The sequence below is a fragment of the Triturus cristatus genome, chromosome 6 (genome assembly GCF_964204655.1).
Source record: "Triturus cristatus chromosome 6, aTriCri1.1, whole genome shotgun sequence".
In the NCBI taxonomy this organism is placed as follows: Eukaryota; Metazoa; Chordata; class Amphibia; order Caudata; family Salamandridae; genus Triturus; species Triturus cristatus.
In genome coordinates, this window is record NC_140589.1 from 1,308,108,471 (window position 1) to 1,308,180,559 (window position 72,089).

The following is a 72,089-nucleotide window of genomic DNA, read 5'->3' on the forward strand; positions in this document are numbered from 1 at the left end:
CATTTCAAAGCCATGTCTCCCCCACTTCAAAGGCACTACTGAGCATAATCACTGAACCTTAGACACCACCACTGTGACACACTTCTGAACCTGTGGATACTCTGCCAGGAAGAAGGAATGCTGTGCTGCGGAAGGACTACCATTCTGCTGGACTTCAGCTGTGCAATGCTGATCTGCTGCCTGCTGCACTCTTGCCGTAGGTAAGAAGGACTGGACATGCACCACTTGGCCCCAGAATCTAGAGAGTGCTAGCTGGCTGGTCTTCTAATTTGAAGCCTCAGGGACATACTAGGACGCTGCCATCTGTGAGTCTACCCTACTAAGTGGTGCTACCCCAGTCCTGGACCCTTGGAAGTGAGACTAAGGTGCTTGCCAGTGGAACCAACACATCTTCTATGCATAGCAACGCATCCCTGAGCAGAACCAACGCATTTCCTTGGTTGAGCGGTGGATCCCTGAGAAGAACGAATGCATCACAAGTGCTGCATGGATTGACTCGTCACAAAAGACTCTCCTTGCCTATCGCATTTTGGGACTGGTGCAACACTTCTCGCATCTTGGAACTGACGCATCACCTTCGGAACTGCTACTGTGTGATGCTTTTCCCAGTGCAAGCTCCTCACATACCTTGTCGACAGCAACCCCGACGACTTAACTTTGCATCGCAGCTTCACTGTTGATTGAAACTGACGCATCGCCTCTGCTGATCCTTGCATACTTAACACCGGACTTTGCATCTCAAGCCCCATCTACAGGATCCTTGACGTCAACACAACAGGGCCTTGCACCGCAATCTCGCCTCATCTGGGAGTCAATGGACTGAATTTTCTGCAAGGTGCATCTTCAGTGTTGATCACCGCAATGCTCTGCAACCAGCATCTAAGGTACTTTGTTAAGCAGGCCTAACTGGGCCCCTGTAGCCAGCCTACGCTCCATCACGGTCATCCTGAACTTGTGACTTTGTCCCAGTCTGGTGCGACGGCTGACTAGCCAGAAACTGGTCCCTGGATGCTTGTTTCCGGTCCAGGGAAGACATGGCTTGGCAGTTCGGGCTGGACTGTTCCCATGAGGCACAGGGTCAGACTGATTTGCATATGGCCATCTCTTAACTGGGGTGGCGGAGTGAGCTAAAGAATGATGATGGATTAAATCCAGATCAGTTGATTGGGGGTGAGTGCTTGCAATGTTCAACACTCCAAGCATCACCCCCTTTGGTTTTGCTCAGATATACCCAATAGCGCTTTTACTTCTAGGTGCTATTTTTCACTATAAATTTTAAAAAACATTATATCCAGTTCTACTACTATTGTTATTTTGGTCTTGTTTTATTTATTATCTAAGTTCTATTTTTCTAAACTGGTGTGGAATCATTTTGTGTGGTGTTTTCACTGTTTTACTGTTTGATGTGTTGCACAAATATGTTACACACTGCCTCTAAGTTAAGCCTGACTGCTCTGTGCCAAGCTACCAGAGGGTGAGCGCAGTTTAATATGGGGTTTGCCTGCCTCTTCTCTGGACTAGGATTGTGGTTGCTGCTTGACCAGGACTCATACCCTAGTCAACCAGTGACCCAATTGCTAACACATAGTTTATCAAGAAATATTCACCAACCAAACATAATTACTAGGAATTGCTGGCTATATAGAACACGCTGGAGATGCTACCTTAAAGGAGCACTGCCTAAAGAGACTATTTGGACAGATCACAAAAAAACCTCTTATGTTTGAAATGTATGAATGCTCAACATGCTAGGTAGACCCTCTTACTTTCAATATGAACTTACTTGGTGCACAGACAGTCTATCGAGTTTAAAATGTTGACAAACACAAATATCGAGTTTTAAATATCGTGATACAGAAATATCGACAGGAAGAATATCGTGATCAAGAATATCGACTTGCAGGTAAGGAATAATGTTTTTGTAAATATCGAAGTTGTTAATATCATTTGCAAAAATATAGTTGTCTAACATATCAATGTTTTAATTAGTGTTATGTATTTTAGTATGTATTTCAGAAGCATGTGATTTTTTGGGATAAGAATTTGTTTTATTTTTTAATATATGTGTTCAATTTTTTGTAGTTATTAATTTTATCTTTTTAGGAGCGGGTTGTGAGTTTTATAGGGGAATAGGGTGGGAAGTAATTTAATTATAATAAATGTATTAATATTTTGTATTTATTAATATTTATTTACTTTATATTTTATAGTGTTAATTGTGGGAGTTATTTTATTTTTCAATATTTATTAATTGGTTGTTAATTATTATTAATTAATTAATTTGTAATTCGTTATGTTAATTGTGCCATTCTTTTAGGAGTGGGTGGTGGGGTTTATAGGAAAATAGGGTGGGAAGTAACTTATTTATAATTGATAAATAATTGTTTGTTAATTTATGCTAATTAATTAATTAAAATTAAAATATGACAATGGTGTAATTAATTTTTGATGTAAGTTGTGGGGTTTATAGTGGTAAAGGGTGGGAAGTAAATTATTTTAAATTAATTAATACACTATTGTTGATTGATATTAATTTATTAATGTAAAATTAGTCATGGAAATTGTGTAATGATTTTTAGGTGTGGGTTGTGGTGTTTATTGGGGTAGCAGGTGGAAAGTGATTTATGTTTAATTAATTAATAATTAGTTGGTTATTAATATTAATTTATCAATTGATAAATATTTAAGGGACGTGTTTATTGTTATTTTGTGTGTCTGTTTCGGTTTTATAGGGGTAACGTTTGGGGAGTAAATTAATTGTTATTTGTTTTAAAAAAACTTGCATTAAAAATGTTTGTTTAATTGATAATTAATTATGTTTATTATGGAGATACATTTTTTTTAATGTAAATGTGGGTTGTGAATTGTGTGGTGTTATAGGGTAGGAAATAAAAAATATTACATTTATGTAATAAGTAATGATTTTGTTTATAAAAAATTCCATTTAAAAATAATTTTTTGTTTTTAAATTGTTTTTTAATGTTTTAAAGTAATCTTTCTAGTTATTTGTTAGATCTTTTTAACATTCTAATCTGTTTCCATCTTTTGTAATATTTGAAACTTTTATATATATATATATATATTTTTTTTTTGTAATCGTTTGTCTTGTTGTTGTTGTGAATTTGTTTGTTTTTAATTTTGAACTGACCCCAGTGGAAATATTAATTTTTACCCCTCCGCTATCCAACACTTTCCCTACTGTTGCACCCACTGGAGTGGGAATAGTCATTTTTACCTCTCCGCTATCCAACACTTTCCCTACTGTTGCAACCACTGTAATGGGAATAGTAAATTTTACCCATCCGCTATCCAACACTTTCCCTACTGTTGCACCCACTGGAGTGGGAATTGTAATTTGTACCTATCCGCTATCCAAAACTTTCCCTATTGTTGCACCCACTGGAGTGGGAATAGTCATTTTTACCCCTCCGCTATGCAACACTTTCCCTACTGTTGCAACCACTGTAATCGGAATAGTAAATTTTACCCATCCGCTATCCAACACTTTCCCTACTGTTGCACCCACTGGAGTGGGAACAGTAATTTTTACCCCTCTGCTATCCAACATTTCCCTATTGCTGCACTCACTGGAGTGGGAATAGTAAGTTTTGCTTCTCTGCTATTCAACACTTTCCCTACTGTCGCACTCACTGGAGTGGGAATAGTAATTTTTACTCCTCCGCTATCACACACTTTCCCTACTGTTGCACTCACTGAAGTGTTAATAGTATTTTTTACCCCTCCGCTATCCAACACTTTCCCTTCAGTTGCACTCACTGGTGTGGGAATAGAAATGTATACCCCTCCTCAATCCAACACTTTCCCTACTGTTGCACCCACTGGAGTGGGAATAGTACTTTGTAACCCTCCGCTATCCAACACTTTCCCTACTGTTGCAACCACTGTAATGGGAATAGTAAATTGCACCCATCCGCTATCCAACACTTTCCCTACTGTTACACCCACTGGAGTGGGAACAGTAATTTTTACCTATCCGCTATCCAAAACTTTCCCTAGTGTTGTACCCACTGGAGTGGGAATAGTAATTTTTACCCCTACGCTATCCAACATTTTAACCTATTGATGCACTCACTGGAGTGGGAATATTAAGTTTTGCCTCTCCGCTATTCAACACTTTCACTCCTGTCGCATTCACTGGAGTTGGAATAGCAATTTTTACCCCTCCTCTAACCAAACTTTCCCTACTGTTGCACTTATTGGAGTGGGAATATTAAGTTTTACTTCTCTGCTATCCAACACTTTCCCGACTGTTGCACCTACTGGAGCGGGAACAGTAAATGTTACACCTCAGCTATCCAACATTTTCTTTACTATTGTATTTACTGGAGTGGGAATGTTAAGTTTTACCCCTCCACTATCCAACACTTTCCCTAATGTTACACTCGTTAGAGTGGGAATAGTAAGTTTAACCCCTCCGCTATTCAACACTTTCCCTACTGTTGCAACCACTGGAGGGCAATAGTATTTTTTACCCATCCCCTATCCAACACTTTCCCTACTGTTGTGCTCACTGGAGTGGGAATAGTAATTTTTACCCCTCAGCTATCCAACACTTTCCCTACTGTTGGACTCAATGTTTTAATTTATAATATAATGTTTTTTGTTAGATTTTATGTTATAAGTGTATGTAAATATATATATATTTATTTGTATATTTTTATATATTTATAACATTTTAAAATAAATTAGAATGAATAGTTTAATTGTTTTAAAGTAAATAGATATATGTAACATTTTATAAATATGTATGTTTACATGTTTTTTAAATTCTATTTATTTTATTATCTTTGTTAAAATGTATATTAAATCTAAAAAAAAAGTTAATTGTATTATTTAATATATTTAACATTAATTTGTATTTAAATAAAAATTTGATATTTTATACATCTATATTTTTTACATCGATACTTTTGTTTCGAGATTTTTGTATTTGTGTATGGGGTTATTTTGGGCATCGATATTCTATCAGTGAACTAACTTACTTATGGACTGGGACTCGGCATGGTAAGGCTGATGCCTTGTCCTGTCTTTCAGAAGTAACAACTGAGATCCCACACCCTTATAGCATTCTGTCCGGGGTTACCAGCAGTACTAGACCACGTACCAAATTGATGACTCAAGTTCAACAATCCATCAGAGAGCTACAGAAAAGAAGATCTACTATTTCAAATGGAATCCTATAGATTCCATTTGTAATTCTAAAGGCACAAGACCTACATTTGTGTCACGTGTGAGCACTCGGCAGGACATCCTGGAATGCAAAACATTTTTAAGCTGGTTCAAAGGCAATTTTAGTGGCCACACATATCAGAGGGAGGAAAAACACAAATAAAAAGGTGTGCAGTTTGCGCCTGAACTAGGTAGAACATGCTAGACGTGCAAGAGTGTTACATCCTTTAACCACACCTACTCAACTGTGGACAATGATCTCCTTGGATTAAACTGTTGAACTCCCTAAGTCACAAGTGTATACTACTATACTTATAGTAATTGACTTGGAATTGGCTTACTGATAATGTACCTGGCCAGGAGTCATAGTATGGTGAAGAGATAGAGCTTGGAATTATGCAGTTTGAAAGACAGGTAAAGGAACAGGATGGGGGTGAACTGGATCGAACACGTTTTTGTGGATCAATTCAAGGACCCCAATAGTCAAATTCACGTTTTGAAACTTGCTTCTCCTACCTTCCTAATTCCGGGGCTTATTTATGAAAACTGTTGCATTGCTGTGTGAAAAGAGTGATGCAACAGTTTTCACTGCGCCCTCCTTGCGACAGGATGTACGGTACTCAATGTCGCAAGGAGTTACAGATACATCAGTATTTCCGACGCATCTATAGGTGCAAAAGTGGCGCATTACTGGGGTGTGTATGAAAACAGACGCAACTCCAGCAATGTGTCCTTTCACATGCGGCAAGTCCCATGTGAAAGGGCTTGCGTCAGTCTTACGCTTGCTGTGAGGCAGGCGTAAGATATTGACGCAGTAGAGTCCCAAAAGTGTTGCAGTGAAATCTCAAAGATTTCACTGCGACTCTTCTATGACCCTTTATTGCGGGGTAACTTCCAACCTGCATACATTATACCTGACGCAGGTATAATGTAGTGCAGGGGTTTAACAAAGTGACGCGTCTGCTTACATGCGTCCCTTTGGAAATATGGGGCAAGGCGGCCCATTATTCACACCGCCGAAGCGTCGCAAAAAGTGACACAATGGCGGAGTAAAAGTGTTGCAGGCCCTCATAAATAAAGCCCTCAGTTTGTATTGCTATGTGGGTTTTAGTTATATCAGACATGCCTTGCCCTGTGGACTGACTCCATGTTATCCAGGCAGCTAGTATTTTGAGAGATAGTCTTTCTGGCCCAAGTCACTAACCTGTTATTATGGTCCCCCTCCAGAACCAACATCAATTCCGCCTCACCCTAACGGTGCCAGCTCATTCACTGCCAAGGAACCTGTGATACATACCGACCACCTCGCAGGAGGTAGGCGATGGGGCAATCGAGTAGAATCACCAAGAATAGTTGTGCTCTTCACTATTCTGTCTCTTTTTCCATAAACAGTAGTTGGTTGAGTGTCACCAATGCTCGCAGTGTCACAACAGAGACAAGAAATAATGAAATATTATTCATCTGATCTACACATTCCAGATCACATAACATTTCTCACCATAACCATACCCGTCTTTCATTAACTGGATGTTCTTTTCTCTCTTGCTTGTGTGTTTATTTTATTCTTTCCATAGTGTTGTCCAGTTAGTAGAATGTGCTCTTTATTCTGACTCTTACAGAAGTACTGGATTTCTTTTCAGACATTCCCAAGTTCTGTTTCCCCGCAGTAGTGATTCACAAATGAAGATTGTTTTTGTTTTCAGATTGCCAAACAATAAATCAACAACTATTCCCAAATCGTACACTTTTTCTTGAAGTTAAAATGTTCTTTCGGTAAATGCTCTCAAGCAGTAATTGTTTGTCGGAACAAACTGTTCTTTGGTCAAACAAAAACACTTTTTTTTTTATTTTAACTTGCAAAATTCAGTTTTTGCTTTCTATGCACGAGCACCGTTGACAAGGTCGGACTGGAAGAGAAAATAGGTCCGGTCACCAAAATAAAAGTGGGGTTATTAGCCAATCATGTTGCTCAAAAACAGGGCCAAATTTGCAGACCGTCGCAGTTTTGAGCTTGCGAAGGTACGCAATATACAGTAGCGTAGCCAGTGTATCATGGGCCCCAAGCAAGGGGGTAGTCAGAGAATTCAAATGCCACCCCCCCTTGACCCATACCTCAACTCACACCGAGCATGAGGCAAGCAGACTCTACCCTCCTTAATAGAGTTACCTACACCCTTTAATCATCAATGCATCTATCCATCCATCTATGTATACATCCGCCCTTTCATGCATTCATCCATCAATATGTCTACATATCCATCTAGCCATTCTTTCACCCATCCATCCTTTCACTTTTCCCTCTCTTTCCATTCCTAATCTGTTGTAACGTCATGTTGTATTAATGCATCCTCTCTGTGGTTCCTCAGTTACCTGCTGCTCAGCAGTGTGTGTGTGTGTGTGTGTGTGTGTGTGTGTGTGTGGTGTTATGGAATGTTCATGAGTGCCTGAGCTGTAAGAGTGTCACTTGGAGAGAAAGGGCTGAGCAGCAAGGATGCTGCTCCAGGTGGGGTATTTTATCATCTAACTTATAACCTGTAGCTTAACTACAACTTCGCAATAAACTTAGGGGCATATTAGCAAGGGCTTTATCGCCACTTTAGCTGCACTTTTTGCCGCCAAAGCGGCGATTTTTTTATCGCCCTATCAGCGAGCTGCCGCTAACAGGCGTTAGCGACAGCTTTCTGGCGATAGCGACTGGTTTTCCTATCGCCTTGCATGCCAGCGATAATTATCGCTAATGACATGCAAGGTATGCGTTCCCAACTAAAAGCGACTGAAAACAGTCGCTAACACAACTTCCCCATATTAGCAACGCTGGCGAAGCGATAAAAAAAGCGCGATTATCGCTAGTATTTAACACCTGCTAAAAACATGACTTACCTGTTTCTTCACTGGGAGGTGGATTGTCAGGCTAAGTCCACCATGGCGCTAATGCGTGAATATCGCTGGATTTTAAAGAGATTAAAGATAGTCTACTGAGGAAACAAAGAAAAGAGACTGAAGTTTCAGAAGAAAAGAAAACGTCCTGGAAGGACCACCAGTGTCTTTTTCACCAGACAGCCTGCAGTTAACAGAAGTTTTGGGTGTTTGACAGGATTAATTTTAAAATTGAATGCTGATTTATTAAGACTTTGGTGCCAACAAGGTTGGAATTGACATATACAGAGTTTCATCGCTTTGACAAGAAGACATGCCAGTGGGGAGTGAACCGGCAGCGCAGGGGAACGAAAAATGCAGCATTTGTGATGTGAAGATAACCGGCAGTGAGTGGAATTAGCCACTTGAAGAGCTGAAGTACAGCTTTATGGGTATACATTGTGAGTATGACCATACCCTGTGGTTAAAGAGACTACAATTATTGCAAGCTGAAGAAGTGCTATGTTTTAGGAAATTAATTTTGTGAGAAACGGTTATCTGGTCTGCCTTATTTTTTTAAAGCCATCCCGTTAATGGAGTGTGAGAGGCGTGGAATGCTATGTGCGCATGTTGTATATTCATGGGGGTATGTTATCAAGAACGGCGTTAAAATTATCGCCGCTTTAGCAGCAGGAAACTGCCGCTAAACCCTTGAGAATTCCAATAGAAGCCCATGTTCTTGTGTGAACCTGGGCTTCTATTGGAATTCTCAAGGGCGTATTATCAAGCCCATTATCGCCGCTTTAGCGGCAGTTTCCGGCCGCTAAAGTGGCGTTAATTTTAATGCCATTCTTGAAAATATGCCCCATGAGGTCTTGATGCAGCAATGGGTGCAGCAAGGCGAATTTACATTAGAAATCAGCATGCGACAACATACAGCACATTTACCAAACAGGCCCTTAATCCTGTAGAAAACGATATTTGGTGACGCATCAGCGGCCATTTTACATCTTTGGGAGGGATGTAATTTCATTCTATGATTCTATGATACACAAGTGTATTTATGGAGAAGTACAACCTGCACAATAGTTTTGGATCTGCAGCCTGTTGTCCTGGCGGAAAGAACCTTGCTACTACGAAGAAGGTTAGTGCATAAGAGCGGTAAACTATCACAGCGGGAGGCTTAACAGTAAGGAAAGTACTTCATGGGAACCAAACTTTGTTCCCAATCGGGTTCGTTGTCCTGCAAGGATTCAGAACATCTGACTGTCCAGTGTAAGATGAGAAATGTGAGTGATGTACACAGCTGGGACATTCGTCTGTGCACCTGAAGAACTGGGAAGTGTCTCCAAGTATCAGAGAGTTGAGTGTAATTTCAGGTGAGTGGTCGCTCACGGGGTGGGGGGGGGGGGGGGGGGGTGATGCTACTGGAGAACTTTTATAATGCCATTCTAAGTTTGCTGCCTGAGCGTATTTGGCAAAGGTATTCTGAATTTGCTGCGTGTGTATATTTTTCTATACCATGCTGAATTTGCTGTCTATGTTTCCAGTGCCATGCTGAATTTGTTTCCTGAGTATATTTTCAATGCCATGCTGAATTTGTTGTATGCTACAGTCTTACGTGAAGTTGTGACTAAGGCCTCTAGGTGAAGAGTGTAGTGGTCAGGCTTCAGCCTGTGTTTTATGTACATACCCCTGGTACTGTTAAGCTTGAGCAGTAGGGGGTACACCTTTTAGCCTGCACGTGTTATGCAGTATAGGATGGGTGTACCTCCTTACGCAGGAAATAAGGAGAGTTTGTAAGGGTCATGTTGTGTGTCGTACCTTAAAAGTGCATTTGTCCTTCCTAAGGGGTTAAAGATTAGCGTGTGCAGTAGAGGGTGTGAGTCCTGTTGAGTCCTTCCACTCATTCACCTTATAGTCTATTGATCCTTCTGCTCTTTCATCCATCCTCTCACTCTTCCATCTATCAATATTTTTCCCCTCCAATTGTTCCTTTCACCTTTTCTTCCATAGGTCCTTTTACTTTCTTTCATCCTTCCTTTCTCTCCCAATTCTTTCACTCCACCTTCTGTTTGACTATCTTTTGTTTTTCATCATTACTTTTTCTTTCTTACCTTTCTCTCATGGTTACTTTTTCTATTTCTCCATCTCTGTTTTCTCCCTTCTTCAGGATTTCAACCTTTTTCATTCTCTCTTTCCTTTGCTGTGCTTGTCTGACCTCCTCCTACACCCCTTTGTCATTTTTTTCCCCAACACTATTATTTATGAGCACTTAGTCACCAGTGCTGAAGACAGAGAAAGCCCCAAAAACAACTAAAGTTTAGTAGAACCCATTTCACCAGCCCATGGATTTCAGTGACAGCCCCGCTTTTGCTGCATATGTGGGAGGTTCCATACGCCCCTGGCCCCAAGGCAAGGAAGGCAATAGTCCCCTTGTCTGAAGTTTGAATTATAAACTACAATAAATCAATAGTAAAAAACGGCACATCAAAACAAGTAACTGGTGCAAACTGTCAAACACTTGCCCGCACTGTAACATATCAGACAAGTCCTTCTGGCACTGCCTGACTGCCCTTTATGCCAGTGCGAACTACTGAACTAACTTATTTTCTAAAAGTAAATCTATTTTTGTGTTTTTCAGGTTGACATCAGTCACAGGATGAAGAATCTGGTGCCATCAAGATTACGATGTCTAGAAAGTTTCAAAGTTCTAGGATTCTGAGGAGCGGTAGGTCTGTGATCTTCCTGAATGCCCAGGATCTGAAGACTAATAATGCGGATATTGATGGGTGAGGTTTAATTACAGCTTACCTAAGATGGCCGCTGCTTTTCAAATCTTGCTAGAGCACAAGTTAAAGCCAATTTGTACAAGATCACCAATGTCGCAATGTGGTAAAGCTGGGAAGTGTAGTCTTGGCCAGCACAGCATGAGCCAATAAATAGATTAAGTCACAGGTTTTTCTAGTGTGCAAATTACATCGGCACTCGAATTATGATTTCATGACTTAAAGTGGGGATTTTTTTCTGGTGATGTGGCATGACTTTAATCTGAGACGAATCCCTTTCAAACTGAGTCATGACACACATGCGGACTATTACATTTTGATTGATGCACAAACATCTTTTTGTGCCGGGATTAAGAATACAAAAGGTGAGAACGTTATCACACTAAGGGGCATATTCACAAGGAGCTATCGCCGAATTAACGGCACTTTATTGCAGCCAAAATCGTGATAAATTTACCTACCCATTCACAAGCTGGTGCTAACAGCCCACAGCACCAGTTTCCCCGCAATAGCAGCCCCAAAAAACATCGCCACAGAGGACCCCCGTAACTATCGCTAATGAGATGCAGAGTGGGCGTTCCCATGCCAAAAGCCATAACAACATCACACCTCAACCTTCTCAACGATCAGCCAGATCTGCGATAAAAACACAAAACAGTTGAGAAGGCGCGTTAGCACCAGAAAATCTACACCTGCTCTGACCTGGTGTAAAGTCGGATGGCAGCCTGCACCACAAAAGGGAGCACAGCCCAGGGCCACATCGGAAGGGAAACAGATGCCATGGAGCCACTGGTCATGCGGCCCGGACTCCAAAGAGGGCCACAACACCCACCGCCACCACCCCCTTGCCCACCCCTCCTTGGCACCCCCCGACCAAAGACATGCCACATCAGCTACACCTAAACATGTACAAAATAATCCGCCAGACGTCGCACAATCACAACTGGTGACATGCATGTGTCGACACAGAAATGAGTAGCACACATTCACTTTCGAAGCAACAAATGAAACTTTATCAAAATTAATACTGAAATGAAATGAAGCCACTCCCCTCGGGACAATCTCTAGTTCCCAGCCTGCAAGACAAAAAACATGATGAGAAGGTGTCTCCTGCGCATATCAAAGGCCAAAGAGAGTGAAGGAGAGAGAGAGGAAGAGAGAGAGAGAGAGAGAGAGAGAGAAGAAGAGAGGGAGAGAGAGAGTGCCGCCCCTGCGCACCCAGACCGCACTGCTCACCTGCTGCCACCGGTGTATCTTCCATCCACGTGCTGGTATTTATTGCAGTTCACCAGGTCACACATCTGAGTCAGAGCCGTCAGCTGAAACAGAGTCCAGATGCATGACTGGCACAGTACACACACCTACACAAGACAACATTGCCTGCCCGCCCATGCACACCCAGGCAGAGGCACCCCAACCCCTCCCACCGCCCATCAGAGCATGCCCGCCGATGCACACCCAGGCCTCACTGCTCACCTTCCACCACTGTTGCGTAGACAGGATGTCCCACCTCTTGCCGCTGCAAGCCACAAGCCCGGGGCCCATGGACATGGCACCCTCCACACCATGCAGCCACGCTCTGCAGGACACCTGGTCTCACGTTTGGTGCTGGGTCTTGATTACTCCATGGCAAGGACATACCAGTGCATCCGGCACTATCGCAGGCTGCACACCCGCTCAGCCCAATGGGTGCCACTAACTCTGGGATCCCGGAAGCAATGCCACGTGGCGGGAGGCCTGCGCTGCCCGCTGGCTCTGGCCTACACTGCGGTCCAGCTGGGCACTCTAAACCTGAGCTGTCTGGACCACCGGGACGGGGCATCATCGCAGGCTGCACACCCGCTAAACAGCTTAAGGTGCCACTTACTCAGTGCACCCAAAGTCACTGTCCCATGGCGTGGTGCCTGTGCCATCCGCCAGGCCTCGGGTGCCATTAAACCCTGTGCAACCCCAGTCTGCGCCACGTGACGGTAGGCCCATGCCGTCAGCCTGGTGTTGGATGCCACCAACCCTGTGCGCAGCAACTTATGGGCCCTTTATTAATGAGAAGCTTGGAGCGGCCGTCATCCAGTCACCACCAGTAGAGAGGAATGTGACGTCGTCGGCCCTATATGTTGGCGAAGTCACATGGCCTGTGACGCCTGTGCCGGATGGGTGTGGTGTTTGTGAAAATCTTCCCTCAGAGAGTGGCTGCGACATGCTGACAACTAGACCAGTGACCTGCACACCACTTGCGAGTACGCCGGTGATGGGTAGAAATGAGGGCCCCCCCTTGGAGCGTTAGGGGAGTGGTCTGGCCTGCCGTATGCCGGACCAGCGCAGGGCCTGCAACAATGACTTGTGGGCTCTGGCCGTGGTCCTGGCAAGGAGTTGACTGATGCGTGTGTCCCTGTTGTAGTGTCCACTGGACCCGGTACACAAAATGCAATGTTTCACCGTCTGACTGGCATCCCACAGGATGATCGTCATTGAAGGAAGGCACTGTCCCCACATTCAATCACACATCCATACCTGAATGATGTATGACATGACACAGCAGTGCATCACTGGATGTTTATTTGCACATCCAGTGCAGTTATGCAGATGGAGCGGTACAGGGCAATGCCAAGCACACTACACAATATGGGCCCATGGAGGACCAGCCAGAGTCCATCTGGGGATGGCATGTACTGCGGAAGAGGAAGGGTACAGTCCACAGTCTGTCCTCTGTGTCATTGGTCGTCAAACAGGAAGTGGCAGTCCATGTCGCTGTTCAAGGTGAGTGCATCGGAGTACATCGGGGGTCAGTGGAAGGTCATGAGGCCATGTGCGGGACCAAGCAGAAACAGGCCAGGTGGCAGAAATGAATGCTAGTGCCTCCTTCGGATCACAAACCCATCCACGTCCTCATCCCCGGATGTGTGCCCTGCCCCACCTGGGAGTGTTGCAGTACCGGTTGCAGTGCTGTGTGCCACTGACACATCAGGTGCCTGAGTGGAAACGCCTGCCACACTGGGAGGCACTGAGACACCAGGGGGCGGAGATGTGGATGGTGTTGGGGCAGCAGCATTCATCAGCGCCAAGCATTGTGGCGGCAATGCCATGATGGAGATCTGCAGGGCATGATAAATCCCAGCTACATTTCGATGATGTGCAGTGGTGGCACACAATGTTGCAATGTGGCATGTACCAGGAGGGCGGGACGGCAGGTACAGGGACATGCAGCAGCGCTAGGACTCTCGGGTCTTGGCACATGCATGCCAGGTGTGATGTGTATCAGTCTTGAGGATGCATGAGTCAGCTGCCTGGCCTCATTCGCAGTGCGATCCTAGCCAGCCATGAGCTGGACATCTGTGTATGCCCTGTCCAGACCATTGGCCTATGCCCAGGTGGGTGAACACCTTCGAAGGTGAGCATCGTGGTGTCGTTGGCATGGCGCTGGACATGAGCAGACAGGCATTAGAATGGTGTCCCGTAGGAGTGTACGTGGAGAAACCATGCAGCACACACAAGTGTGGGTGCCAGTGGCAGGGAGGCACAGCTGTGTGGCGACGTGACACACAGTGAGTCCGCCCATGTGCTTCGTGCTGGGCATGTCATCCATGATTCCCAGATGTCCCACTACACCCACGACCGGCTTCTCTACGTCTCCTGTATGCATGCAGCTGGTGAAGTTACTGTAGGGATGAAAGGTCCTTTGTCAGTACTATCAGGCGGTAGCACATCTGCAGCTCCGAGCAGAAACTTGCATGTGCCCAGCACCCCCTGACAGGTACGATAGCATTTGCTTGCGACTCCCACACTACGCACTGCCCGGTGTGAGAACAACGTGTACACATCCCAGACGCAGTAGTCCATGGTCGTAGTTTGCGTGCGTGATATGGCCTTCACACGTACTCCCACCCCACCCAAGGCCTGCACCCGTTGCACTCAGATACTGCTCATTGCAGCGAGCTGTGCCATTTCATCCACAGGACTGTATCAGGGCAGGCCAGTGCCGCTTCAAGCAGAGCCACTGACGCAATGGCAGACCTTCCCAGACACATGGTCTACTCCAGTCACGTGGGCCTGTACCGTGCACGTCTGCTGCATGTACTGGGGGCACTACCGTTGGGATTGCTGCAGATCAGTTACCGGCTGAGCTTCCGCCTTGCGCACGTCACCTGCATGCAGCCTGTGTTGCATTGTCGCTCATGCATATACGGGTGGTCCATGGATGTATGCCTCTCCAATGTAGCGGTAGGTGACCTGGATTTTGACATGTTTGTGCACCCCCTGTTGGCCCACGACCAGGAGTCTCACCAGGATGCCTGCTTATGGCATGCATGGATGTTTGGCATGCAGGCTGGAAACTGGACCTGGTAGATTGCACGAGTCGTCGTGTGCAGTGAGCACATTGAGTCACTACCCGATTGGGCTTTGCTGCACATTGGGTCCAGTGGTTGGAGTCAGCACATCTGTCCGGGTCAGCTGATGGATTACGTCGACGACATGTCAGATGTGTTGGATGACGAACGCTCATTGGAGATGTTGGCCTACGCAGCTGCAATAGCGTTCATGGACGAGTGACAAGGTACCTGCAGCCACGACTGGATGTGACCCATTGCAATGTGTCCCGACGCCTGGTTGCATGTTGGGAATGTGGTCACATGTCCCAAAACGACAGCGAAAATGGCTGCATTGGCCTGGATTCATGATCCAGAGGCGGACAACCAACACTGGTTGGCACTGACTTGTGTTGGTGATTGACTCCCCCAAGGTGGACATGGGCGCTTTCCTACGTTCCTCATTCAGACATGCTGCTGCATTGATCTGTATTTCGTGGCACTTCTCTTGGCCGTACTGACTCGCACTTGTTGATAAAGTTTCCTCACTTTCACTTGTCTACAACTGTGTTGTGTGTTGATTTGTTTACCAATGTGTGTGTGTCATGGACTCTCTAGCTCCCTGCCATTCATGCATTACTACCCCGTCAGGACTGTGTGTTTGTACTTGTGCATTATCATGTCCCTGTTTCGTGCTTTTCCACATGTGTATGGCCGCTTACCGGCCACAGGCGGGTGCACTTGTGTCCTGTGTTTGGTTGTGCACAGGTTGGTGTTTGTACCACATTGTTTTGAATTTTGGTGTGCTCTGCTTCCTATGTGTGTGTGCTGCATTGTGTGTGGGATATTCCTTCAGTTCTGATTTGGCTCATCCTTCTCCCTTTCAGGCGGTGTTGTGTTTACTTCTGTGCTTGTTCAGTGGTGTGACATTGCCGGGTTGAGTGACTTGTGCTCCTGGTTGGTGTTGTTACTCTTGGGCTTGGTTTGTCTGCATTTGTCCTGTGCTTAGTTGTGCATGTGTGCCATTGTGCCCATCTCCCCTGTCCCCCCGTCCCTGCTGGTTCCTCTCCCTGTTGCTGTTGCGTCTGTTGTTTGGTGCAGTTTCCGGTCCCCGAGCCCTTCCACCGTCTCCAGACTGATGTGGTCGACACCATGTCCTCCAGCTCCTGGTGTGGCGCTGGACTCCCACCTCCGGTGTGCATTGCTGCCTTCTTGTCGTTGGCATGTTTCTGCATGTTTGTGCCTTTCGCATCATTGCTGTTGTTCTGGTTTTCTGCCATTGGCCTCCTCCACTCTCAGGCTGCATTCATCTTGTCCAGGTTGGCCTACCATGTACAATATTTTGTTGCCAATGGGTTTGATTGGGTTGTCTGCTGGCTCGGCTTGCCTCCTTTGTGGTTGGCTGTTGTTTTCAGTTTTGTCTGTCTTGCTTTTTCCGGCTTTTGTTGTGCTTATTCCTGCCTGCCGTGTGTTTCGCGGTCCTGGCAGGGCTTATCCCTGCTTTCCTCATCATGGATGGGCTCATCGCAGGTTTTCTGGTGTTGTGGTTTGTGTTTTTATCTACGTCAGGGTGGTTGTATCGGGGACATTGTCCACGGTGCCGGCAGACTATCGCATGATACCGCCTTGTTGTGAATTCCACGTTGACACGGGGTCATTTTCCCGTGATGGGCTGCGATATTGAAAGTTGCGTTACGCTACTCTTGTGGTAGAAGATCAAACCCTTCATTGCATTTCACAGGTCAAATCTGCTGGAATTTGACAAGGGGGCAGGCTTGGTATTTAATGGGGTATGCAGATGTCGGTGCAGTATGCACCAATGCACCAACCCCTGCATGTTGTTCCGCAAAAACATGGAACATGGGATAATTATTGGACACAATAATTTCCTGTAAATTCTGAAAATCTTTGCTATCAGATATGACAATTATAGCATCTGAGAGGGTTACTGATGATCAGGCCCTACATAAATGCATGTGACTGACAAAGTGCAGGCACTGCAAGTCATATGTGAACACCTTACAGTATTCATAGAACATTGAACCTCACTTTAGTAAAATACAACTTCCTAATCTTTGACTTGAATGACATATATTTGATAGCACAATAAGATATTTATTTATTGATTTATTTATAAAGTTTTGTATAGCGCGGACAAGACCCAAGAGGGTATCTGAGCACTTCACAGTTGACGTAGGTAGGATAACAAAGTGTGCCAAGAGCAAGCATTACAAATAGGTTCAAAATAAATGTTACTAATAGATATCTCAGTGATGTGAGAAGAAAGAGGCATCCCGCTTTGGACCATGCCTTCATAAATGCAAATAAGAGAAAACATACACATAGAACTCTGCCCAGACCTTTTTGATTAAGATTCAGTTGAGGCACCCAGATTCCCAGATCCAGGCTGCAAAACATGAACCAGCTTTCCCTGGTAGTAGGTGCAGAAGAAGACAATGAGAAACAAAGTAAAGAGAGGAAAGGAGGGTGAAAAGCAATACAGTTCAGGCTCTCCATGGTATCATAAATTAAGGGGAGGTCTGGATTTGTCGCTGATTCTCTGTTTCACAGTACTGACGAATCCTTGTCTGCCAATTTCATGGTGACTGATTATAGTCTCTAAAGATGGCCCTATAGTTGGGCACTGAGTTGCTATCTCCACTTCAGGGATGCAATCCCACATCAGGTTTTGTGGTCACAAATAAGATGTTTTGATGGTGACCCAAGAATTTTTCTGAATTTGTTCCGGGCCTTCGGTTTGTGAAATTCTCTCTTTCCACCCTTATTGTTGACAAGCATAGAGGGCATTTCCGGTATTCCACATCTGATGTCCCATTTGCTATGGATAGCGCCACTGCATCACTTTGGTTTCTTGGGAAGAGCCTTTAGAGTGGTGGGCCAAAATCTCTTCTTTATCATGGAAATGACTTATTGCACCTCATGGTGGAACAGACTGTGGTGCAACCAGTCTTACAGTATGTAAGAATCTGATCCTTTACACCCTCTGAAATTCCAGTGGGGGTTCAAAGGTGAGCTTTGTGAGCTTCTGCAGGAACATCATCAGAAAAAAGCACATACAATCTGCTACATGGCCCTCTGGCACACCTGAAAATCCCACTTTGTTCCTATAGTTTCCGTTCCCAAGGTCAGTTAAATTTAGTAGCATGTTTTATTTTTCTGTAACTAGTCAGGACCCTGATCATTTGATCAATGCTGTTTTCCACCACTGTTAGTCTTCAGTCTCTTGAGTCCAGCTTGGTTTGAAAAGACATCACATTTGAGCCCAGTTACCTCACTAAAGCAGCCATTATAGGCGTATCTTCACAGATTGGCCCTATGGCCACCTTAATTGACAGACATTCTCTACATTTGATCTCAAGGTTGATCATGGACATTTACTCAGAGGTAGCAGATGAAGCAGCTGTGTTCAATTTTCCGGTAGGTGCTCCCATAAAGAGGAACTAACAGGACGCCTTAGGCACTGACATTTGGTGATGAGTACAATAGTAATTGCAGAGACAACATTCCTATCGCAGGTCAGCAGTAGACTATACCCACCATTCTACGTTGGAAAGAAGGCCACAGCAGGCCATCTCCACTACAGTAAGGGCAGTCAGTTGCTTGCCTTGGATCAATGTGTAGAATTGTGGGAAGCATACACTCTACTTAGTGAACAGGATGAAACTTCAACATTTTCAATGTTTTCTTTTCATATTTTCATAGGTGTGGTGTGGTCTTGTATGTGCATTTTCAGTAAGTAGCAGCTTCACCTGGCTGGGAGGGCTGCTAAACATACTTGAGGACAACAGAAGCATCACCATCTTTGGTGCATTGAATCATGCACCTCAACATATATAAACATCCATCTGTAAAAACTGCAAAGTCCGAGCACAGTCCAGAAATGAAGTGATGTCAACTGATGGCAGGTGTGCAGGCTTGTGGACTACTGCAGGAGTGATTATTCCTCAGTAAACAATCAAGATGGAGAAGAGTTACATGAAGGTGTTTGTAGACATCATGGGCCTGTCAGTTCCAGCCATCACTAGTTTATCTCCATTGGAGAAATCTTGCAGCAAGTCTGTTAGTGGTTACCATCAGCCGTTCACACAGAGAGAAAGTATCACCGTCTCGGCTTTGCCTCTCCGGTATTTTCAGAAGCAGAACCGCTGACATCCCCAGCAGTTTTGAGGGCTCCGTTACTCATCGCCTAGCTCCTCTATGCTGTAGATCATTGCATACGCAGCTCCCTCACTGCATCAGGAACTGCTCTATCTGCAGCATCAGCTGGTCTCTCAGGATGTTGCATGTCGAAGGAGGTGACAGGTCTCCAGAGGGACCCTGATCTAAAGCTTGGTGGGGAAAAGACATGGGAGCTGGCCATCTTGCTTGCACCAAAATATGCTTCCTCCCATCTTCCAATTTGAGTTAACTGCTGACCTTTTTACTGCACACTTGATTTTTTAATAAAATAGTCACATATTTTATTCAGACTGCCTCTCAAGCGTACCCAACTCTATATCATATAGAACATTTACTGTATTTATTATTGCAAAATCATTCCACATATATTTTGATTTAATGTCTATGCCCTGGGTACTTTCCACATATTTTGTGTTGGCATGTTATAATGTATTGCAGGTCGTTATTGAAATGTGTATGTTTCCTTTACATTTCATACACTTCTTGACATTTGCGATCACATTTTCAGGTCTAATTCTAAAGCCTAATATTTCCATTATTGGAGACTCCAGGGATCCTAATTATTCAGTGATTGTGGATATAACAGCGATTACATGTTTTGGGGGAATGAGACACGGGAATCAGGCTTTTTGTGGTGATTGCTACATGTTTTCCTCCAGGGATGTACAATCAGATTTCTGCAATGTGAAAAATCAGAACTCCTAATTCTGATCTGTCCAGCAACTTCTCTTACTGTGCCCATAGGGATTATGAGGCCATTTGTAACATAGGGGGCTAGTTTATGAAAAAGTCATGCAGTACAGTACAGTAAGTCACCTTGCTGTGCTGTGTGACAGGTAAAGGGCAAGAATGCACCAGGCAATACAACACATTTCTGTCCTTTCCCTTGTGCTGGCACCCTTTTGGTAGCCTAGCACCAATGCAGGCTCCCTTGTACCACGGTGCAAGGGTTCCTCTGTTGCATGCAGGATTGTTTTTGAGCGGGAAGGGACACCTTCCTGCAAAAAAACTATCCTGGGAGGCGTATTACTTTTTCTATGTGTGCTGAAGAGTACAGCGCACAAAGAAAGAGAAAGAAACAAGGAGGAAGAGAGATATATCTCCTCAATAAGCCTCCACTGGGAAGATTTAAGATTTTGGTGCATCACCAGGTTTACAAGTTCTTGTAAATCTGGGGATGCACCAAAATCTATGGAAGTAGCATGGGAAAACCCTAGCAGCACCCATGGAATGCCTTCTCAGGGCCGAGTAACGCAACACAACGATTTGCACTGCGTTTCGTTACTCCAGACTTTCTAATCCACTCAGATCCATGCAAACTGGCTCTTTGTAAGTTTAAAAATGTGGCACAGAGGGTTGCGTCACACATGTACCACGCTGTGGGTGCAAACAAGTGCTGATACCCTCATAAATATGCCCCTAGATCTCTGTTGGTTAATTGGACAATAGCAGTACATTCCATGGGGATGGCTATGTATTGAACAAGATAGTACTTTAGACTTACTGGAACAGTACTGGCATTCTTGAGCATTTTGCATGGCTGAAATATATTCATTGGAAAATTATCAGCACACCTCTTTAGAGGGCTGCTATACTTTTAATTGAAATACACTTTAAAGGAAAACTACTTTGGGCCTGGTTCACAAATAAAGTTGTAAATCTGCACTCCCAGATTTATAGCTGTGTGCAAATACAGATTTAACACTTTATGAAAGCTGTGCCAGGCACACGTTTGTTGCGTATTCTTGGGAAGTTCATGCTACATTCCCGGCAGGATCATACTTGTGATGTGCAATGTTCACCATAGCCAAGCACTCCGAGCAGGGGAATAGAAATCTCTGTGCAAATGCAAATTTTGTTTGTTTTGTTTATGGGTAAAATATTTTTTTCTTGTGCAGGAATCCCTCTAGGCACTCAAAAAAAGCTGAGCGGGACTGCACCAGTCCTTGCTCAGCATAATGCGTTGTGGCGCTCCTGCGCCACTGCCAGGAAATTACTGTTTCCTGGTGCAGCCGGTGGTCTACCACCGATATGACTTACAAAGTTATAATCGGCAAAAAGGTGGACCGCCACTCCTGCGCCACTGCAAGTCGCTGCCAGAATTGTAATCAGGCCCTAAGTTTGTAATTAATTTACTAATTCTTAAACTTGTTAAACTAAGTTAGAAATGTTAGTACATTTATTTAAAAAAGTGTAGAATTTAGAATTCATCATATTGAAGGTTTCTAGATTTAAAACTAAATATATATATAAAATGTATTTATTTTTTTCATGGGATTTCAATGTTATAGCCTTCCTCAACTTTCTTTTTTATGGGGCTGTATTGCAGTAACTGTGGTTTGCCATGTTTGGTGCCTGACTTACTCCAAGGATGGGCTGTAGTGCACTTAAACCTATTTTGTCACTATAAGGACTTCAGTAGAATTAGAAGTTGTTTTGTGAATTGCAATTTTCTGACTTTCATTTGGGTGTGCATTTTGCATTAGTGTGTTCCTCCCTAATTCTCTTCTAAGATTACCCTAAGCCCCTCCCATTAAGGGGCCGATTCCGATCCGGGTCGGAAAGGACTCTGACCGAGTCGGATCCGGAGTGTTTTCCAACCGAGCCGGGCCCCTACAGTCCGACCGAGCGAGTACGATGCGCACGTATGCTGTCGGACTCGGTTCGGTCGGACTCCCATAGAAGTCGATGGGAGCCAGTTGTACGACGCGTACATGCGCTCCCATTGACTGAATGGGTACATCTCGAACAAGTGCGCCCCCTACAGTGGGTACGCGACGGTGCCATCCGCACCGTACATGCCTGTGTTGGGAAGACCCATAGGTCTCCCCTGTGTCCGAGTCGCAGGGCTGCGGGTGTCAGGGGGTCCGACGCAGACCCCCAAAGTCCGACTCCTGGAGCTTTTGCGAGCCAGACACTCCGGCTCGCACAGGCTGTCTGACGCGTGCATCGTACTGGCTTGGTTGTAAATCGCATCCATTGCACGCCATGGTTAGCTTCCGACCGAGACGTACGGAGCAGTTCGGACCCGGAAACGACTCGGTCGGTGAATCTCACGTAGCTTGCATCGTACTTGCTCGCTCGTACAGCTGTACGAGTTGGCCGGAAAACACGTGTACGGCTAGTAGTTTTTCCGGCCGGATCGCTTTGGTGCCCTTCCGACCCGAATCGGAATCGGCCCCTAAGTAGTAACTATTCCCCATTTTCTCACTACTTCCTCTTGTTTCATCCACATTTATTACTAAAATATTAACCCATGTGTGCGGAGATCTGTGACACTAGAGTAGCGATCTCTGTGCAGAAAAGATGGGAAAGGCAGAAGTGGGACTCTCCAGCCACATGTTTGTGAAGTGCATTTTATAGCACGTGAAGTAGTGTTATTATAATACTCCGAAATGTCTTTTATGGATTGGGCCCTATATGCTCAAATAGGGATTTTCAAGCACCTATTGAAACAAATTGACCTACTGTGCATCATATATTTATTTCATTTGTGGAGTTCAACATTTCGCCGACTCCCACTGCAGGTGTAATATGGCTGGGGAGATGGAGAGAGAGGTCGCCAAATGTGGAGGCAAAGAGACAACTTTTCTGTACTTTTCTGAAAGAGGGTACGTTTGGGAAGTTTCTGAGAGTTTAGGAAATGTGTCTAACAGAGTTACACATCTGATGGCGAACCTCAGGTTTTAAAATCGTGGGATCTGCTAGAGCGGGCTCACTCATTTTCATGGGCCAAGTGCCAAGTAATCTTATAGCCTTCTGCAGGTCTATCTCAATTAAGATTATATTTGTTTGTCAGCAGAAGTATTTGTAGCTCAAAGAAGTTTAAATAATTTATGCTTTCAAAGAGAGCATTGGAAGAGTATAGCTTGAGCATAATTAGGGTCTGAGATACTGTCATAATAGCATCCTTAGAAAAGAAGGGATTCAAGTTTGGGTACTTATAAGACTGCAGTTTGTGAAGCAGTACATAAAAGAAGTTGTTAATTTGTGAGTCAAATGTGCTTGAACGTTTTGGAGGTGTGGATGTCCTGATCTATGTAGCCAGTTCGGGGTTTGCCAACTTTGAGATGGGCCAGAACCCCAGAATATCTAGGGAAAATGTTCATTTAGACCTGTTCAGGCAGATCATATTCTTTCATTTATACATTCCGTTCTATCCTATTATAGTCTTTAGGATTTGTAGAGTGCCTGGCTACCCATAAGAGCCTCCCAGCACTAACAGCCAAAGGTAGAGATCCTACTTCCAGAGAATTAAAAAATAACTGATTTTAACAACTTTCTGAATTTTGATTCTGACTCAGTTTTCCTTATATTTTCAAGGCAAATTTACTACAGATTGGGGACCAGGAACTCAAAGGAGCGCCCCCACTCCTGGATTTCCTAATACTGGGAACTTTGAACAATTGCTGGCTAGTGGAGCAAAATTATCTAGTAGGGTTGTAAGTGCGGGAAAAATTCGGAATCAGTCTGGGACCATTTTGGTACATCACTCGATAAATCATGAAGTGTCTTAAAATGGTTTCTGGCAACCAGTGCAAATTAGCCAGCCCTGCAGTTCCAGAATGACACCTAGGCATTTTCAGCAATATATGAGCTGCAGCATTTTGGATAACTTGCAATCTTTTTATGCCCGACTCGGGACTATCCAGGTACAGGGAGTTTCCATAGCCTAGATGGGATACAACATATCTCTGCACCATGATCCTTCTTGCGGATTCTGGTAGCCATCCCAGTAGCTTTCTCAATGTCCCTAGACAGCAAAGACTTTTGACGCTAGTTTTTTGCCTTGATTTGTCACTGACAGCTTGTTATCACGCCATATCACCAGACTCTTAACCTCCGATTTAGGGGTCAGTTGATTGACAAGAAAGTCAGGTCAACTCAAATCTAGTCACCTTCCTGCATTGTTTACCACCACCATCGTCTTTTCCCTATTTAGTTTCAACCTGCTTCCTGCCATCCAATCTACCACTTTCTTAAGGCAGTTGTTAAGCTTGTTAGATGTCTTATCAGTTTGATTGGAGAGGGAGATGATGATTGTGTGTCATCGGCATACGATATTGAAGTGAGACCATAAGCTTATATGCTTTCTGTCAGTGATACGACATACAGACTGAACAAGGTGTGACTTAGTGAGGATCCTAGTGGGACACCACACATTAAGGTACAGATTTATGACAAAATACCTTTCTTATATACCTGAAATGTTCTATTTGGAGGAAAGAGGTAAGCCACTTTAGTGCTGTCCCAGTTATGCCTGCTTCCTTCAATCCTCTGATCAACACTGGGTAAGAGACTGTATCAAAAGCAGCGCTAAGATCCAGTAGGATCAAGACTGCAGTCCATCCCTGGTGCAAAATGGCTTTCTTTAAGTTATTCTGTCACTGCAAACATTGCCGTTTCAGTACTGTTACCTTGTCTCCAGGTATAATAAGAGACTTTTATAGGTTAATTTTTCCAAAATCTGGCTTGGCCCTGGGAGAAGGGAAATAGGTCTATAATTTTTACTTTTTAGGGGATCGGCTGATGGTTTCTTCAACAGGGACCTGACAATGGCGTGTTTCCAAATTGCTGGAACAGTTCCTGTGTTGAGGTAACAATTGAACATGTCTGTTAACATGTCTCACCTTCTAACAAAATACCAGGGGGGCAGGGTTTTGTGGGGAGCCTGATTTCAGAGTTTTAAGAATCTCCTCAGAATGTTCTTCAGTAATTTTCAGGAACAAGCTCACTATAAATTCCTGTGATTGTGGAACGTTGAGTCCTTCTTCCCTTTTTCCTAAAGTAAGGAGAATATTTCTGACCTCCTTCAAATAGAAGTTGACTAACATGTTACAATGCATTTGACATGGAGGAGGGCCATTTCTTTATCTTGGTTGTTTTATAAGGCTACTTACTATCTTAAAGAGCTCTTTAGAGGAGTTCAATCAATCAATCAATCAGCATTTGTAAAGCGCAGCAGTGTCATCCCTAGAGGAAGCTTGGCACTGTGGATGCAACGTCTCCTTCAAAGAGCCAGGTCAAAAGCGAGGAGAAAGAGGAAAAATAAAGGTCAGAAACGAGGAGAAAGAGGAAAAATAATGGTCAGAAACTAGCAGAAAGAGGCTAAATAATGGTCAGAAAGGAGCAGAAAGAGGCAAAATAAAGGTAAACAAATGAGCAGAAAGGGGCAAAATAACCAGTGGAACGAGCAGAGAGTCAAAAGTAGAGGGCAGAAGCGGGCAGAAAAAGGCATTAAAATGAGCAGAAAGTGAGCAGAAAGAAGGCAGAAAATGAGAAGAGGAGGCACAAACCCAAGGCAGCAGAGGGTAGCGGACTGCGGGCAAGCTGGTGAGGAGAATGGTCGCAGGGGGAGCTGGCACGAGGACCTGCTCAAAAGGGTTGTGCTGCGGCCTCCATTAAGGAGGTCCTGGGAGGAGGGCGAGCGCTGGGTGATGGGAGGAGGGAGGTGGACGAAGGAGGAAATGGCAGCTAGAGGGGAGAAACAAGCAGAAAGAGGAAAGATTTATTTCAGAAACAAGCAGAAAGAGGAACAATAAAGGTCAGAAAACGAGCAGAAGCAGGAAAAATAACTGTCAGAAGTTAGCAGAAAGAGGAAAAATAAAGGTCAGAAACAAGCAGAAAGAGGAAAAGTAAAGGTCAGAAATATACAGAAAGAGGTCAAAATAACTCAGAAACTGGCAGGAAAAGGAAAAATAAAGGTCAGAAATGAGCAGAAAGAGGCAAACATAAAGGTCAGAAGTGGGCAGAAAAAGGCAGAAAAACTATCAGAAAGTGAGCAGATAAGAATACAGAAAACGAGCAGAGGAAGCACAAACCTAGGGCAGCAGAGGGTAGAGGACTGGTGAGGAAGCTGGACAGGAGAACTGTCACAGAGGGAGCTGGCAGGAGAACCTGCTTAACCTGAGTTAAATGCATTGTTGAACTAAGAAGCAAAATGGTTAACTCTAGCCTCCCTGATAGCATAGTGATATATTTGTATTGCCCTCTTGTAATTCTTCTTTTCTGTTACATCATATCTTTTCCTCCATGGCCTTTCTAGTTTTTTCAATTCTCTCTTTAATTCAATAAATTCCTGAGTAAATCATGGAGCCTCCTATTGCAGGCGATTGCTTTTCTGTTTTCAATCCTGAATCGTAGAGATTCAGTTAAGTTGGCTAGCCTTGTTGCAAGAAACAAATGCCATAGAGCTGTGCACCATCGATACAGATATAAAACCAGACTTCAGCATCTTGTCAGATGCTTCCTATAAATTGCATGTACACGTTGAACAGGCCAGACTTAGGGGCTCAGCATTTCTCCAAAAAAGCATCTTGAAACCCTAGATTGTGTGTGCTTTCTTGGCCTAATGTTGGCTGTTTAGTGATAAAAAAAAAAAATAATGTCAAAATTAATGATTTGGGTCCCTGTATGGGGTAAATGGAAGTTACACAGGGCCGGATTGGCCATTCTGCCACTTTCCCGGTGGTCTCCGGGCCCCAGGGCTTTTTCATAGCATGATTGGCTGCTATGACCTAACCATGACCCCATTTAAGATGTGGCCTCTTGAAGTGTAGGGATAGTTGGAATATATTGGTTTCTACTCTGTCCTTGTTTGCACAGATTTTTGCTTCCATACAGTGAGCGGGTTGTAGTAAGCTGGCTCAGAGCTGTTGAACTACTGTCTTGAATGCCTTGAGGTCAGTGGCGTAACTAGCCCTATGGCCGCCCATGGCGGTCCCTGCGTTTGCCGCCTCAGGCAGACCCATTAAAGAGTTGGGGGTGTATTGGTGAGATTGGGCTGCTATAGCCGCCCCACAACGGCTGCAATATAGAGGGCGGGGGGCGATTGCCGCCCCTGAGAGAGCAGGTAGAGCAGGAGGAGGCCGCCGCCCCCAAAACTCGTGTTGCCCAGGGCGGACTGCCCCCAGCACTCCTCTTGCTACGCCACTGATTGAGGAGACAGGTGAACATAGTCAACTGCATGCCCAGTGTGTCTAAAAATAAGGCACGTGAACAGTGGTATGTTAATTATGGAGTGTGACTCTCCAGAGATGTTACTGCATGAATCTAATCAACATGCATCATTCTTTTTTGACACTAGTTGGCAACAGCTGCAGTTAACTTCAAGGAAATAAATGTAACAAAATATTATTTTGCAAAACAAAATGCAGAACGGAAAACAAAAACCCCACTCAGAAAAAGCCCGAATAGATGCACAAATGAAAGGAAATAAATATTATAGAAAGAGCATCACTCAATTGAACTTTGAATCGCAAGAAGTAACTAACATTGGGGCTCGCGTTTAGGAGCCCTCTAAATAATTCCATAATTGTATTTACTTAACACGCAGAAGATCCATCATGCTTGTCAGAAATATTATACTAATTTGCAAATGAATCGATAATCATAACTCAGTCTCCATTCAATGTCTAGCAGGTACAAGCATTGCTTTAACTGGGGAGTTACATATAAAGGCTGCTGACTGCTTTCGACTTTGCTTCTAGATGCCCAGTAAAATTAGCTGGACTGTTTGCCAACATTTTATTTTAATGTATCTGACAACTCAAAAAAATTATTCCCAGAAATTAGTTATTAAGGGACAAGGCTCTAAGACATAAAACAAATTACTCCCATCCAACGCGCATCGATTTCAAATTAAAGTAGATTTTACATTCCGTTTGCAGAGGTCAGGGAAATGGAGTATATAAACACAGTATGTGCAGTACGTCCTTGCGTTATCACGAGCCAATGTATTGCTCCGTTTGCTCTAAATTGTGTCATTCTCAATCATAAAGCTTTCTTGTGTTGTTAAAGCCACACGATTCTCACTCTGGAGATTTAAAAGACAACTCTCTAAACGGGATGAGAAGCAAGTCTGTAAATATTAAAACGTATTTTCACTGAAGACTTTGGGCCTTATGTATCATTCAAAATTGCGATCGCAAATGCCGAAATTCGCAGAATTTTGGCGTTTCCGATCGCAATTTAGCTAAGTGGGATGTATTAAGGTAAATCTGCCTCGCAAAATAAGGAATCGCTAATTTTGCGATTCCTTAAATGCAATGTAAGAGGCAAAGAAAAAGTGCAATTTGGGCTTACGGAATCGCAAATTACCACCTACTTCAAGTTGGTGGTAATTTGCGATTTCTCTGAAAAATTCACTTTTTTGCATTTTTCAAAGTGCCATGTGATGCACAAACATGCCCTCAGGGCATGTATGTGTGCCTCATGTGCACACATACACACTTCAGGGATGCTTCCTATGGGCCTAGAGGCCCATTCATTCCTGTGAGCCTCTAGGCCCATAGGAATGAATGGGAAGGTATTCCTTAATTGCGAATCGCAATTTGCAATTCGCAATTAAGGAATATGTATGATTCGCTAAATTATTTGCAAATCCTACATACATAGCGTTTTGCGATTCTCAAAAAGCGATTCACAAAAAATCGCTATTTGAGAATCGCAAAACCAAACTTTCATACATATGGCCCTTTGTATTTAGCAGCAGGATATCCGAAAGACTAAAGTCCAGTGAGATCTGCGGTATCAGTACTGTATCAGATGCCCTTTGCATTGTCAATAGCATCATATGATTGGGCAACTATGCCACAGCCAGGAATAGATTGTGGTATGTGAGATACCAAGCAATTTCAACGTTTTGTTCCACATTTGGCCATCTTCTATCTAATTTCTTTTAAAGACCAGGGGGTATTGAATTTAAGTAAATGTAGTTGCCAAATCTCTAAAGTGTCACTGAAAGGAAGAAAAAGGCAATATTAGAAATTCTGAATGCATTGCTTACTTACTTTTCTCTAGGTGTTCCCCAATAATAAAGTAAAGAGCTCACCATCAGAAGATGAAAGGTGCAAACACTGAATCCCTCTTCGAATTCCCTTGGATGCCCATGGACATTTTATAATATTCTTTGGTAGTTGTGTCGGAAAATACAGAGGGTGATAGCATAAAAAGGCTCTAGGTAGAGTCTACCCAGAAGCGAAAGAAGTAAATGGGGCCACTATTTTAGACTTTTTTTCCACTCTTTCGATAATCCAGGTGGTATCAGAATGACTGGAAAGTTTAACTATCAGATAATCTTTAGAACTGAAAAAACTGAAAAATCAGAAGGCATATTTGCATGATTAATAACTAAGATTATCTTTGCAGTATCCATTTTATAAACCAATTGGAGCCCAATTGAGCATCTGCTAAAAATACTTATTGTGATTGACGGATATGCATGGTAAAAATTGTGATATCATGAACAAAGCCAGCAAATGGAACAGTTGGTGTCTGTGGTGGGAGCAGTAGTACAACAGAGGCAACTCTGAGGCAGAAGGTGAAGTGAGAAAAGTGCATTTATTCCAAGGAAAGGAGCCCATAACATGCTGGTCCCTTCTCCAGTGGCTCTCAACTCCAACTCATAGAGTTGAAGTTGGCAACCACAGAGAAAGAACTTGGAAGCATGTACGCAGGGCAAATATAAACACATTATTGGATGTCATAAAAGTCAGACAAGAGCTCCTAGAGGGACCCCCTAAGTACATAGGAAAAGGTTAGTACACATTACAGTACATCATCTCCTCCTTTATAAAAACAGGGAAAAGATTCTAAATATGAAATCATTCAAACATGTTTTGCAGAATTTGTGAGAAGTCAAATTACATCAGTTCATGTAAAAGACTTTAAACCTTGTAAGCAAAGACATATTGCGTGATTGCCTTCCAGAAGGCACAGAATCAACTGAATTGCTGGTGCTTTGAGAGTCCGAATCCAGCACTTTCTCTGAAGCAACTTTATCAGACAAAGAATCAGACAACATAGGTACTAAAGTCCCAGCATGCACTGACTCAGACGGACCAGCCTCCACCCGATCCACATCAGAATGAGACACAGTCAGCGTATCAAACCAATTAGTTGCCACATCTCTGTCAACATTGGCATTAAATGTACCTATTTTGGTGACCTGTTAGGCGTGAGTTTAACCAAAGCTCTTTTGCTCCATCAGCCTTTACCTTCAATGAAAACAGGATCTTTAGCCTCCCTGGTTAGATTGACTGGCAAAGAAAGTTTTGTCACCATTCTTAATCCTATTAGGACTTTTAATCATCACCCAATCACCATCTTGGAAGTGAGTACTTCTAACTTCATGTGAATTATCATAATACTCTTTATGAAGCCTTTGCATTGCAGACACTTTGTCTTTAACCAGTTTTGTAAGATCACACCAACAGCCTTTTTCTTTGGTTAATAAATCTCTGTTCTAATCAGGACAGGTTTCACACTTAGGTGTTCCTTTCCTTCACATGCAAAAAGGTGCAAACCCTGTGGTTGTGTGGGGAGTGGTGGAGTAGGCCCAAATTCTTTTTCTACGAATATCCTCAACATGTAATTTATTTGCATTGCTGTCTGAATACCTTCCTTGAGAAACCTATTCATCCTTTCCACAAGACCATTTGAGATAGGAGAATATAGTGCTACTTTAAAATACTTGATGTGGAAGTGATTAATAAAATATTTCATGAGAGACAAGGTAACGTAGGTGCCATTGCCTGCAACTAATAACTCTCAAAGTCAAAATAAATATGTCAAAATATAATAAGATTGATGGTAGATGATGTGGAAACAAAGTCGAAATAAACACTTGAAAAAAATAGTCAATAAGGACTACCAGAAACCTCTGATCAGTGGACAGTATTTCAAAAGGGCCAGCAAAATCCAAAGCTGCTTTGGACCAGACATCATCTGGCATTGGGACTGTGTAAAATGGAGTGCAATGAGCTTTCCAGAGCTTGTTATATAACGAGCATGTGTTGCACTCAGAATCCCAAGTAGGGACCAAAGATGTCCACCAAAAAAACTGTTTCAAAATTTTTGTAAGTTCCCCCCTACGTAAATTGCCTTGATGTGCAGTTTCAATCAGCTTTTCTCGCAAGGAGGACAGTAGGATACAAACATCATTTCTAATTAGGACCCCATTAAACAGCAAGAGTTCCCCTTCAACTTGAGCAAAAGGTTTCAGAGGTGAAACAAGTGATCTTTCTTTGGGCCATCATTTAACCATAACATTTATCACTGATGAGAGTACTTCATCTTTGTTCAGAGCATCCATCCAGTCATTGAAAGAAACCACACCAGAGGAGAACTGTAAAGCATCATTCAACATGGCCATCACACACTCGACATTATATTTGTCTTAACTTTCATCCTTGTTTTTTAAGGGCAAACCTTTGATTCCTGTCCCCCACGGTGTTCATGGAGTAGGAACCTCCATGACACCGCCGGCAGAGAGGAATCCCTTAATATGCTTGGCGGGAGTGCAGCGGTCTCACAAAGCATATTGATGCCTCCTGACCACCGCAAAACCACAGGGGAATGGTGGTGCCCTGGTGGCTGCGGCAGGGCAATGGTGGTCCAACCACCCTATTAATAAAAGTGCGGTCCGGAGGTCGCCAGGTCCTCATGAGTCTGGTGGTCCATGGACTGGCAAACTCATGATTAAGCCCTTAGTAGAGTGAGATTTTGCCAAGAGAATCTGTGGGGAAAAGTTCAGTGACCAGAGAATGGGATCCGCTTTATTAACCTAGTGGTGTGGCTCGGATCCAACCCCATACTTCTCCATCCATATTGGACAGTGTTCCATCACAAGAGCATGAAATAATAGAAGAGAACAACATAAAATGTCATACCGTACTGCACAGTACCGTACGATATTCTACTCTGTAGCCTGAACACTTTTGCATAACTGAGAAACTCATCTGCTCAGTAGAAATCTCTAGGTATTTCCATGTGTGGCATTAGATTTTGATTCATGAATTCTGTTGAAAAGGGTGTGGATCGTCAATATCAACTGCAGTATATCATGGCACACTAATGTCGCGGACAAAATATCAAGGGACAAAATATCCAAAGTTAAGTTTGTTTACATTTTCTTTACCTAACTCCACATCTACGTATCATGACAAAATATATATCTTCAAGATATATAGATGCGGAGTTAAGAATAACACGTTGGTACTTCCCTATATGCAATTACCTGTCGATATTTTGGCCACAATATGATTGTGCCACAATATTCATGTACTGGATATTCCAGAGTGCAATCATTGAAAGGACCTCAGTTCATGTATGCAATGCCCTTCACTCTGAATGCTGGTCCTATTTTGTTAAAGATATAAGGTAATCAATTAATAAACATGTTAAATTAATTATTTTACTAAATCCTACTGTTTCTACCTAGTCAAGCACACTTATTCAATGTAGTTACTTTAACTTTTGTCAGTTTCAGTGTCGTTTTTCTAGACATGTGCAACGTGCACATTTGTGTTTTCGGTGTCAAGACTGGTCTATGTGTTGTGTAAAGCATGATTAGCTTTTATGAAGGTAGTAGTGAGTGACAAAAGTGTCTGTGCATATTTCTTGTGTGGCATTTTTAGTTTAGTGTTTATCTATTCTATATATGTTTTATTATTCTTCTGTTTGTGCTACATGGCTGTAATGTAATGTTGCGTATTGTGTTGCATTCTGTTTTGAATGTTTTCTTGTGATGTGGCATGTACTGATTTAATTGTGTCAGTATGTGGCTTTCTTTAAATATCTCAACAAATGTTGCTACATTTCCAGCCAAAAGTAGAATATATTTTAAAAGTCCCTGTAACAAGGGACCATTTATCAATCTCTAAGGTGGTAAAATAGCGCTGCCCCAGTTCCTCATCTATTTAATACACCAGTGAGACCCAAACTGTGGCAGAGCCCTTGTTTTAAATGAGAACTTGTTGTGCTTAATTTATTTACTAAGGGCCCAGATCTGCCAGCCACCGACCCAACACGTGCGCCTTCAGAAAGAGTCTTTTGAAGCCAGTAAACTTTAGTTTGATTGTGGTTTTTTTCTGTCAGTCCATCCTCCCACCTGGAAATACTGGCGCGAGGTACATAAATCCATCCAATTGGATCATGAATTAGCAGCGAGTCCCAAACCCATATTGACAGGATAATTAAACGGTTCAGAGAAATCTACTCTCATTTCAGCATCTAAAGAAAGGAAGAAATAAAAAGGGCGAGAAAAATTATGGCGGTTTTAAACCAAACTGACGTCCACCTCAACACACCATCTGTTACTGGCTAAAATTCTACACACAATGATAGAGGCCATCTCTTTAACTTTAAGGCATGTGAGTCTGTTATCGCGCTCCAGCTCTTTAGTGGGCTCGGCTCACAGACAACAGTTTCTAGAAACCACTAGAGCTAGAAACGATAATACTAGTTATTGTAATGCTTTCTAGTTATTTTAATGATTTTAATAGCGAGATGCAAATGTTAATTTACAAGCAAGCATGTAAACAGATCTACAAACAATTGAGATTCGAAACTACTTGGAAAGTGGGTACATTTTCCATTTCAGTTTCTAGCAAACTGCTGGGTTTGATTAGTTTATTGCACTGCTTATCTCAGTAAAACCCTTTCTAAGCCAGAACAAAGCCAGAAAACTGATTGGATATATGCTAGAGAGATATAGACAATTATACAGATTTAGATATGTAACTATATATTCACTAAAAAAAAAAAGGCTAAAGGGAGTTTATAGTTAGTTGAAAATGTCAGTGAAAACATAACGTCTTAAACTAACAAACCCACTGAAATTCACCAGGGTCAGTTATATCAAGAAATTATAACTAGCACCATCACCATGCACAATGTTGTCATCTATGATGTAATTTTAGATGTTGCAGTGATGGTATCATTGATATCTTAGAGCATTTCATGAGTGAGGTAATATGTAAGGTAATTAGCTGAGCATTCACGGTAATATGTAAAAAAGGTCTTTGCCATGAGTGCATACAGGGATCCCCACCAGGCCTAGAGGTCAGGGTATCCCTACCCTGCCACATACGTGCTTTATTTTATCCTTTTTAGGACAGGGGACTAAGTCTCAGAGTCCTTAAATGGCTGCCACAAAATTGTACCTGATGTGGCAGCCCCAATAAGATCTTATCTTTTGATCTGTCAGATATGCAGAGTGTGTGTGTCTGTGTTGAACCGGGTCACAAGAAAAAAAGATTAAAAAAAAGAAAAAGGGGGCAGGGTAGAAACACCTGACCCCCTAGGCCTGCTCTGGGGGTCCCACGGGGACCTTGACTGCCCGAGAAGAGTTTTTTAAGAACAATTTGTTGGGAGTCACATAGGGTCTGTGAACCCCACCAAAAATGTTTTAAAAAAATGAAGCGCCATCTCCTGCTCTTTGTTTTCTTTAAGCCCCCGGGTGGGCCAGGTCCTGGGACAAAGCCTCATTGTGATGCAGGGCCAACAGGGGCCCCCGCTGCCCGGGGATCGCCACCTCCCTGGAGCTTTACTGTTTCAACAAAAAAGGCGTGGGGGCCTCCTGCCACCCCACGCAGCCCCGAGGACTTCCCACTACCTGGGGCTTAAATCAATAAATGCGGGAGGGCCACGCAGGTCCCACGAGGCCCCGGGGACCGCTTCCACCACAGGTCTTGTTTTATTAAATTAAAGGGAGGAAACGTGCCCCCCCAGTCCCGGGGTCCAGCACCTGCCTGGGGCTATACTCAATAAAAGCAGGGGTGCACACAGCCTCCCTGCAACCCCTGGGACTGCCACCTCCCAGAGGCTATCTTTAAAAATTAAAGTGTGGGGGGATTATGCCCCCCCACACTCCCCCAGGGACCACCACCTCCCCGGGTCACCAATTATTAAATTGCGGGGGACTACCACCTCCCCAGGGCTGTATAGAAGATGGGAGGGGGGCCACGCGGCCCTCCTCCAGGAGTCCTCCATGGCCCTGAGGACCACCAACCCCCAGGTCCAGCTCCAGAAACATGACATTGCAGTTTGCTATGGCATGGCGGGGGCACTGCTCCAGCCATGCCATAGCAAACTTCTGTTTCGCTTCATGGAAGCGAGAGCAGGAAAACTGCTCTCACTTCCATGAAGCGAAGCAGAATTGCTTTTGGGCAAAGGGAGCTGCATGTTAGCTTCCCCCGTGGTCCCGAACAAAGAGGCCAAAAGGAATCGCTGGGCCCCAGGGGTGGGGTCCCCGGGGCCAAAGAAGCCCTGGGTAGGGGGGTCACGCAGGCCCCCCGATTCATTTAAAAAAATAAATAAAGGATGTGGCCATGCCCCTGGGGTTGGGGTCCCCAGGGCTATATTGGCCGGAGGAGGGATGCCGTGCGGCCCCCCTCCAAATTGTTAACTGGCCCAGGAAAGGCCCAGGGAAGGGGGCCCATAGAGCCCCCTTTCCTAAATAAAAAAAAAACACTGAACTGCAACTCGCGGAGTCCCTGTCCCCTTATTCCACTATTCTGCAAACACGCCTCCTGGCGAGCTTTTGGTTGGGGGATGAGGTTCCCATTGCTGCTGAGGCTCCTCAAGGGCAAACTAGCTTCAGTAAACCCCACACAGTATGACTGCTGGGAGGTGGTTGGAGGGCCCAGCCCAATTTACACCACTCTGCAAACACGCCTCTTGGCACACTGCTTCTCGTGCGATGAGGTCCCCTTGTGTCCTGAGGACCTCAGGACTAAAGTTGACTTCATCCCCCAAGCTGCAGTGCATCAGGCGGCGTGATTGCAGAGTGGTGTAAAAAGGGGAAGTGGCCTCTGACTACCTCTCAGCAATCCATCTGTGTGGGGCTTACTGAAGGTAGCATGAGGGCTAGTTGCCTCCCAGGGACCCTCAAGAGGCAAGGGGAATTCAACCCCCAACCCAGAGCACGCCAGGGGGTGTGTTTGCAGAGTGGTGGAGAAAGGGGGATGGCCTTCGACAACCTTTCAGCAATCCCACTGTGTGGGGCTTACTGGAGGTAACAGGTAGGCTAATTGGCCCCTAAGGACCCAAGCAGCCAAGGGGACTTAATTCCCCAACCAAGAGCATTGCAGGAAGGGTGTTTGCAGAGTGGGCAAAGGGGGCATGTCCTGCTATCAGAACTTAGCTGTCCTGCTGTGTGATACTTACTGGGAGTAATAGGAGGGGTAGGTGGCCACCAAGGATTTCTCTGGGTGCCAACTACCCCATCTGTTACCTCCAGTAAGTCCCAGACAGTAGGATTGCTGGGAGGTCTTTGGAGGCCACGCCCCCTTTGTCCAACACTCTGCAAACGTGCCTCCTTTCACACTACTGGTTGAGGGATGAAGTCCACATTACTCCTGAGGGACTTTAGGAGCCAAGAAGCCCTCCTGGTATCTCCTGTAAACCCTGCACTGCGGAATTCCTAAGTACTGGCCAGAGGCCCCCTATTTCCACCACTCTGCAAATGCGACTGCTAGTTAAAGAAGCATTTGCAATGCAATAGGTCTCGCATGTGCAAGAGTTAGAGCTATTGGCTTTGTAAATGTAAAAGTTTGTTATACATTTTTGGGGGAGTGGAGTGGATGTATGTTGTGTGTCGTGGAATTATGTGGTATGTTATGCAGTGAAATTATGTGGATAGAAAGTATGTGGTATTTAGTGTATAGGAATTATGTAGAGTGGGATTATGTGTAATGGAGAGTAATTATGTGGTATGATAGTCTGTGCTGTGGAGTGGTAACCTCAGGTTTAGTCTTCCTCGTTTCCATAGAAGCTAAACTATAAACTCAATGAGACACAAAAAAAGAAGCAACCACTGAGGAGGACTTCTGGACCTAGTCAGAGGTATGAGCAGGGCCACAGGAATTATGTGACTGTTTGGCAGCACCAATTTACGCATAATTATAAATTTGCCGCATTTGCCACGTAATCCAACATCTGCAGCATAATCTGCAGGTGTGAACCAAAAACCCTTGTTTCTAGCTCAAATGGCTCAAACGTTACCAAAAATGCATCGACACATGTTAATGTGTGGTGGAGGACCCTTTGCAAAGCTGGAATGGTGCGCAAACCACTCTTCCTTTTTTACTGCACCTCTCTTGCCTCTTTCTGCATTTCTCTTGCTTTTTTCTGCACCTTTCTTTCTCTTTCTTCACTTCTCTTGTCTCTTTCTGCACTTCTCTTGTTTCTTTCAGCAACTTTCTACCTATTTTTTCACTTCTCTTGTCTCTTTCTGCACATCTCTTCCTCTTTCTGCTCGTCACTTCTTTCTGCACCTTTCTTGCTTCTTTTTGCACCCCTCTTGCTTCTTCTTTCAGCACCTCTCCTGCCTTTTTCTACACTTCTCTTGACTCTTTCTGCACTTCTCTAGCCTCATTCTGCACAACTCTTGCTTCTTTCTGCACCTCTCTTGCTTCATTCTGCACATCTCTTGCTTCCTTCTGTACCTCTCTTGCCTCTTTTGTCACTTCTCTTGCTTCTTTCTGTGCCTCTCTTTCTTCTTTCTGCACTTCTCTTGCATCTTTCTGCACCTCTCTTGCTTCTTTCTGCTTTTCTCTTGCCTCTTTCTGCACCTCTCTTGCTTCTGTCTCCTCTTCTATTGTCTCTTTCCGTACCTATCTTGCTTCTTTCTGCACCGCTATTTTCTTTTCAACACCTCTCTTGCCTCTTTCTTCATGTTACTTGCCTCTATTTGCACATCACTCTCTTCTTTTTGCACGTCTCTTGCTTCTTTCTGTACCTCTCTAGCTTCTTTCTGCACCTTTCTTCCTCTTTCTGCACATTTCTTCCTCTTTCGGCACCTTTTTTCCTCTTTCTACACTTCTCTTGCCTCTTTCTGCACCTCTCTTGCCTCTTTCTCTTCCTCTCTTGCTTTGTCTGTACCTCACTTGCTACTTTCAGCACCTCTCTTACCTCTTTCTACACCTCTCTTCCCTCTTTCTGCACCTTAGAATTTCACTGAAAAAACCACAGGTTTCAGGGGCATTATAGTTAGAAATTAGCAATCAAAAAACCTTAGAAAGCAGCATAAATAGCTTTGCCCTCCAAGTGGGGGCAACGTTGGCTCCTGCACCATGTAGAGAGCTTGCTGGGGACATAGGGGCCCTTGGGCGCCTCCTGCGGCCCCAACGTTGTTCATGGTGGGTGCCACAGCCACCTTAGAAAAAATGTGGGCCCAGGGGAATTTAGTCCCTGGGGCCATAATAAGCTCAGGGAGGGGGACCGTGTGGCCTTCCTTCCCTTCAAAATAAAAGCCCTGGGGGATGGGTTCCCCATGGCATTATAAAGCATGAGGGACCACATGGCACCCCTGCACTTTGGAATTCATAGGGCCCTCTGGAATGGTATCCCCAGGCCCTAATGAGACTCAGGGAGGGGGGCCACATGCCCCCCCTTTGAAACACATAGGATCCTGGGAGATGGGTCCCAAGAGACTGATGATGCTCCGGGAGGAGGGCCATGCACCCCCTCCCATTACAATTAAAAATAGCCCTGGGGAATGGGGTCCCCAGGGCCTGATGAGGCTCGGCAAGGGGGGCCACGCAGACTTCATAAAGGGCATGCACAGATATTTTATTTCTGTGATGATCTCAAAATTGTCACAAAATTTATATCCTTTTCAGGCACTCTGTTCTTCTAATACTCAATCACCTGTCTGCACTTATTGACTATTTCCTCAAAAAGGAGAATGTTAGGAGAACTCTATCTTAAAATCGGTCCACAAATCACTAGGGACCACAATTTCAAATAACAAATTCAAATCAGTCCACAACAACTGCAAGATGTAAATCAATCTGTCTACCTCCTTGTACCATCTCTCTGGCTCGTCCCTAAGCTGCAGGAAATTAGTAGTAAAGGCATAAAGATCAACTCATGTCCATGACACTTGCACCAGATTCTCTCCATGCACTTCCCTTAGAGGAAATTCTATAGCAATCCCTGTCACCCCTTCTGCATCACTTACCACACCATTTTACCTGCCTTGGGGTCCTTTCAATTTCATTTTACTAGCTGTCCCACACTTCCACCTTTCTCTGTACTTTTTCAAATCACTCCATTCTCTCATATTATTTTCAATTAAATCTTTGATATGAGCTCTCAGAGTAATTAGGCCCATTTCTTACATTTGATTATGAGTTAAATCAATTTTATCCTCTTGTTACACATTTTTCATGTTGCTGATGTCCACTTCACATTCAGCTAATTCTTATAATTTATCATGTGCCTCATTTGCACATCTGGCTGCTTCTTTGATATCTCATTTCATCAACATTGTATATCAAAAATGTGTTTAATTTAATGTTTCTTATAGCATTTCACCAAATTAAATTATTAAAATACCAATATTAATTTCTCTAGGAGACTCATCAGCCACCACTGTCCTCACTATGAAGCAGCTTGAACCTGAGCATCAGATTGCATATCTATGCTTGTACTAGGTATTGCTGTTATTGTTGACTTAAAAGGCACACTTGAAACCATTGTTGCAAGAAGTTGTACTGTAGTACTATCTCCTCCCTCTAATTCAGTTCACAAACCAGAACCACTTGCCCCTGTGTACGGAGGTGGTCAAGCATTCAAAAGATCAATCAGGAAATTATCCTCTTAATAAGAATAATATCTGATATACTCCTACACTTTCCATCATATCTTCCCTCTGGTATTTCTCTTGCCCAATCCATTTGTTCTTGAGCCATTGTCTCCATGAATTCTCTACTTTCCTGGACATTTTCTTTCTCTTTTTCTTTGTTGGAATTTAATCCCATTTATTCAACTCCTCAAACTCTGTAGGTCTGGGAGGTGGTTTCATGTCGTACACGGTCTGTCTTCAGAAATCTAGCTTTTTAATGTTAAAAGTACCCTCCAATGGAAACTGTAAATTTTTATCATATGCAGTATTTTCATGCCATTCAGAAATCTAGGTGTATGTGTAAAACCATTTATCATTTCATATGCAGCATTCCTTCAGGATTCTTTCAGCAGGTAATTTCTGATCTTCTGCAGGCAGAGCGGAAACCTTAGTCTTATCCAAACATTCCTGAATATTTTCACTTAAAATGATCTAAAAAAATCACAACAAACTAGTTAACAACAACCAATCCCAGCACAGCTATGTCAAAGGTCAGCCTATCACAGTGTGGCTCTGTCGGCAACCAACCAATGACAGCGCAGCTTTGTGGTGATGTCTTACCAATCCCAGCACTGCTCCCTGGCTGACCAACCAATCACAGACCAACTACTCCGTAAACAGGAAGACCATCACAAACCTCTTTAAGTCAATAAACGAAATAAACCCTTGCCTGCTTAACCTGGATAGGAAAGAAACATTAGTAAATTAGATAGAACAATTTGATCACAAACCACAAAATCTCAACTAGTATGAAACAGATGCACAGAGCAAAAACTAGAGAACTAGAAGCACTGTTTATACTACATTTTATACTAGACAGACTCCCATTCAACGGCAATCTACCTTGGCTTCTGCACTTACTCCAATGCACTTAGGAGCAGAGTACACAACCAAATTAGGCATGCAACCTGGAAACAAAGATTCTTGAATTCATAAGTCCATGTGTATGCGGTGCCTCATACTTCACACTACCTTATGCAGACAAGCAAATCACAATATCTTGAGATCTTGGATTTCATCAAATCTGATAACCAAATCAATCAATGTTAGACAACAAAATAGGTTTACAAATAAAAATAATGTATTAATAGAACAGTGGTCAAGCCACCAATTGATTCCTCAGTCACCTCATATGCAAACATCTCACAAAGAGCAGACCAAGCCATTCCTCAATCTCATACTTTAACACACCTCACTAATGCATATTGCATCCACAAGTCAATTCACACTATTCATACTTCCACTCCTGCAAGAATCCTCCACCAGAACCCACTGGGCGAGTTCCAGCAAATCCTCTATTCTCTTGGACTAGCCATTAGGGACTGAAAACACTTCTGGGGATCCCTAAGAAAGAGGAGGTGCTCTTTAAAATGCAACCATCCCCTGTTACCAATTTTTTTAAGCGAAACCATACCCCAATATTCAAGACACCCCAGAATTCAGAGAATTCCAAAATTTGCCTCAGACAGTTCCACTTCAGGTCGAACTTGCTCTAAAAGGCACCCTCCCCAACAATCAACTCCCCCCCAAAAAAAAGTAGCAAATGAAGTAACTGGGACCACTCAATAACTAAATCAGGGAAAAGTTGACAGGTTTTATTACAGAAATCTCAAACATCAAGCAGTATAGAAAAAAACCATGAAGGCTCAGATACATATAGGGTAATAAAGAATCAGAAATATTCGAAGTCCCTAAGGAGCAACAAAATCTTAACACAATTGGAATGAGTCTCTAGTTTTTCAGGAAAGTATTCTTAAATTCTTCTATCTGATTTGTTAAGAAATTGTACAGCATCTCTAGTGGAATGGGAATGTCTTCTGGCTCACACTCAAAACCAAGGGGTTCTTATACACAATTCTTACATAACAAATTAGATGAAACACAGTCTCATTGTGGCATGATCACAAGTAAGAAGGTTTAGACAAATCAGAGGATTAAACATCACTTTTAAGATCATAAGTACTAACCCATTTTAAGAAAACATCGAGCATCTTCAGTGTTATTGCCATCTGGAGATGTCCAAAATAATATGCAACATTAAACAATGAAGCTTCACACCAATAAATAAGAATAGATACAGCATGGGAACAACAGTGGAAGGGCTTTGAAATGTGTTATAGGTAAGAACACTGAAAAGTTAATTCACAGCACATGCGCACACATACACAGGGGAAAATGTATGACATAAACTTGTCTTTGCTCCTGCAGAACCTGAACAAAGAGAAAATGTGCAGGGGACAGATGGAAGGGAGAAGAACAGTAGTGAATAGCAAAACAGCAGCAGAAAAGCTGTAATTCAATATTGTGATTTTGTAAACATGTGGCATGACTAATTTACATTCTTAAACACACTTTTATATATAATTTTACATTTGAGATAACCCTAACAGGTGATTTTCATTGGTTTTTGTGTAAAATTATATTATTGTCAAGTGAACATTTGACAATGTGATATTTTAAACATGCAAAACCACTGACATTCTCCAGTTATAGTTATATCAAGTAACTATAACTCATGCCCCTACCATGCACAGTTTTCTCAGCAATAATTTAATTGCAAATGTTGCAGTGATATTATCAATGATGTGATAGAAAATGTCATGAGTGATGTAATATGTGGGGTAATTAGAGGTGCATGGTGAGGGTACAAGTGATAGTTACCTTAGGTCATGAGTTATGGTTACTTGAGATAACTATACCTGGTGAATTTCAGTGGTTTTGTACTTTTTAAACATTACATTGCCAATGAAATTATCACTTACTTCACAGGAGTCACCGTTTTGGAATCAAACTGTCTCAAGAGTGGTACTTCAGATTGGCAAGATGGCGGACTGACCTGACGAGGGCTGCTGCCGCAGCTCTCCACTCTCTGCTCTCACACGTCCACGCACCGCACTCCGCGATTCGGAATTCGCGTCACCTGCTTGGCTTTGCTTTCCGGAGGGAGTACGAGGATGAAGGCGGGCATTGTGTGGAATCGATAGTGCGGAGCGGAGCACCTTTTCCCGCAATACTGTTATGAGGCTGGTGGGAGCTAGGCTATCTCCACGGACGACTGTATTTGCTGTTTTGCTCCAGTTCCTGGTCCGTAGTCTGAATTATCCATGTCGGATCTCTGGGGCACCTCCGCAGCGGCATTGGAGCTTAAAGGAAATCATGACTCCTAAACATGATAAGGCGGCTCGGGGGGGCCAGGGAACTCAAGGTACACCGGAGGCAATGACAGAGAAATGCAGAGCCTCTAATACATTAAAAAGCACCGAAGCGGATGCTCTGAATAAGCCTCCCGTCACAGTTCGTGGTTTGAATCTAGGTCAACAGGGCGGTCAAGGGGGAAAAAAAGCAGCTATCTCTAAGGACTCCATCATCGATATCGGTGCGGCAGGAGGGACCCGCCTATGCACCGCAGCTGCCGCAAACACTGAGGGTACGCTGAGGCAACCGACGATGGCAGAGGCGTTCGCGATGGCTTCACCAGCACCCCCAGTCACTGTAAGTACTGTAAGCACTAAAAGAACAACCATACCTATATCTGCTCCCCTGATTCCAGGGACTATGGGAAAGGGAGAAATAGCTGAGAAAGAGGAGGATTCCCATAGAGGTTTTACAAGTGGGCCACAAGGACAACCTGGCCCGGAGTTAGGTTTACAGATGGATCCGGAGCCGCTTAATGGTGCCTTAATAGTTCCCCAGTCGGAATCAGTGGTATTCGAGGATTTTGTAGAGACTGTAGAGACTGCAGAAGCTGTAACAGATGTTTTATGCGTCCCATCTCAGCTGGCAGGTCTTGTGAGGGAGAATAATGCCTCGCTGGGCAGCAATGGGACCTTATCTGTAGATAGACCAAGGGATTTGACTGTCTGTATCCCTGATGTCTCCAATATTCCTAGCCAACCGCTACCACAGCCACAAATGCTACAACCCCCGGTGTCTGTAATGCACGGCTCACCCGAGGGGATACATTTTACGCATTAAATGATGATTCTGATTCCCCTGTCCTCAGTGATTACAGTATAACAGATGAAACAGACTCGGGGGAATCATCCACTGTACAAAAGGCAGTCTACGGCAAATCAAATACCCATAAGCGGAGAACTAGATCTAAGTCAAGTCCAGCTAACACGGACCGCCCTATGGCGCGCAACTTGGAATGGGACTATTCGGCCACCAGCCAAACTTATGAGAACGGGGGAGAGGGGGCAGTCGGGGGCCGGCGGCGCCTACTGGGATGATAACTCCTACCTCCCTAGACTTAGTGTACTCTACTTTAAAGACAATGCAGTCTGAGGCCAGAATGGATAGTAGGAGGTCGCTTTAAGCAACAAAGAAATTGCAGGCCTCTATCCATAAAGTAAACAAGCTGTGCTCTGAAATGTCTGAAAGGGTAACCCAGGTGGAGGACAGAACTGTTGCTTTGGAGAAGGCTATAGATAAATTGCAGGAATCTAAGGGGTTGCAAGAGAAACGTGTGATGGACATATATTGGAAGCTCGAGGATTTCAAGAATCGCCAACGGAGAAACAACGTCAGTATTCTTGGGATTGCCGAAAATGTTGAAGGGGGGAACACTATGTCTTTTGTCATCTCCCTGCTAAAGAGAGCATTCCCGGAACTTTCACATTGGAATTGGGAAACAGAGATCCAATGGGCCGACCGCTTCCCAATGACCCAGAAAAGGAATTATTCAATTAGGCAAGAAGTTCACCCTAGAGCAATTTTGATTAATGTTAGGAACTATATTTTGCGTCAGGCTCTAATAGATATGGCAAGACCAGACGCTAAGAGGAGCTGCAATGGACACACCTTCTTCACACGACCTGACTTTTGTCACACTACAGTGGAGTGTAGATGGAGGCTCCGACAAATGATCTCTGGTTTTCAGGGGTTAGGATGGGAAACTATCCTCCTCTATCCCGCTCGTCTTAAGGTTATAGTTATGGGTCAGATCCACATTTTTCTTTCAGAGATTAAGGCTCAAGAATTCATGTCAGATCTTAAGGCCTCCAAAGGAAGGGTGGCTGCTATATGATATACATATTATGGTTAAACTTGGTTATCAGTGAGGGTTAAAATACAGATATTGATGTATTACATGAAAAAGGACTATTAAGTGTGTAAAAGGGGTGGGGCGGGCGGGGTGTACACAGGCGGGAGGATTGGGACGACGTTGTTGGTTGCATTGAGTGGGGGGCCCCTGGCGGCCTGAGTTCAGTGATCAGACTGACACACATAGGTCTGGCTGACCTATTTGCCAATAAGGGGAGTAGGGGTTGTGGGGGTGGGGGGCGGTACTGTTCAGGGGGGGTAAGGGGCTCACGGGGGCCAGTATACAGCACAGCATAGTTTCACAAAAGAGGAATTTCTATAAAGAATATAAGAAGCAAACAGTAGGAGTATGGTCTAGAGAGGTGATTGTTGTTTGCAGGGCTGAATTAAGAGAGTGGAAGAATAATGACAATATGTATAGGAAGAAGTACCAAAAATTAACCTATGAATCCTGGAAATCTTAGAATTGTTACGAATAACATTTGTGGGCTCAATGATCAAACGAAGCGACAAAGAGCAGCCGTCATTTTAAAATTCCATGCGAGCAGATATTTTATGTCTCCAAGAGACTCACATAGAGGGTAGTAGAGGAGGAATCCTTGAACAATTGGGGTTTCACCAACTGTTTACTACTAAACATGATACTAAGACAAGAGGGGTTGCGATTATGACTAGAAGGAGAGATATAATTGTCAAAAAGAAAATGTCCGATAAATGGGGCCGGTGGGTTGTTTTGAATTGTTTATATGCTAGGGAAGTTTTTACTTTATGCTCATTGTACAGTTCCACGGCTGACGATCCTGAGGTACTGGAGTATTTAGAAAATGAGTTAGTAAATTGGCCCACCCCATATGTGGCGATTTTAATATTGATGGCCTTGGTGGACTCTGGGGCAGTAACGGTGACACTTACATAGGACGTAAAAAGAGAGTTTTCAGGGCACTTACAAATTTAGTTATTAATCACGGTTTAATCGACTCATGGCATTACTTAAATAGTAATGACCCAGGTAGCACTTTCTTTTCTGCAGCACATAAGTTAGTTTATAGGCTTGACTACTTTTTTGTCTCACACTCACTATTAAACAGGATTAAAATTGAAAAAAATATCCCAGGATTTTATCCGGCCAAAACCCACTTGTACTTACACTGGAGTTTACTAATAACGTACAGGACGAACGGGTATGGACATTTGAAAGAGAACTTTAGTTAGATTCTGATTATGTTTCTCATATGAAGAAATGGATTCAAACCTATTGGGATATAAATAGATATAGCGCTCGTGCTGGGGTTGTGTGGGATGCTTTTAAAATCCGGAATCAGAGGCGAAACACTTAGCTTCAGTATGTCTCGACAGAAAAAGGGAAAGCAACGGGAGGCATTGTTGTATAAAAATCTAGTTAAAATTGAGGAAGAACTTGCAACTGCAGTTAAGACAGGTTTAGCTTTAGAGGATATCTTAGGCAGGTTAGCCTGGGCTAAGGCAGAAATTGGAGATCGCGCTGCCTCAAAAGCGGCAGAACTTTTTTTTAGTTAAAAGAGAACATTCTTATGAGTTCAGCGAATGGGTGGGCCACACGATGGCAGTTAGACTCAGGCAAAGGAATGCTGGTTGTGAAATAAACGAAATTATAGATGACAAAGGAAGTCTAATTACGGACCCACCCAGGATCAAAGAAGTGTTCCGGCAATTTTATCAAAAACTATACGATGCTGAACCCCAGATACAGCAGAGCCTAATCCAGGGTTACCTCAATAATATACCATTACAGGGTATTGTTAGCGAGGATAGCTTGAAACTCGAGGATGCCCTAACTCAAGACGAGATCTTTAGTGGCTTAAAAAACCTCCCGTCCGGGAAGGCCACCGGACCTGACCAGATCCCTCTGGAATTTTATAAAAAAATTTGGGAAGTGGTAGGACCCGATCTGGTCACAATGATAGGTTTAGCACAACTTGGGAGTTCAATACCTGAGTCCTGGTCTGGGGCAGACATCATAATAATCTTATAAAAGGGGAAACCACCCCAGGAACCTGGGTCATATCGGCCTATAACTTTAATAAATAGCGACATAAAGATATTATCTGAAGCTCTTTCTTCTAGATTAAATCTTAATTCTTATCTTATCTTATTATCGGGAAGGTAATACATCGATACTAACATGGGTTTATCCCTGGGAGATTCGGCACATTCGGAGGGTAATAACACTATTTGACGCAGCAGCAGTCCCAGGGGACCCTATGGCCATGCTGCTATTAGATGCAGAGAAAGCTTTTGATAGGGTCTCCTGGGACTATCTATGGGAAGTAATGAGATGGTTCGGACTAGGAAAGGGCTTCATTAAGGCCATTAGCAATTTATATAAAGCACCAACAGCGCGCCTTAGAATTAATTAAAAGTATACTGCACCATTTGGGATAAAAAGGGGCACCAGACAGGGGTGTCCCTGCTCACCTCTTTTATTCGCAATCTATATAAATCCGTTATTATGTCAACTTGAATCTAGTCGGGAAATCGAGCCTATTACATATCACGGAATATCCACAAAGGTAATCGCATACGCGGATGACGTTGCTTTGGTAACCCCCAATGCTTTATCAGCAATAAAGGCGGTCGAGGATATAGCGGTAGCGTTTGGAGAGATTTCGGGCTACGCTTTAAACAAACAAAAAACCCAAATTGTTGTAAACCCAGAGATTCCCCGTTCTGATTCCCGCATGATAGATTCAGCGGTGTACCTCGGGATTATTATAACCTCAGAACTGGATAAATTAGTGGCAGTAAATATTGATCCGATAGTACGGAAGGCCACTGCAGACCTTGATAAATTCCATAACTTGCATCTGTCTCTGGTTGGCAGATGCAACGTGATCAAGATGGTCTTTCTCCCCAAATTTTTATATTTCTTTAGGGCTATCCCATTGGAATTTGAGAAAAATGGTTTACTATGTTAGATAATGTGTTTAATCGATTTATATGGGCACATGGAAAAACCAGAAGGGCTTTACGCTATATGACTTTACCTTTTGATAGAGGAGGTTGGGCGGTCCCAAACTTTAAGCTTTATTATTGGGCTGCGGCACTTCAGTATATGTGTCGGTTGGCTGGCGGCGGTACTAAAGAACCTGATTTGGAAGACAAGATGCCAGATGCATACAGACTATTGTTGGGGGAAGATGCATTAAATTGTTTTTTGAAATTCAGTGAGCCAAGCTACCACAAATTTTTTCAGATCAAATTATGGCAGAATGGGATCAACGCAGGGTCTTATGAAATTCGGGGATTTAATAGGTCCAGATGGCTTCTACCAATTTAAGCAAGTTCAGAATCGACACCAGGAAGTTTTCAAATATCTTCAACTTAGAAGTTTTTTAGCAAATAGGTTGGCTGGCTTATTGGATTTAGGAAGGTTGAAACTATTGAGGCAATAAAAAGTATGCATGGATGTACTATTAAAAAAATGTATAATGAATTATCTGTAATAAAATCAGATGACCTTGAAAAACACAACTAGAAATGGGGGGATAGACTGGGCGTTGATTCGAATAACTTTATTCAATCCTTAGAGATGGCACGGATAGTACTTAGCTCTGCCGGACTTCAGGCCCAACACTATAAAACAGCCTTCTCTTTATATTACACACCGACCAAGATACTACAATGGGGGGGGGGGGGCCAAGAGGGTATTACGTGTCCATGATGCAAAGCATTTAATGCCGATATAGTTCATATGTTCGCCACCTGTACATGCCTTGACGGACTCAATTTATCCATAATGGAATTCTTTGAATCGACTTTGGGTTTTAAAGCTAAATTAACTCCAGCTCTGATACTCCTTGGGGTGGATAACAGCCAGGGGCATTCAATGCTAGATTATTTTCTTTTTCTCGCGATGGCTGTTTTACGTATAACTATTGCATCAGCTTAGCTAGATCAAGCTGCACCAACTTTCCAGGTATGGCTTGCTCGGCTTCTTTCAATATTCAATCTGGAAAGGGGAATATAAAAAAGGAAGGGTAAAAGAGGGAAAATTGTAGGTAGACGGATATGGGCTCCTATATACAGTTGGAAGGAATCTTTGATCCACAATGGTCTTTAAAGAACATTTCTGCTCTGGATAAAGCTTCTGATATATAACAGTTTGCTTACTTTCTTCTAGTCGTTTATTTATTCTTCCATATCAGACTTTGAACTATATTTTCTTATTTTTTTCTTTCTTTTTTCTCTTTTTTTCCTCTCTTCTTCTGCTGTTCTTCTTCCCTCTCCTTCTATGCCTCTTTAATAGTTAACAATATATTTAATGTTTTTTCTTTCTGCTTCATAACATGTATTATGTATCATGAATATTTATTTATTCTGTAAAATGTCATAAACTGTATATGCTGTGCTGTTTAAAATAAAAATTTGGAAACTAAAATAAGAAAAAAATGAAATTCTCACTTAACTATAACATTATTTCACCTTTATTTTTTCAGTACGTTTCTTTCTAGGCCAACCCCCATGCACAGCTTGTGCACAACCACCAACAGGCCATCAACACCATGGCGAACATGGCTATCGGCTGTGTGTGCCTAGGATCAGCCACAGTGATGGCCTGCAGCCAAGCTCTGCCTCCAACCCATTGGGACAGCCCCTCTCCCCAAGCCACTTCAGGCCCCAGGCACCCCATCCCCCGGGTCTTATTTTTTTTAAATGGGTGGGGCGCTCAGTCCCCCTCAGTGAGCCACTTCAGGCCCAGGGTTCCCCATCCCCTGGAGCCAAAATATATCTGTAAAGGTGGCGGGAGCACGAGGCTCCCCATCCCAAGCCACGAAGGGCCTTTAAGGAGAGGGTGTGCATGAGCCCCCTCCAAGAACCAAGGGGCATATTTACAAGGGCTTTATCTACAAAGCCAAAAAAGCAGAGATAAAACCAGCGCCCTATTTACAAGAGGGTACTAACATGCATAATCGCATGGTAACACCCTTTTCCCCAATGCCTCCCATTGCATCTCCAATGAGATGCAAAGTGGGCATTACTGGGCGTACCCCGGAAGGACTACCTTGCAAATATCGGTGATGTTTACATCGCGATATTTACAAGGAAGCCCACATGATTTTAGCAGACGTTAGATTTTGGCGAAAACTGCAGTTTTCGCCAAAATCTAACATCTGCTAAAATCCTGATTTAGCCATCCCTAACATAGGGGGTGGATTATGCTGATAGGACCCTGTGGGTCGTTTTAGCAAGGTTATCGCCATTTTGCAGGGAACATTGCTGGAAAACTAGTGATGTTCCCTGTAAATGGGCGATAACCTCGCTATCTCTGGAATTTTTATCGCCCTGCAGAAACGCGTTGTTAATAACGCGCTACCAAGGCGATAAATTCCAGAAATATCCTGCGATCATATTATTATCGCTAAGCATGGCCAGCAAAAATTATCGCTTACCGTTGATAATATGCCCCCAATAGTGGCCAAGGGACTCCCTCTCAGTGCCATTACTGAAAAATAGGGGAGGTGGCGCTCAAACCCTCTCCCAGAGCCTTAATGGACTCGGGAACCCAATCCCCTGGGTGTGAATTCCCTTAAAGAGGGGAGGGGGCTACATGGACCCCATTTCATGAGACGAAATAAGGTCCGAGGGACTCCATCCCTATGGCTGAATATCATAGAAAAGGGATAAGGTGGAGCTGCCTCCCTCCATGAACCTTAGTACGCCCCTGGGACCCCATCCCCATGGGATGAATGCCATAAAGAAGGGGAAAGCTTTACATCCCACCTCCCCAAGCCTTAACAGGCCCGTGAGACCCCATCCCTAGTGGCCAATTGGCATAATAATGAGGAGGGGGCTGCACCACAGACCCTGGGGATCCCATTTTCTGGATCCCCTATTTTTTTTAGGTGGGTGACATTACTCAGCAAGTTGGGGTCTGTGGAAAGCAGCTATTTTTGTTTGTTCCTCCAGGCCGGATCAGTATGTGTTACCCTGTTGGCAGAGCACCAGTAGGGAAAAACAGAAGCCTGTTCCCACTCAGTGGGAGCATTTTTATAGCTCCACCGAGTGAGAGCAGATGTGCCTTTCCTGCCCATGTTTCTGCAGGTTGGTAAGGCATGTTTACTCCCACCGGGTGAGAGAAGACATATATTTCCCTACCCACTCTGATGTGAGCACGGAACCTACTGTTTCCCGGGGCTGGGCTCCTGGGTACACAGTCTTTGAGCAAGCCCTGGGGAAAGGGTTACCTGGGGCATTAAGAGGCTCAGGGAGGGGCTGCATGTGAAGAGAAGGGAGTCAGCTTGTCACTTTGGTCAGGGTGAAACAAATCCTTGCACAATGACTGCATTAGAGCACCTGATGGCAAAACTCTGGTCTTGCTTCATGATTGCTATTGGAAAGTCTTCCCAGAAGTTATTAGAGAATCAGGCTAATCAGAGTGAGTGTAGTTTCTAAGTGGTAGATGCTTTTCCAAGCTATTGTAGGACTCTTCGTTGCCTAAATAAAGGTACCTATTTTGCCTTGTAGTTTAGCTATGTCTTCTGTCCTGAATAACAATGGGATTGAATTATATAGAAAGGTAGTTTTTGGCAAGATTATCATTTTCACGAGGTTAACCCTCCCATAGATGTTAAGAGGGAGGTTTGCCCAACGTATAAGTAGACTAGCGACCTCTTTAGAAACCCTCCTCCAGTTGACATTGGGAATATCCTCAAGTTTCTGGACTAACTGAACCCCTAAATACCTCATTTGACTCTTTACCCTTGGTTTCCTTTTGCTTCACTCCATTCCATTATTTCAGTTTTCTCTTTATTTTATACCCTGAAACTTCGCCGTATCTCCCTGCCTTCACAATTAGCCGAGGGATAGCCCCTGTTGGATTTGTTGTGTACAGAAGCAGATCATCTGCATATAAAGCGAGCTTCAATTCAAGTTTTCCCATTTTAAAGGGATGGATAACAGGAGCCATCCTAAGCCAACTAACAAATGGCTCGATATACAGATTAAATAAGAGTGGTGACAAAGGGAACCCCTGCCTGGTGCCCCTCGAGATATTGAACCAATCAGTCAGGACACCGTTAACCAAAACCTTAGCTTTAAGGCCAGAATACAGACTCTTAACCGCCTGGACAAAATTGTTAGGGAAACCAAAACTTTTTAACACTTCCCAGAGATATACCCAGTTAACCTGGTCAAAAGCTTTTGCAGCGTCTATTGCTACTATCGTCAGGGGAGCCCTCTTAGCTTCTGCCATATCTATGGCCCCCATTAACTGGAAGGTAAGCTCATTTAGCTGCCTCCCTGGTATGAAACCTCTCTGATCAGAGTGGACTACCGCCTTTATAACCTTTGCCACCTTTGCTGCCAATATGCCCGCAAAAAACTTATAATCTGAGTTTAATAAGGATATTGGTCTGTAAGACTCTATCAACTGTGGGTCTTTGTTAGGTTTTAGGATCAGAGTCACCGTACTAAGAAGAGGCCTTACAGTGGGTGGGTTAGCACTACCAGACCTACTCACATACTGTTATTCTTTCCACTTTAAAAACTTCAGGATGTTGGCCAATAAAACCGATTCATCTTCATTAGGCTAATTGTTTGAGGCCATGTTAAAAGATGTGGTACAAGGCCAGGAATTCTTCTTATTTAAGTATGGAGAACTGAAGTTTTACAAAAAAGATAGGTTAAAGATCTTGGGGGCGGCCCTAAAGACTTGGATGTACATAAGAAGAAGGATGAAAATTCCATACTATGCGGTACAGGCCCCAGTTTGGGACTCCCCCGGTACACTGGAATGCCTACAAGACCAATTGAGTCTGCCTCTTAAAATGGGGGGTATAAAATGTTGGGGTGACCTGCAAGAGGACGGTAAGCTTATGAGTTGGGAGGTGCTCTGCAGGTTAACCCGAGGAACCTTGACGAGGTTTAAGTTCTATCAGATTTCATCTTGATGGACGACGCAGAACTGGTAGGGGGAGGAGGAGGTAAACTCGAAAGTGGATCTAGTTACTAGAACAGGCATATGGAAAAAGGAAGTCTCGTTCTGGTACAGGACCTTATTGGAAGCAGAGGATGAGGGGGAATCCGAAGTTATAAGATTATGGGGCTAAGAATATGGTGATAACGAATTGGATGTTTATAAAGTATGGTCTGACTCTTTTGTTATGTTGCAGGCCATAGTTAAACCAACTGCACTGAGGAGGAATCATCTCTACACTGCCCATAGAGTGTATTGGTCTCTAAAAAAGTTAACCAAGGTGACTGGGAATGTATACAGTTGTCCCAGGTGCACGCATCCAGCTGCGGATGATATTCATATATTTATGGAATGTCCAAGAATTAAGCCCTACTAGATGGAGGTATGTCAATTTCTGGAAATTGTCTCGGAAAAGCCGATGGTAGTAAGTACCAGTCTGATTTTTTTCGGTTTAATGAATAACTACCATGTGAATACACTGGGGTCCAATTTTACATTCTATGTGATAATTCTTGCAAGGAGAGAACTCTGTAGGGCTTGGAAATCAGAACATCCTCCGACTTTCACCGAATGCTTGAAGAACATTATTTACACTAGCAAATCAGATATGGCTTGTGATCAACGAAGCAAAAGTAAGACATGGGCGGCTCTATTAAACTGGATGGAGAAGTAAAAAGGGTCCTATGATTAAGCCATTACACCATCGGACCTGGCCTCCTAAGTAACACCTAAGGGCCCCACAGAAATGTGAACGGGAGTGGGACAAGGTAATGGTGTGATCTGGGAGGGAAAGCTCTTCCCTCTCCATTTGCCCCTCCTAAAGGGTCGGTAAAGACAGGCATGGAGTTGTTAGAGGAATCCCATGTAGAGTTTTGGCTGTATGAGGACTAAAAAAAAATTAAATAAAATAAAAATGTGGTAGATGGTATGCCCAGGCTTCTGTGAAAAGCAACATCTTCAGTTCCTTCCTGAATGGGAGAAGGGCTCTTTCGGAGCAAAGACGGCCTGGCAGCCTATTCCAGAGTTGGACCGAGAAGGCTCAGCCACCTTTAGTGGTGTAATTAAACCATGGACATTTTAGTAGGCCCTCTGTGGCAGACCTTAGGGTGCGGCCCGGGATGTTTTTCACCAGGTGTTCTTTGATGTATTTTGGTGCCTGACCATACAGGTCCTTGTGGGTGATACAGAGGCCTTTTAATCTAGCCCTCTGTTTAATGGGAAGCCAGTGCAATTTTTGCAGTAGGGGTGAGGCCCGGGTGCGTCTGGGAAGTTTAAAAACCAGCCTCACTGCATCATTCATCTCCATCTGGATTTTGCCAAGCAACTTCTCTGGCATTCCGATGTAAAGTGAGTTTCCATAATCAAGTTGTGACAGGATCAAGGTGGCCACCACTGTCCGCATGGTCAAGAAAGAGAGGATGGGAGATAATTTCCTCAGCTTTCTAAGCAGACCCACACAGGTCCCGAAAACGGTAGATACTTGGTTGGCCAGTGAGATTTTGGTCTCTATTTTAATGCCCAAGCTTTTTAACATCGGAGCTGGAGACGGGGTGTCTCCTAGCTCATGTGGCCAGAACTGGGTGGTCCATGGGTTACAGTCCATAGCGATGGCCAATACCTCTGTTTTATCGGGGTTGATCTTGAGAGAGTTGGCCGTCATCCAGTTTATCACAAATCTCAGTATGTCTTTCACTGTGTGTGGACTTGTGGAGTGTTTTCTATTTGTAAAATAATTTGTGTGTCGTCCACATAGTTGAATACCTGGCAGTCCATCTGGGCCAGATCCCTCACTAGTGGTCGGAGGTATATGTTAAACAGAAATGCGGACAATGCTGACCCTTGCGGGACTCCACAGGTTATGGACCCCCTATCGGACACACAATCACCCATCTGTATTTTTAAGGTGCAATCCATCAGGAAGGAGGTGATCCTTCGTAGAATTGTCCCCCCAATGCCAATGTCCTGGATTATTTCTAGAATTTGACAGTGGTTGACCGTGTTGAACGCTGCCGACAGGTCATGGAGGACTAACTTGCATGGCTTTTTGCTGTCTGCTGTGATCCTAATTTCATCCAATACTGACAGCCTCACCAGCTCGGTACTATGGTGGGCCCTAAAGCCTGCCTTCCTGTCCCCGAGTAGTTGGTGTTCTTCCATGAACCTCGATAAAGTTCGCAGAACGTGTTTTCCCATGATTTTGCCCAGAAAAGGAAGTTGGGAAATGGGCCTGTAGTTTTTCATGTTGGTGTCTGCTCCTGTCTTTTTGCTTCCTTACATTTCCTGGAGACCTTCCTTGTTTCCAGTGAGAGGTTCATCATGGAAAGTATTTCTCTCCCAATCGCCGGGAGTGCTAATTTAAAAACCCTTGGTGGACATGGATCTGCGGATGAGCCTGATTTTATTCTGGTCGCGATGCGGCACAGAGTCTCGTGGTCGAGTTTTTGGAAGAAGGTGATCAACTCTACCCTATATTTATGTGGCTCAACCCTTTCCACGACATGTTGGTTAAAGGGGGAGTTGTCTATGTCTGCCACAATGTCTTGTACTTTGTCTAAAAAGGACAGGAACTTATTGCATTGTTCCCGGCTGGTGGGCGCTTCACACGTCTGCTTTTAAATGTTTCTTTTTCCTGATTGGCTGCCTCCAAGATCCTCTGTTCATAGAATTTGGCCTTTCTACTAAGAACAGCTTTTTTATAGATGGAGAGTTTGGCCCTGTACTCTATGAGTGCCTGCGGCTCATAGGCTTTGCGCCACTGTCTTTCGTGGTGACCAAGGGTTCGTTTCAGTCCCCTTAGCTCTTCCGTGAACCAGGGGGCACCCTTCCCCTTGTTTTAAACTCTAATTTTCCTAGCTGGCACCAGCTTGTTGATGGCTGTTACTAGCTGGCTGTAGATGGATTCACTCCACTTGAGCTTGCATCTATAGAATTTGTCTGTATTTGATGACCATCGGCAAATGCACAAGACTAGTTTTCCTATGAATACACCAAAGATGCTTTTTGAATATCTTTTTGCACAAGAATGCATCAGAGTACCATATAAAATATTTAAGAAAGTCATCACTGACTTTAGGTCAACCCTCTTCAGCCCCCTTTCAGCATGTGTTTTCTTGGATCAGCCTTCATCAGTCATCGCTTGCAGAATGTGTAATTCATATTTTGAATCAGCCTAGACAACTATTTCCTCTTCTCTTCCCTCTAGGCATTTCGGTGGTGAATTAGGAGTATATAGTGTTTCCATTGCATTGCATATCCTATAAATTCTCATTGCTTTACACTGAAGTCACAAGCACATCTGGATTGTTATACACTTGGTTTATAATTCTCAGACTGTGATACTGGCCCATTTTTAATCTTCTTCTAAGTCAATATCTTCCGTGGTCCCTAATGGTGTGTCTCTTAGCCGACCTCATTTACATTTTTGTTACCCTCTTGGCCAGTTATTTATCTGTCATTTTTCAGTTCTGTGCATGATACCAAAATTATTATGCGTTTGGATAGACTGTTGATTCCCAGCTCACCTTAGAACTGAACCAAAGTCTTTGCCTTTTGTCAGAAGGTGATTTTTTCTGCCATGTTTTCAAGTTAAGTGTATAATATGAAACTGATCCCAGTGACAGATGGTCATACACATTCTAGCTAACTCGGTGTACTAGTGTCAAATTATAGAATTGGGACAACCTTATGAGATATTGCTATTTAGATCACAGACAAACTGAACCAGGAACAGAGGAATATGCCAATTATATGTTAATTATGTGGATGAATGCCACAGGATTAAATCAGGCAGAGGGGTTGCACCTTAGGATGGTTGAAAGACACGCCTGATATGTTAGATGTGGAGACAAAGAGAGGATCTTTGGCAGTGGTAAAGGAGGATGAACTCCAGTTCCGAGGTCACATATTTGAACTGTTCATGGATACTGTGCCACAGGTGATGAAGAGGGGAAAGACTGTGAATGTGTTAAAAATATCCCACTACAAGGGATAAAAGTAAGGCATAGTTCTTATTGCAATAAGTTACAGTGACAATATGAGCAATTTTGCATGTAAGAAAACAACGTTAACATTGAATCAGAAAATGATTGCCCTCCAAGGATAAAAGTTAAACTAAATTCACCTTGCAAACTCCCCATTGGTCATTGCAATCCCTTCTGGTCAGGTTTTATCACCAACATTGAAACAAGCTGGCAGACACTTTAGTACTTCATAAGAGGTTGCGATATCTAAAGGGCTAACATCATTGAAGTTCAGTTATTTTGGAGGTCTGCTGACGTCCCTTGACACACCGCCCTTAAGCCAAGATAACATTGATGGAAAACCTGTTAATAATGTTCTTGCTTGCAAAATGTTGTTTGGCCTTCCACAAGATGTGCAGACAGGATCCCAGCAGAAAAGCTAAATATTGAAACGTGCAGCTCATTTAGAAAATAACAGTGTGGCACAAAAAGAAGCATGCTACTTCGTAAAGTTTTCAAGGCAAAACCGGCTTATTATGTTTGTAGCTAAGATAATATAAGGGAAAATTACAGTGGACCTTATTGGGGACTCACAATCACAACCCCCCCCCCCCCCTTTGGTCGGGGCAGTAACACAATGACTATCTAAATACTTAAAGGTGTAAGGCACTAAAAAATCAAATTCAAAGCATTGCTAAGAAGCATTGCATATATATATATATATATTCACTTAAAAATCCATAGGTTTCACACACGTTATAGTTAGGAATTAGCATTTAATAAATCTTGCAAATTCACTGAAAAAACCATAGGTTTCACACATGTTATAGTTAGCTGGACATTTCACTCGTAAAAAACCATTGAAATTCCCCCGTTATAGTTAGTTCAGGTAACTATAACTCGCGCGACCGCAATCCACTGCTGATGATGTCACATATTACATCACTCATGACATGGTCAGTGACATCACTCATGACATCACTGATGACATCTCAAATGACATCACTGATGACATCATCCTTGTGATAGAGTGGCGGTCGCGCGAGTTATAGTTACCTGAACTAACTATAACGGGGGAATTTCAATGGTTTTTTATGAGTGAAATGTCCAGCTAACTATAACATGTGTGAAACCTATGATTTTTTCAGTGAATTTGCAAGGTTTTTTAAATGCTAATTCCTAACTATAACGTGTGTGAAACCTATGGTCTTTTAAGTGAATTTGCAAGGTTTTTTAAATGCTAATTTCTAACTATAACATGTGTGAAACTATGTTTTTTTTAGTGAATTTGTAAGGTTTTTTAAATGCTAATTTATGTATGTATTATTATATTTTTTATATATTTATTTTACAATAAACTACCTATGTATATAGTTATAAATTGACTGTATCCTGTAATATGGAAAGGCTCAGCTCTTTTTTTTTTTATTTGGATAAAGTTGAACAGCATAGTAAATATCTTCTATAAACTTATAAACAGTTTAAAATGTTTTTTTTCTTAAGGGTTTTTCACGGTGCGCGCACCGTGCACGCACCGGCATTTTTTTTTTATTAAAGGAAATGTTTTTTTTTTATTTACGAGGTCCTTTAGGGACCCCCTGAGAAGGTCTAGGGGGTCAGGGAGTGTCTTCTCTGCCTCCTTTTCATGTTTTAGAAATCGGGTTAAAAGTAATTCATTTCTGATGCATGCGTGCACCGTGCACGCATGCGTGCGAGCACCGTGCGCGCACGGCAAGTCATGTGATTACGAATCAACACTTTTCATTGGTTCATAGTAGTTTCTGTTCCAGAATCTTCAAACACCACACCCACTCCCCTCACTATTTCTTCTTATTTCCTGGGACAAGGATCTGAACAACTACTCTAGTAAAATCTTACTTGAAAATGGCAGAACAGCAGTCTACTTCAGGGAGTGAGGAGGAGACCTTTGTGGTACCACCAAGGAAGACCGAACAAAAAGACTCTTTCATCTGGAAATTCTTCACCTTTCCAGAGGGCCAAAAGAAGGTCAATTCCCCGAAGGTGACATGCACTATTTGGGGAACTGTCTTATCCAGAGGAGATCCCAGCAAGAAATACTCCTTTAGTATTTATTCAATGCTGAGACACTTCAAGACAGTGCATCCTGTACCTTATGCTCAAGAGTCAGCTAGAGCCCTAAGGGACAACCCTCCACCTGCTCAGCCGAGCACGTCATCTGCGGCCGCAGATTCTCCGTTGACCAGGGCACTGGACATCCGCCTTCTTTTCCAGAAGGTGCACATACACTGTAATGTGTGCAATGCTGTTCTTTGCTACGATGAGACCAGTATTAACTTGATTGAAAACAAAATACAGCAGCACACATGCTCCAGCCCATAATTTTTTTCATTTAATATTTTTGTTCCTGTTGAACAGTTTTTCATTACCAGTTTTTTTTTGGTGCTCTAAAAAAATCAAAAAAATACTAAATTGTTGTTAAAAAACTAAAAAAAAAATACAAAACAAAAAAGACAAAAAAACTGTTCTTTTCAGAACTCACTTCACTTCTCCAAGAAGAGCTATATTCCTAATATACTGTGTTGTAATTTTATTGAATGAATGTGTAGTGTATACATGAATGATTGAAATGATTGAAATGACTGAGTGAAGAGGAGGAAAGGACAGACAGAATGAGTGAGTGAGAAAAGGAAAGTATGATCAGTCATGAAAGGGAAGTGAAAGACTGACTGCAACAAAAGGACTAAGGGTAGAGGATACAGGTAAGAAGAGTGAATGAGTAAGGGAATGGCAGTGAGTAATGGAGAGTGATGGAGGGGGAGTACTTACTTGTAGGTACAAAAAAATACTCAATGAACACAACAGCTCTTTTTAGAGTGAACCAACATCTAAACACTTAAACTTGATTTTTAATTCTATTTTTGTTTATGAATTTTTTGCCGTCGTGTGCGCACCGCGCGATATTTATAAAAAAATTTTTTTGGGGGGACCTTAGGGGTCTTTCATGGTCCCCCTGAGAAGGCCTAGGGGGTCAGGGACTCTCTACCCTGCCCCCTTTTCACGTTCTCCACTTGTGTTTTTAGCTCTCGTCTGCCTCTAAAACTCAAAATGGCGGCTGGGGGGTGCGCGCACCATGCGCGCACTCCACGATTTAAAAAAAAAAAAAAAAAGTTTTTTTCACCCTTCGGGGTCCTTCAGGGACCCCCTGACAAAGGCTAGGGGATCAGGAACTCTCTACCCTGCCCCCTTTTCACATTCTCCACCTTTCTTTTTCACTGTCACACACAAAATGGCGTCCGACACTTCCTGATTTCGACCGATTCGAATGTTGACTGACATCTAACCACCAATCAGAATTACGCTCGCGGACATTTGGTGCGCGCACGGTGCGTGCATATAGATATTTATGTACTTTTAACTGCAATTTTCTCAGGAACTACTGAACAGATTGACACCATATATGCAAGAGGCACATGCCTGACCTGAGGACTACCTCTTTGCCAAATTTCAAGTAATTCTGTTCAGCCGTTCGGGCTGTACCTTCGACTAAAGGTCCTATGGGAAAATGCATGGGGAAAACGTGTTTTGGGACCACCCTTTTTTCTCAGCCCCCGCTTGACGAATCACCCCGAGACTTTCAGGGTAGGAGCTGAGCGGAGCGCCCCATTAGTTTTGAAAATTTCACGAAGATAAGTCAACCGGCGCCAAAGTTATTCAAAATAGAATTTTCAGATTTCCTATGGGAACTCGGTCCTAACTATAACTATCTACTGGCTGCCAAAACTCACCTGAGGACTGCTGGGCTACGCCACGCCATTGCCGCCGACACCGCCAAGAGTCAAAGCGAACAGCGAAGTACACGCTATCTTCCGCGTCGCCGCCCCGGGACTGCATTTCCCGGCTGCCTCTGCGGCGGCGCGACGTAGTGACGCCAGGAGGCGCCATAAATTACTGGGAGACCGGCGGAGCGGGGGGACTGCCAAAACTCACCTGAGGACTGCTGGGCTACGCCACGCCATTGCCGCCGACACCGCCAAGAGTCAAAGCGAACAGCGAAGTACACGCTATCTTCCGCGTCGCCGCCCCGGGACTGCATTTCCCGGCTGCCTCTGCGGCGGCGCGACGTAGTGACGCCAGGAGGCGCCATAAATTACTGGGAGACCGGCGGAGCGGGGGGACTGCCAAAACTCACCTGAGGACTGCTGAGCTACGCCACGCCGTTGCCGCCGACACCGCCAAGAGTCAAAGCGAACAGCGAAGTACACGCTATCTTCCGCGTCGCCGCCCCGGGACTGCATTTCCCGGCTGCCTCTGCGGCGGCGCGACGTAGTGACGCCAGGAGGCGCCATAAATTACTGGGAGACCGGCGGAGCGGGGGGACTGCCAAAACTCACCTGAGGACTGCTGGGCTACGCCACGCCATTGCCGCCGACACCGCCAAGAGTCAAAGCGAACAGCGAAGTACACGCTATCTTCCGCGTCGCCGCCCCGGGACTGCATTTCCCGGCTGCCTCTGCGGCGGCGCGACGTAGTGACGCCAGGAGGCGCCATAAATTACTGGGAGACCCGCTTCGCGGGACGCGAGCGGGACGCCCGGAGCGAAGCCCGGGCAAAGGGCGGGCCCTCTACGGCCCTCATCGGCAGGAAGAGGCAGGGGCAGGGCCATACATGCTGCCTGAGACATATTGGATTGCATAGCGCAAGTAAGATGAGCATTAAGTAGCCCCCATTTACATTGTTTAGTGTGACTGATGGTTACAGTTACTTAATCATGCCTAAAAAAGCTGCATTAGTTCAAAACAACAAGATGAACAATTATTTGGTACAGACTGTACAAAAAATTAATACGCAAAGGAGGGAGTCGCTGGGGCTGAGCCAATCCCCGGACCTACTTTGTCTGTCCCCGCCCTCTTTTGCTATTACTCCGTTTAATGAAACGAACACACAAGATGTCCTTAGCGTCACCACGTTAGTGGATAGTGTTTCACAAGTCATACCTGAAATCCCGGATAATGTTACCCCGGCTCTTGAAGTTTCTTTCATTGAGGGGGATATAGTTGTTGAGAGCGATATTAATTCAGATCAAGACATGCAAGCTCAGACTTTTGAGGTACCTATTCTTGATGTAACATCCCCAGCTCATGAAGTAAGAACTAAACGTCAATATATTAAGAACCCCCCTAAACGGGGTGGCCTGCGCTCTGGGGCTAAAGGGAAGAGGGCCAATACCTCAAAACTTGCACAAACGAACTGCTCCGAGGACTTTTCTACTTGCCCTCTTGAAGAAGCGCTTCTAGAAAAAATTGCGGATTTCTTTGAGACCAAAATTAGTTCCATTATTAAACCCCTAATCTCCAAGATAGATAAACTACAAGCAGAGATCAAGAAGCTGGGTGGTCAGCAAAATATAGTTGCAAGTGGCATTGAAAATCTAACCACGCTAGTCACCCCTTCGAATGATGACCATGGGGATCCCGTTGATGGTCCAAACTCGGGGGATGTAAAGGGAATAGAGCCAAATAGGGATAATCCAGCGATACTCATTTCTAACGTTGTTGCTGGGACTTCTTTGCCACAGTGCCCCCCAGCAAATTCAATTTCTGTGGCAAATGTTACCCAAACACAAACATCTCAACCCCATACTTCCACGTTGGATTCCCTGCAATTTATTGTTGAGGCCACACCCGTGGTATTAGTCCTTGCAAACGTTCCTCTTTTAGAAAGAGGCTCAGCGGAAAGTTCTAACTCACTGTGTAGCAAAGCCTTACATTGGTTGAGCAGAAATGTGCGGCTAGCTCCAGGAGGTCAGCAACATCTTGCAAGTGTAATCAAATCAGCATTCAGGGTCCCGTGGCTTGGAAATCGCCCCAAAAAAATTTAAAGGTGATTGTGTGACTGTGAGCTTTTCAAATCCAAGCGTTCTTCCCAATATCCTCGCAAATATTCTTCCACCCCAACGTAGACAAGGTACTGTGGTTCCCCTAACTTTGAAATTCTTTTATGGGGAACAGCAGAATGTATCATTCCCAAGGACTCCTTTTTTAGGACCAACTACAAACTGGGATTTTCATTCTAGTTGGGGTCAAGAATCAAGGAATAACGCTCCAGCTCATCGACAACAACCCTTTGTATTTAACCCTGTTACACAACCTGTGGAACTGTTTAACCGTTTTGCGCCACTTTCTTTTTTGGATCAATATGATTGACTCTTGCCAAGTCCAATTGAAAATGCTGAGGAACAACAGCCGGCTCTTGTCTTACCTTCTGAGTACTCTGCTGGTAATAGAGCTTGTAGAATCTTGAGTTGGAACATTGCTGGTCTCAGATCCAAATTTAAAGATAAAATCTGGTTGGAAAAAATCAGGAGATATGACATTCTTGCTTTTCAAGAAACTTGGGACTCGTTAGAGTGTTTGCCCTTAGATGGCTACTCTTATTTTTTTGTACCCGCTGTCCCCAGTAAAGCAGGCAGAGCTAGGGGCGGGCTAGCTGTATATATTTCTCTTGACGTTAAAGGCAAAACTAGATATATTCAGTCTAATTCCAAAAATTGTTTAATGGTTGAATTGACTTTATCAAACTGTAACCCTATTTTACTTGTTAATTTTTATAACTCCTCAACCAGTCAATTTCCTAACGAGCATTTGTTAGCCTTACAGGATTTCTTAGCCACTCATATTGAGAATAGTTGCCGTGACTTTGAGGTAATCCTAATGGGGGATTTCAATATTCATCCCTGCTTGGCAGGTTGTTTGAGGGAAACTGAGATACTTCCCTTCTACCCTTTATCTCCGCATTTTGAACACACTCTAAGCGGAGAGTTTCTGGAATTATTCCTGGCTACCCTCAACCTTTATGAATTTTGTACCTCCTCAAATGACACGAGGCCACCAACATACGTGGGTCAAGATTCTGGTACAATCATAGATTATATTTTTGTTTCCGCAAGTCTTTTATCAAAAAATTTTTCTTATGGGGTAGAAACCTCTGTTTTTAGTGATCACAATCCTGTGATTTTAGAGGTTTTAGCAGTTGGAGTCCTGGAATTTAGGAAGATTGACACATTGTGCGCATTAGGTCTTGAGCTTAAGGATCAAAATCGCAGGTTAAAATGGGACCAAGTTACCCCAATGTCCTTTTTACAGGATACATTGGCAAAAGTTCCTGATGAAATCGCTATTTGTCTTGATAATGAAAATCCGAGTGTCAAAGTGGTTGACGCCTTTGGTGTCATATGTCACCAAGTTAACTTAGACTTGACCGTAAAGGTAAAGTCAAAAAAATCTTCTGGCCCTAGATGGTTTGATTCAAACTGTTCTAGGGCCCATTCAGCCCTTTTAAAAGGGTTAAAGGGTAAACCTAGAAATAAAATACTGATAGCTTCTCTGAGGAAACAATATAATTTTGCCATTAGAACGAGGAAATCCGAGATTAAAAATGAGGCATGGAATAAGTTGTTACTGCCCGAAACACAGAAAGATAGCGCCAAATTCTGGGCAGTTATAAACCATCCATATTTTGTGGGATTAGATAATCAGAGAGTTGACTGTATTATTCCAGATGAACAGTGGGTGTCACATTTTAGTAACATCTATAGTCAAACTCATACCACAATAGTTTGCGAAATAACACCATCAAATTCATTGACTCGCATTCCCCCGTTCACTCAGGAAGAGGTGATACTTGCCCTAAAAGACACTCTTTGTAAAAAGGCACCGGGGCCAGACGGGGTCCCAACAGACTTTTTTAAGACCGCCCCTCAATTTAGCTCAAAAATTTTGACCAACATTTTTAATGCCACCAGGGAATTTATTTTCCCCTCTAGTTGGTTAATTTCGACCATTGTGCCAATCTTCAAAAAGGGACTGAGGACAGACCCGGCCTGTTATAGGCCTATCTCTCTCATTGATTCAAGCGTAAAAATCTTGGGGAGAGTTCTGTTAGGCAGACTGTCCACAATTTTAGAAAGCAAGGGTATTTTATCCAATGCACAATATGGCTTCAGAGCCAAAAGAGGAACTTTAGATCAATGCTTAAACCTGGAGCTTATCATAAACAAATATGTGGTCGCTAGGGGTGGTTCACTGTACATGGCCTTCATGGATCTCTCCTCAGCCTTTGACCTGGTTAACAGGTCGAAGCTGTGGGGGATCCTGTTGACCATGGGCCTTGACCCACCCCTGGTCGATTACTTAGCTGAGCTACATAAGGATCTTATGACTTCTGTTAGAGTTACTAGGGAAGGAAGATGCACCTGTCTCTTTAAGTCTGAGAGGGGGGTTAGACAAGGGTGTATACTTGCCCCCCTCTTATTTACTTTATACATTAATGATCTTGAGACAGTAATGCAAGCATCACACAGTGATATCCCGCGTGCAGGGGAGACAAAGATACCTGTCCTACTGTATGCGGATGACGCTGTTCTTCTCGCACGCTCTGGAGTTGCATTAAATAAACTCCTTTTATCTTTTGGAGCTTTTATGGTATCTTTGGATATGAAAATTAATACAGATAAATCACATGTAATGATCTCAGGACAAGCAGGTAGGAAAAAAAAGATGATGACATTCCACTGTGCAGGAAAGGAGGTAAAGAGAGTTTCTTCTTTCCCATATCTTGGTGTGACTTTTGACGAAAAGGGCTCTTGGGGCCCTCAGCTCCAGGTTAAAACCAATGCTGTCGCTAGAACGACCGCAGGGCTGATGAGCTTTGCCAAAAGACTTGGCGCTCGTCCCATGGAAAGTATAATCAAAGTTTATAAAGCTAAGTGCTTGTCAGTTGCCCAATATGGTTCTACTATTTGGGGCTATACTAATCCCACTAAAATACAGAACGTGGAAAATAAATTTTTAAGATCTCTTCTTTCCGTTCCCCAATCAACCCCGACATTTGTATTACACAAAGAGGTAGGACTGGGCTATATATCTGACACCCTGAAATTAGCTCCAGTGATTGGGTGGCTAAAAACTTGGCTTAACCTAGAGCTTACTTTAAATCACACCATTTTAAAAGATTGCTTAGCCCTGGATAGAGCACTTAAAATTCCTTGGCTAAGCTACGTGAGATCTCAGCTGTCTTTAGCAGGCCGTTTGGAGCTCTTCTCATCTCCAGATGAAATAACTCATGAAGATTTAAAATTAATTAAAAATACTTTGTCAAATCTTTATGCTCTGGAAAGGGAAGCACAAGAGCTAAAAAAACCCTTGGTAGGGAAATATGTTTTGCTCACTTCTGTTCCCGGAATGGAACCATACCTTTTGTGGGTAACAAACCCTTACCATCGTTTTCTCTTAACAAGATTTCGCTTCAACTTAATTCACTTTATCCTGGGAAACTTCGGAACTTGGGCTAGACCTGATGACGCTGAACCCTGTGACTGTGACTGTTTCTCAGTCCAGGATACGATGCACTTTATTATGTTCTGCGGCCATTACATTGAGATCAGAAAAAGGTACTTGCTCCCTATTTTACGCACTCAGAGTTTTATTCAGGTAAAACCAGCCCTGTTGTTTTTGCAACTCCTTCCTAACATAAATGTAGCCTTTGCTGTTGCCAGTTTTTTAGTGGCAGGAGCACGTTTGAAGAGGCTCAAAACAAGGCATAGGCATTCTATTTGCGATAAATGAATTTCCTCTTTTTTATAATGCACCCTTTTCTTTCTCTTTTTAAAATATTTATGTATGTTTTAATTGTATTAAATCCTTAACTTTTTCTTTCTTTTTTCTAATAATTGTACGCAGTATAATGATTTGATGTATTCTTGTTATGTAACTTTTTGCTCGATCTTTTATGATTTTTATTAATCGAATAAAGATAATTTGACTGACTGACTGACTGACTGACTGACTGACTGACTGATAATATATATATGGTGTGCACAAGGCAGGGGATCCTGCAGAAATACATCATATCCCTCAAATAAATGCCACTAAATTAACTTTGGAGTAAGTTACCTTGGTCACTGTGTTACATTCCGGTGTGAGAAGGATATATGCTGGTTTTTGTTTGCATATATATATCTTCACTGAAAAAAACATAGGTTTCAGGGGCATTATAGTTAGCTGACTTTTCACTCGTACAAAACCATTGAAATTCACCCGCTATCGTTAGTTCAGCTAACTATAACTCGCGCTCCCACAATGCACTGCTGATGACGTCACATATTACATCACTCATGACATGGTCAGTGACATGACTCATGACATCACTGATGACATCTCAAATGACATCACTGATGACATCATCCACTGAAAATGTGTTTTTCTGAAAATTACATATGTTTTATATATGTATATCTCAAGGTCGATGGAAGAATAAATGGGTATATAAGTGTCTAAATGGATGATTTGTTTTTGAAAAATTGATTGTATAACTGACTGATTAAGTGTATCTTAGTGAATACATGGCTTAGTGAGTAATGTTTAAATATGTAAATATCTGTATCAGTCTCTCACTTTGTGTATAAGTGGCTGCATGGGTTGGTGAGTAGCTACATGAGTGTCTATTTAGGTTATTAGTTGGTTTTTTGAGTATCAGTATGAGTGTCTGAGTGTCTGTATGGTTCGGTGGGGGGTATTACGTAGTGCATAGGTGCATGAATGAGTGACTCAATGTTTATATGTGTTGAAGACAGCATGTGTGCAGGACTGTATGGGTGGATGAGTGTGTGCATGGGTGTGTTAGTGAGTGAATGACTGTCTCAATAGTGTCTTTATGAGTAACTACATATGTTTTAAACTAGCATATGTGACTATTGGTGTATATCAGTGAGTATATGTGAGAGTGAGAGATTGAAAGAGTTCCTGTATGAATAAGTATGTGTTTCTATAAGTGATTGTTTAAAAGACTAAGGGGCAGATCTACAAGCCCCTTGCGCCACTTTTGCGTCACTTTTAACATGGGGAAAGTGACGCAAAAGTGGCGCAAGAGGCTTGTAAATCTGCCCCTAAGTATGTGTAAGTTTCTGTAGAAGTAAGTGTAGTGGTGTGTGTATAACTGTATATGCAAGTAAATGGATGTTTGATTCTTTATTAGCATGAGTGACTATGTGTGTGAGTAACTCTATGGATGAGTGGCGTTGTGTAACAGGATGTATAGGTGTATGAGTACATATGATGAGTGAGTACATGTATGAGTGACTGTATAGGACTGTTTTGTGAATGAGTGGATGTGTATGTGGATCTTAGAATTACTGAATAGGTTGTTGTAACTGATATCGGCATGTCCATTGTTTTGAAAATTGTAGTTTCTATTTTTGAATGTGTGTATCAAAGGTTATATTAGGGGGAGAGGAGGTCTGCCACTCTATCACAAGGATGATGTCATCAGTGATGTCATTTGAGATGTCATCAGTGATGTCATGAGTGATGTCACTGACCATGTCATGAGTGATGTAATATGTGACGTCATCAGCAGTGCATTGCGGGCGCACGAGTTATAGTTAGCTGAACTAACTATAACGGGGGAATTTCAATGGTTTTGTACGAGTGAAAAGTCCAGCTAACTATAACGCCCCTGAAACCTATGTTTTTTTCAGTGAATTTCTAAGGTTTTTTAAATGCTAATACCTAACTATAACGTGCCTGAAACCTATGGTTTTTTCAGTGAATTTCAAAGGTTTTTTAAATGCTAATTTCTAGCTATGCAAACAGAGATAGGACATGTGAAGAAAGAAGAAAAAACGCACAGAAAGAAAAAAAAGAAATGCAGAAAGAAGCAACAGAAGTCCTCAAAGACGAAGAAAAGTGCAGGAAGAAGTATAACGTGCAGAAAGAACAAACAGAAGAGCAGAAAGAAGCCTTGTTGCAAAATCATCCTGTACCCTCAACTTTTTCAGACGGATACTGGTGGTAACTGAGTCTGACTAACCAGTCCTAGAGCCAGTGCTATGTTAAAAGACACTCAGAATACAGTGAAAACACCTACATACACTAGGGAACACTATGCGTTGGGGTCCCCCTGTGATCAGCATGACCTCCTCTGTAAGCCTCTAGTATATAATAGGGAAGGGGATTAAAACTACCTCTTAAAACGCGCCACAGGGCGTGTTTGCACACGTCACCTCAGGTCCCGTCCCCTCACTTCCCCACTATGTAAACACAACCTGTGGCCATTTTAAGTTGGGAGATTAAGTCCCCTTGAATCCTGAGGGTCCCTAGGGTCCAACTAGACCACTAGGTACATCCATTAAGCGCCACAGAGCTGCGTTGCAGAGAGATGTAAAAAGGGGCACTGCCTAGACCACCTCTCTGCAACGCAGCGCAGTGGCGCTTACTGGAAGAACCTGGTAGGCTAGTTGGCCCCCAGGGTCCCTCAGGATTGAAGGGGAATTATTTCCCCAACTTAAAACGCACCACAGGGTTTGTTTGCACACGTTAACTCAAGCCCCGTCCCCTCCCTTCACCACTGTGTAAACATGCCCTGTGGCTGTTTTTAGTTGGGAGATTAAGTTCATTTGAATCCTAAGGGTCCCTAGGGTCCAACTAGCCCACTAGGTACCTCCAGTAAGCGCCACAGAGCTGCGTTGCAGAGAGGTGTAAAAAGGGGCACGGCCTGCACCACCTCTCTGCAACGCAGAGCAGTGGCGCTTACCTGAAGCACCTGGTGGGCTAGTTGGCCCCCAGGGTCCCTCAGGATTGAAAGGCAATTATTTTCCCAACTTAAAACGTGCCACAGGGCGTGTTTGCACACGTCACCTCACGCCCTGTCCCCTCCCTTCAGCACTGTGTAAACGCGCCCTGTGGCCATTCTAAGTTGAGAGATTAAGTCCCCTTGAATTCTAAGGGTTCCTAGGGTCAAACTAGCCCACTAGGTACCTCCAGTAAGCGCCACAGAGCTGCGTTGCATAGAGGTGTAAAAAGGGGCGTGGCCTCAGAACACCTGTCTGCAACGCATCTCCCTGGCGCATACTGGAGATGCTTGTTGGGCTAGTTGGCCCTCAGGGACCCTCAGTATTGAAGGGGAATTAATTCCCCAACTTACAACTATCCAGGGGGCGCGTTTGCAGAGTGCTGCAAGGAGGGGGCGTGGCCTCCAGCGCGATGCCGGTCTTTTATTTATTTTATTTAATTTTTTTTAAAAGGAGGGCTGTGTGGCCCCGCTTCTTTTTCTAATTTACTGGCCCTGGGGACCCTATCCCCCAGGGCCTGCACCGTAATTTTTTTTGTTGAAAAAATGTAATTTGGCCCTCCCAAGGCCTTAATCGGCCCCGGGGACCCCAAAACCCGGGTCATGGCCTTTTTTTTTTTAATTCTTTAGGAGGGGGCTGCGTTGCCCCCCTCCTCGGGCCACTTATGGCCCCGGGGACCCCATCCCCCGGGGCGGCCTTTGTTTTTTATTATTTTTAAAAAATATATATTTATAGAAACACCTAGGACATGCTGGACAAACCGTATGTACCTATCACCATGACGATTTGCGTGATATTCATTAAAAGGCGACTATGCATTGAATGAATCCACATGGAATGTATTTACACCGCTAGTGAAGCTCTGACGTGTCTGACGCCCTACCGTGCCTAATTCCGGCACCCCCGCCGGTGGGTACTCTCCAAGTAGACACCCTTGTTGTTTATTTATACAAACATGGGTAGCTATTGACGGGCACATTTAATATACATGCACACCAAGCCATTCAAAGGGGATTCGACCAAAATTCGACCAAACTATGCAAGAAACCCCCCTCACGGTTAATAAAACACACATCCACCGCCGGATGTGTAATACTTTTTATTTTACTCTCTGGAAAGGAGACAAACCTCACTTGAGAGTCACAGTGTGCTCCTGGCTGAGCCCAATGCGGTGTTACACCCACCAGTGCCCGCCGAGTGCCTCACATCTCTGTGTTGTATTCCACCAACTAGTGCGTATGCTATGACACTCTCTAGCCAATGTGCACTCTAACACCACCCCGTGAATATGTCATGCCACACTTGCCTTCGCACGGGTTATATTGCCCCATCTAACGAGCCTTCCTCGATGCCTATGTTATAACGCACAGCGCTATGCCATACATATTACAATCTGGGATCCATATCTTTGTCACAGTGCATATGCAACATTACACTCCCCAGCCCATATTTTATATTACAACTTTAGAGACTAGTTAGGTTACACAACACTGCCCTGTGCATATTACACTCCAAGGCGCATATCGCATAGCACGCGCTAGTGCCTGTGCTATCTCGCGCTCTCCAATGAATCTGTCATTGCGCACCTCGTATTGCATATTATATTTCACGCCCCGGTTCATCTTATATCACACTTTTTGGTGCATAGTTTATACCATATACTATATCTAGTTTTCATTTTCAATCGTGCTCTCAGGACTATGTTCTATATAACACTGCGTCCACCTACTTTTTTCACGGGCATTACATTTTGCGATGGGGGGTGGAGGGTCAGGGGGTGTTTCTGCCAAGTGAGCCCGGAGTCACAGTCACAAACGTCCTCTTCGTCCTGAATAAAAGTGAGATTATGCTGCATACTTGTTCATATTTTAAGTAGTTCGCACAGACACACATTTTAAAAATAATACATTTCCTAATACCCACCTTCTCTGAACAGTTAGCTTGCTGCCCCATCCACCTCTCCCCTATCCTCTGTTGTCTGAATCCATGGACTAGCCTCCTCCCTCCTGTCATGCATGGTCTGATGTGCTGCCACTGCCCTCCATTTAGCATGATGTGTACCAGTCCACTCCTCCTGCCCTCCATTGCCCAATTCTATGGCCCATCATTGACCTCCTGCTTAGCCTCTGTGCTTAGCTTGCTGCCACTATTCTCCTTCCAAACAACAAGGTAACAGTTCCTATAGTGGGCAGTCCCAGTAAGGTATACTGCCTAAAAGGGTGGAGAAAGAGTGGTCGTGGAGGTTCGTGGTGATGTCTAAGATGTAGGCCAGATACTCCTGGGTGGTGTTCCAAGTGCCCTCACACACCCTTGCGGGTGCAAAGCATCATCATAGGGCGTTGCTCCTCGTGGGGGTGGCGCTGCAGTCCCTCACGGGCCCTTCAAGAGGGCTCTCTGTCGGAGATCTTTTTGTTGGAGTAGCCGTAGTTGTGCGTGCGGGTGTGTGGGGATGGTGGGTGACGTGGTGAGACTAAAAAGACCCTCAAGTACCCCAAACGGTTTATTAATGAGTCCGTAGGGTCTGGTTAAAATCTAACGGGGAGTGGTGCCAGAATAGCACTCTAAAGAGTAGGGGAAGGGTAGGTTGTTCTGCTAGTCTGAACCCGTGTGTGAAAAAATTAGAGTGAGAGTAAGAACGTGGGGTGGGTGGTCAACATGTTTCGCGCTGCCCGTGGTCCCTAATGGATCCGTAGCGCTTCGTCAGGACCAAAGGTGAAAAATTATAAAAAGATTACAAAAACTGAGATATAGGAGCAAGTGTATCCTATAGT